At 38.1% G+C, this 72,089-nt stretch overlaps 1 protein-coding gene across 4 annotated transcripts; it reads left to right on the forward strand.

The window, feature by feature from the left end:
- Positions 1–27,292: 27,292 nt before the first annotated feature.
- CD200 (CD200 molecule) lies at positions 27,293–45,477 on the forward strand. 4 transcript variants are annotated; one of them, XM_029215260.1, is made up of 6 exons: positions 27,325–27,430; positions 31,173–31,254; positions 34,433–34,753; positions 37,094–37,366; positions 39,419–39,526; positions 45,363–45,477. In XM_029215260.1, exons 1-6 carry the CDS (start codon positions 27,419–27,421, stop codon positions 45,368–45,370), a joined length of 804 nt encoding a protein of 267 aa, XP_029071093.1. In that variant the 5' UTR covers positions 27,325–27,418; the 3' UTR covers positions 45,371–45,477. The 4 variants fall into 4 exon arrangements, with proteins under 4 accessions (XP_029071094.1, XP_029071093.1, XP_029071092.1 ...); XM_029215259.1 differs by lacking the exon at positions 45,363–45,477 and having other exon boundaries at positions 27,326–27,430; positions 39,419–39,651; XM_029215261.1 differs by lacking the exons at positions 31,173–31,254; positions 45,363–45,477 and having other exon boundaries at positions 27,293–27,430; positions 39,419–39,651.
- The last annotated feature ends 26,612 nt before the right edge of the window (positions 45,478–72,089 follow it).

The following is a 72,089-nucleotide window of genomic DNA, read 5'->3' on the forward strand; positions in this document are numbered from 1 at the left end:
GCATTCATTACTGTTCCATGTATGTTATTTATCATCATCTGTATTGTTCAGAGAAAGAAAAAGTAAGTTGTATTACTACCTGTTTTGATAGAAAAGATGGATTAAACACATATAGTTTCAAATCTGAAAAAAAAAAAAAACAGAAAAATTCCAAGGGCTCTGGAAGAATTCATCATGGAAAGAATCATCATGGAAAACTCCTTTGTATATCCCTGGTAATTTTTGCAGTCAGGGGTTTATTCTTATTAAAATGATATGCTACTTGGGATTGTTATAGAGGTAGGCTATTAGTAATCATTCATGCTTATGACAAATTGAGTTTAAGATTCTTTCTTGAGGACAGATTTTGATAGGAGAGAGCATATGGACTTCAGACAACTGGTGGGAGGCTGACCTCTGGGTGGTAAAAAAGGTTGAGATTGGGGCTTCCCTGGTGGTGCAGTGGTTGAGAGTCCACCTGCCAATGCAGGGGACATGTGTTTGTGCCCTGGTCTGAGAAGATCCCACATGCCATGGAGCGGCTGGGCCCATGAACCATGACCACTGAGCCTGCACGTCTGGAGCCTGTGCTCCACAACAGGAGAGGCCACAACAGTGAGAGGCCCACGTACTGCAAAAAAAAAAAAAAAAAAGGTTGAGATTGGAAACTTGAGATAAATGTACCTGACAAAGCCACAGTAAGATGACAGTGGTCTCACTTTACAAGACTAATATAATAAAATATTGATTCAGTTATTCAACAAATACTTCCTGAATGCGTATACATTGCTATGCATTGTTCTCAGTGTGGGAGACAGAGTCACAACTAAAACCGACAAGTTCTTTGCCTTCAGAAGCTTATGTCCCAGTGGGGAGAGGCAATCAAAGAAAGATACAAGGAAATGAGAAAATACTGGGTAGTGATAAGTACTATTTGGAAAATAAAGTAGAATGATATAATTGAAAGAGACGATGGGGCCAATTTATGTTGAGTGGTCTCTTTGAGGAGGTGACTTTTAAAATGAGAAATGGGTAAACAAAAAGTTGTGAGTAAAGTTCTTGGCAAAGAGTATTCCAGACAAAAAGGAAGAGTTACTATTGGTCCCAAGGTGGGAATGAGCTTGGTGTGTCCAAAGAAAAATGAGAAGGTCAGCATGAGTAGAACAGTAATTTTGAGATTGCAGTGAGGGCCAGAACAGGTAAGGTCCATAGGCCTGGAAAGGCATTTGGGCTTTTAAGTGTCTGCAATATCAATCCATTGAAGTAATTAAAGCAAGGGAGTAGAAGGATCCAGATTTATGAATCTGTAATTTACAGAGCAGATAAGGACCAGAGGTATCAACTTGGGAATATAGAGGGGATTTTCTCCAAGGAGACAAATCATATCAAAATATTATTAAAGGCCATTGATCAAAAATATTATTGAAAAGATATTTTGAGCAGAAGCAAGAAGAACTACAATTCTGCAACCTGTAGAACAAAAACCACATTCACAGAAAGATAGACAAGATGAAAAGGCAGAGGGTTATGTACCAGATGAAGGAACAAGATAAACCCCCAGAAAAATAACTAAATGAAGTGGAGATAGGCAACCTTCCAGAAAAAGAATTCAGAATAATGATACTGAAGATGATGCAGGATCTCGGAAAAAGAATGGAGGCAAAGATGGAGAAGATGCAAGAAATGTTTAACAAAGACCTAGAAGAATTAAAGAACAAACAGAGATGAACAATACAATAAATGAAATGAAAACCACGCTAGACAGAATCAATAGCAGAATAACTGAGTCAGAAAAACGGATAAGTGACGTGGAAAGGAGAATGGTGGAATTCACTGCTGTGGAAGAGAATAAAGAAAAAAGAATGAAAAGAAATGAAGACAGTCTAAGAGACTTCTGGGACAACATTAAATGTAACAGCATTCACATTATAGGGGTCCCAGAAGGAGAAGAGAGAGAGAAATGATCTGAGAAAATATTTGAAGAGATTATAGTTGAAAACTTCCCTAACATGGGAAAGGAAATAGCCACCCAAGTCTAGGAAGCACAGAAAGTCCCATACAGGAAAACACAAGGAGAAACATGCCGAAACACATAGTAATCAAACTGGCAAAAATTAAAGACAAAGAAAAATTATTGAAAGCAACAAGAGTAAAACAACAAATAACATACAAGGGAACACGCATAAGGTTACCAGCTGAATTCTCAGCAGAAACTCCAAGCCAGAAGGGGTGGCATAATATACTTAAAGTGATGAAAGGGAAGAACCTACAACCAAGATTACTGTACCCAGCAAGGATCTCATTCAGATTCTATGGAGAAATCAAAAGCTTTACAGACAAGCAAAAGCTAAGAGAATTCAGCACCACCAAACCAGCTCTACAAAAAATGCTAAAGGAACTTCTCTAAGAGGGAAACACAAGAGAAGAAAAGGACCTGCAAAACCAAACCCCAAACAATTAACAAAATGGTCATAGGAATATGCATATCAATAATTACCTTAAATGTGAATGGATTAAATGCTCCAACCAAAAGACACAGGCTTACTGAATGGATACAAAAACAAGACCCATCTATATGCTGTCTACAAGACACCCACTTCAGACCTAGGGACACATTCAGACTGAAAGTGAGGGGATGGAAAAAGATATTCCATGCAAATGAAAATCAAAAGAAAGCTGGAGTAGCAATACTCATATCAGATAAAATAGACTTTAAAATAAAGAACATTACAAGAGACAAGGAAAGACACTACATAATGATCAAGGGATCAATCCAAGAAGAAGATATAACAATTATAAATATATATGCACCACACATGGGGCACCTCCATCCATAAGGCAACTGCTAACAGCTATAAAAGAGGAAATCGACAATAACACAATAATGGTGGGGGATATTAACACCTCACTTACACCATGGACAGATCATCCAAAATGAAAATTAATGAGGAAACACAAGCTTTAAATGACACAATAGACCACATAGGTTTATTTGGTATTTATAGGACAGTCCACCCAGAAACAGCAGATTACACTTTCTTCTGAAGTGCGCACGGACCATTCTCCAGGATAGATCACATCTTGGGTCACAAATCAAGCCCCAGTAAACTTAAGAAAATTGAAATCATATCAAACATCTTTTCTGACCACAACACTATGATATTAGAAATGAATTACAGGGAAAAAATGTAAAAAACACAAACACATGGAGGCTAAACAATACGTTACTAAATAACCAAGAGATCACTGAAGAAATGAAAGAGGGAATCAAAAAATACCTAGAGACAAAGGACAATGAAAACAGGACAATCCAAAACCTATGGGATGCAACAAAAGCTGTTCTAAGAGGGAAGTTTATAGCTATACAAGCCTACCTGAAGAAACAAGAAAAATCTCAAATAAACAATCTAACCTTACACCTAAAGGAACTAGAGAAAGAAGAACAAACAAAACCCAAAGTTAGCAGAAGGAAAGAAATCATAAAGATCAGAGCAGAAACAAATGAAATAGAAACAAAGAAAACAATAGCAAGGATCAATAAAACTAAAAGCTGGTTCTTTGAGAAGATAAACAAAATAAATAAATCATTAGCCAGATTCATCAAGAAAAAGAGGGAGCCCTTCGCAGGCAGAGACTGCGGGTGGCAGAGGGGGGAAGCTTCGGAGCTACAGAGGAGAGCACAGCAACTGTGGTGCGGAGGGCAAAGCGGAGAGATTCCCGCACCGAGGATCGGTGCCAAAAAGCATTCACCAACCCAAGGGGCTTTTCGGCTCACCCACCGGGGCGGCCGGGGCAGGGAGCTGAGGCTTTGGGCTTCAGTCAGAGCACAGGGAAAGGGCTGGGTTGGCGACGTAAACACAGCCTGCAGGGGGTTAGTGCACCACGGCTAGCCGGGAGGGAGTCCAGAGAAAAGACTGGACCTGCTGAAGAGGCAAAAGAGTTTTTCTTCCCTCTTTGTTTCCTGGTGCACGAGGAGAGGTGATTAAGAGAGCTGCTTAAAGGAGCTCCAGAGGCGGGCGTGAGCCGCAGCTAACAGCGCGGACCCCAGAGACGGGAATGAGACACTAAGGCTGCTGCTGCCGCCACCAAGAAGCCTGTGTGCGAGCACAGGTCACTATCCACACCTCCCTTCCGGGGAGCCTGTGCAACCTGCCACTGCCAGGGTCCCGGGATCCAGGGACAACTTCCCAAGGATAACGTACGGCGCGCCTCAGGCTGGTGCAACGTCCCGCTGGCCTCTGCCGCCGCAGGCTCACACCGCATCCGCATCCCACCCTCTCCCCGGCCTGAGTGAGCCAGAGCCCCCAAATCAGCTGCTACTTTAACCCTGTCCTGTCTGAGCGAAGAACAGATGCCCTCTGGAGACCTACATACAGAGGCGGGGCCAAATCCAAAGCTGAGCCCCGGGAGCTGTGTGAATAAAGAAGAGAAAGGGAAATCTCTCCCAGCAGCCTCAGAAGCAGCGGATTAAAGCTCCACAATAAACTTGATGTACCCTGCATCTGTGGAATACATGAATAGGCAATGAATCATCCCAAATTGAGGAGGTGGACTTTGAGAGCAAGATGTATTATTTTTTCCCCTTTGCCTCTTTTTGTGAATGTGTATGTGTATGCTTCTGTGTGTGATTTTCTCTGTATACCTTTGCTTTCACCATTTGTCCTAGGGTTCTATCCGTCCAATTTTTTTTTCTTTCTTTTAAAAAAATTTTTTTCTTAATAATTATTTTTTATTTTAATAACTTTATTTTATTTTATCTTACTTTGTTTTATTTTATCTTCTTTCTTTCTTTCTTTCCTTCTTTCTTTCTATTTTCTCATCCTTTTATTCAGATCCGTGTGGGTGAAATGCTCTTGGTGCTGCAGCCAGGAGTCAGTGCTGTGCCTCTGAGGTGGGAGAGCCAACGTCAGGACACTGGTCCACAAGAGACCTCCCAGCTCCACATAATATCAAATGGCGAATATCTCCCAGATATCTCCATCTCAACACCAGCACCCAGTTTCACTCAATGTCCAGCAAGCTACAGTGCTGGTCACCATATGCCAAACAACTAGAAAGAGAGGAACACAACCCCATCCATTAGCAGAGAGGCTGCCTAAAATCATAATAAGTCCACAGACACCCCAAAACACACCACCAGACGTGGACCTGCCCACCAGAAAGACAAGATCCAGCCTCATCCACCAGAACAGTCACTAGTCCCCTCCACCAGGAACCCTACACAACCCACTGAACCAACTTTAACCACTGGGGACAGACACCAAAAACAATGGGGACTACGAACCTGCAGCCAGCAAAAAGGAGACCCCAGACACAGTAAGGTAAGCAACATGAGAAGACAGAAAAACACACAGCAGATAAAGGAGCAAGATAAAAACCCACCAGATCTAACAAATGAAGAGGAAATAGGCAGTCTACCTGAAAAATAATTCAGAATAATGATAGTAAAGGTGATCCAAAATCTTGGAAATAGAATAGACAACATGCAAGAAACATTTAACCAGGACTTAGAAGAACTAAAGATGAAGTAGGCAACAATGAACAACACAATAAATGAAATTGAAAATACTCTAGATGGGATCAATAGCAGAATAACTGAGGCAGAAGAACAGATAAGTGACCTGGAAGATAAAATAGTGGAAATAACTACTGTAGAGCAGAATAAAGAAAAAAGAATGAAAAGAACTGAGGACATTCTCAGAGACCTCTGGGACAACGTTAAATGCACCAACATTTGAATAATAGGGGTTCCAGAAGAAGAAGAGAAAAAGAAAGTGACTGAGAAAATATTTGAAGAGATTATAGTTGAAAACTTCCCTAATATGGAAAAGGAAATAGTTAACCAAGTCCAGGAATCACAGAGAGTCCCATACAGGATAAATACAAGAAGAAATACGCCAAGACACATATTAATCAAACTGTCAAAAATTAAATACAAAGAAAACATATTAAAAGCAGCAAGGGAAAAACAACAAATAACACACAAGGGAATCCCCATAAGATTAACAGCTGATCTTTCAGCAGAAACCCTGCAAGCCAGCAGGGACTGGCAGGACATATTTAAAGTGATGAAGGAGAGAAACCTACAACCAAGATTACTTTACCCAGCCAGGATCTCGTTCAGATTTGATGGAGAAATTAAAACCTTTACAGACAAGCAAAAGCTGAGAGAGTTCAGCACCACCAAACCTGCCTTACAACAAATGCTAAAGGAACTTCTCTAGGCAAGAAACACAAGAGGAGGAAAAGACCTACAATAACAAACCCAAAACAATTAAGAAAATGGGAATAGGAGCATACATATCAGTAATTACCTTAAAAGTAAATGGATTAAATGCTCCCACCAAAAGACACAGACTGGCTGAATGGATACAAAAACAAGACCCTTATATATGCTGTCTACAAGAGACCCACTTCAGACCTAGAGACACATACAGACTGAAAGTAAGGGGATGGAAAAAGATATTCCATGCAAATGGAAATCAAAATAAAGCTGGAGTAGCAATTCTCATATCAGACAAAATAGACTTTAAAATAAAGACTATTAGAAGAGACAAAGAAGGACACTACATAATGATCAAGGGATCGATCCAAGAAGAAGATATAACAATTGTAAATATTTATGCACCCAACATAGGAGCACCTCAACACATAAAGCAAATACTAACGGCCATAAAAGGGGAAATCAACAGTAACACATTCATAGTAGGGGACTTTAACACCCCACATTCACCAATGAGCAGATCATCTAAAATGAAAATAAATAAAGCAACACAAGCTTTAAATGATACCTTAAACAAGATGGACTTAATTGATATTTACAGGATATTCCATCCAAAAACAACAGAATACACATTCTTCTCAGGTGCTCCTGGAACATTCTCCAGGATAGATCATATCTTGGGTCACAAATCAAGCCTTGGTAAATTTCAGAAAATTGAAATTGTATCAAGTATCTTTTCTGACCACAATGCTATGAGACTAGATATCAATTACAGGAAAAGATCTGTAAAAAATACAAACACATGGAGGCTAAACAATACACTACTTAATAATGAAGTGATCACTGAAGAAATCAAAGAGGAAATAAAAAAAAAAACCTAGAAACAAATGACAATGGAGACACGACGACCCAAAACCTATGGGATGCAGCAAAAGCAGTTCTAAGAGGGAAGTTTACAGCAATACAATCCTACCTTAAGAAACAGGGAACATCTCGAACAAACAACCTAAACTTACACCTAAAGCAATTAGAGAAAGAACAAAAAAACCCCGAAGTTAGCAGAAGGAAAGAAATCATAAATATCAGATCAGAAATAAATGAAAAAGAAATGAAAGCAAAGATCAATAAATCTAAAAGCTGGTTCTTTGAGAATATAAACAAAATTGATAAACCATTAGCCAGACTCATCAAGAAAAAAAGGGAGAAAAATCAATAGAATTAGAAATGGAAAAGGAGAAGTAACAACTGACACTGCAGAAATACTAAAGATCATGACAGATTACTATAAGCAACGCTATGCCAAAAACATGGGCAACCTGGAAGAAATGGACAAATTCTTAGAAATGCACAACCTACCAAGACTGAATCAGGAAGAAATAGAAAATATGAACAGACCAATCACAAGCACTGAAATCGAAACTGTGAGTAAAAATCTTCCAACAAACAAAAGACCAGGACCAGATGGCTACACAGGCGAATTCTATCAAACATTTAGAGAATAGCTAACACCTATCCGTCTCAAACTCTTCCAAAATATAGCAGAGGGAGGAACACTCCCAAACTCATTCTACGAGTCCACCAACACCCTGATACCAAAACCAGACAAGGATGTCACAAAGAAAGAAAACCATGGGCCAATATCACTGATGAACATAGATGCAAAAATCCTCAACAAAATACTAGCAAACAGAATCCAACAGCACATTAAAAGGATCATACACCATGATGAAGTGGGGTTTATTCCAGGAATGCAAGGATTCTTCAATATACGCAAATCAATCAACGTGATACACCATATTAACAAATTGAAGGAGAAAAACCGTAAGATCATCTCAATAGATGCAGAGAAAGCTTTCGACAAAATTCAACACCCATTTATGATAAAAACCCTGCAGAAAGTAGGCATAGAGGGAACTTTCCTCAACATAATAAAGGCCATATATGACAAACCCACAGCAAACATCATCCTCAATGGTGAAAAACTGAAAGCATTTCCACTAAGATCAGCAACAAGACAAGGTTGCCCACTCTCACCACTCTTATTCAACATAGTTTTGGAAGCTTTAGCCACAGCAATCAGAGAAGAAAAGGAAATAAAAGGAATCCAAATCAGAAAAGAAGAAGTAAAGCTGTCACTGTTTGCAGATGACATGATAGTATACATAGAGAATCCTAAAGATGCTACCAGAAAACTACTAGAGCTAATCAATGAATTTGGTAAAGTAGCAGGATACAAAATTAATGCAGAGAAATCTCTTGCATTCCTATACAATAATGATGAAAAATCTGAAAGTGAAATCAAAAAAACACTCCCATTTACCACTGCAACAAAAAGAATAAAATACCTAGGAATAAACCTACCTAAGGAGACGAAAGACCTGTATGCAGAAAATTATAAGACACTGAATAAAGAAATTAAAGATGACACAAACAGATGGAGAAATCTACCATGTTCTTGGATTGGAAGAATCAACATTGTGAAAATGACTCTACTACCCAAAGCAATCTACAGATTCAATGCAATCACTATCAAACTACCACTGACATTTTTCACAGAAGCAGAACAAAAAATTTCAAAATATGTATGGAAACACAGAAGACTCCGAATAGTCAAAGCAATCTTGAGAAGGAAAAACAGAGCTGGAGGAATCAGGCTCCCTGACTTCAGACTATACTACAAAGCTACAGTAATCAAGAGAGTATGGTACTGGCACAGAAACAGAAATATAGATCAATGGAACAGGATAGAAAGTCCAGAGATAAACCCACACATATATGATCACCTTATCTTTCATAAAGGAGACAGGAATGTACAGTGCAGAAAGGACAGCCTCTTCAATAAGTGGTGCTGGTAAAACTGGACAGGTACATGTAAAAGTATGAGATTAGAACACTCCATAACACAATACACAAAAATAAGCTCAAAATGGATTAAAGACCTAAATGTAAGGCCAGAAACTATCAAACTCTTAGAGGAAAACATAGGCAGAACACTCTATAACATAAATCACAGCAAGATCCTTTTTGACCCACCTCCTAGAGAAATGGAAATAAAAACAAAAATAAACAAATGGGACCTAATGAAACTTCAGACTTTTGCACAGCAAAGGAAACCATAAACAAGACCAAAAGACAACCCTCACAATGGGAGAAAATATTTGCAAATGAGGCAACTGAAAAAAGATTAATCTCCAAAATTTACAAGCAGCTCATGCAGCTCAATAACAAAAAAACAAACAACCCAATGCAAAAGTGGGCAGAAGACCTGAGTAGATATTTCTCCAAAGATGATATACCGATTGTCAACAAACACATGAAATAATGCTCAACATCATTAATCATTAGAGAAATGCAAATCAAAAGTACAATGAGATATCATCTCACACCTGTCAGAATGGCCATCATCAAAAAATCTAGAAACAATAAATGCTGGAGAGGGTGTGGAGAAAAGGGAAAACTCTTGCACTGCTGGTGGGAATGTGAATTGGTACAGCCACTATGGAGAACAGTATGGAGGTTCCTTAAAAAACTACAAATAGAACTACCATAAGACCCAGCAGTCCCACTACTGGGCATATACCCTGAGAAAACCATAATTCAAAAAGAGTCATGTACCAAAATGTTTATTGCAGCTCTATTTACAATAACCAGGAGATGGAAACACCATAAGTGTCCATCATCAGATGAATGGATAAAGAAGATGTGGCACATATATATAATGGAATATTACTCAGCCATAAAAAGAAATGAAATTGAGTAATTTGTAGTGAGGTGGATGGAAATAGAGTCTGTCATGCAGATTGAAGTAAGTCAGAAGGAGAAAGACAAATACCATATGCTAACATATATATATGGAATATAAGAAAAAAAATGTCATGAAGAACCTAGGGGTAAGACAGGAATAAAGACACAGACCTACTAGAGAACAGACTTGAGGATATGGGGAGGGGGAAGGGTAAGCTGGGACAAAGTGAGAGAGTGGCATGGACATATATACACTACCAAATGTAGAATAGATAGCTAGTCGGAAGCAGCCGCATAGCACAGGAAGATCAGCTCGGTGCTTTATGACCACCTGGATGGGTGGAAGAGTGGGAGACGCAAGAGGGAGGAGATATGGGAACATATGTATATGTATAACTGATTCACTTTGTTATAAATCAGAAAGTAACACACCATTGTAAAGCAATTATACTCCAATAAAGATGTAAAAAAAAAGAAAAAAGAAAAAGAGGGAGAGGACTGAAATCAATAAAATTAGAAATGAAAAAGGAGAAGTTACAACAGACACCGTAGAAATACAAAGCATCCTAAGAGGCTACTACAAGCAACTCTATGCCAATAAAATGGACAACCTGGAAGAAATGGAGAAAGTCTTAGAAAGATATAACCTTCCAAGACTGAACCATGAAAAAATAGAAAAGATGAACAGACCAAACACAAGTAATGAAATTGAAACTGTGATTAAAAATCTTCCAACAAACAAAAGTCCAGGACCAGATGCCTTCACAGGTGAATTCTATCAAACATTTAGAGAAGAGCTAACACCCATCCTTCTGAAACTCTTCCAAAAATTTGTGGAGGAAGGAACACTCCCAAACTCATTCTATGAGTCCACCATCACCCTCATACCAAAACCAGACAAAGATAATACAAAAAAAGAAAATTACAGACCAATATCACTGATGAATATAGATGCAACAATCCTCAGCAAAATACTAGCAAACAGAATCCAACAATACATTAAAAGGATCATACACCGTGATCAAGTGGGATTTATCCCACGGATGCAAGGATTCTTCAATATACATAAATCAATCAATGTGATACACCATATTAACAAACTGAAGAATAAAAACCATAGGATCATCTCAATAGATGCAGAGAAAGCTTTTGACAAAATTCAACACCGATTTATGATAAAAACTCCCCAGACAGTGGGCGTAGAGGGAAACAACCTCAACATAATAGAGGCAATATACGACAAACCGACAGCAAACATCATTCTCAATGGTGAAAAACTGAAAGTATTTCTTCTAAGATCAGGAAGAAGACAAGGTTGCCCATTCTCACCACTATTATTCAACATAGTTTTGGAAGTCCTAGCCACGGCAATCAGAGAAGAAAAAGAAATAAAAGGAATACAAATTGGAAAAGAAGAAGGAAAACTAGTTTGGAAGTCCTAGCCATGGCAATCAGAGAAGAAATAGAAATAAAAGGAATACAAATTGGAAAAGAAGAAGGAAAACTGTCACTGTTTGCAGATGACATGATACTATACATAGAGAATCCTAAAGATGCCACCAGAAAACTACTAGAGCTAATCAATGAATTTGGTAAAGTTGCAGGATACAAAATTGATGCACAGAAATCTCTTGCATTCCTATACACCAGTGATGAAAAATCTGAAAGAGAAATTAAGGAAACACTCCCATTTACCATTACAAGGAAAAGGATAAAATACCTAGGAATAAACCTACCTAAGGAGACAAAAGACCTGTATGCAGAAAACTATAAGACACTGATGAAAGAAATTAAAGGTGATACCAACAGATGGAGAGATATACCATGTTCTTGGATTGGAAGAATCAATATTGTGAAAATGTCTATACTACGCAAAGCAATCTACAGATTCAATGCAATCCCTATCAAATTACCAATGGCATTTTTTACAGAACTAGAACAAAAAATCTTAAAATTTGTTTGGAGACACAGAAGACCCCGAATAGCCAAAAGAGTCTTGAGGGAAAAAAACAGAGCTGAAGGGGTCAGTCTCCCTGACTTCAGACTGTACTATAAAGCTACAGTAATCAAGACAATATGGTACTGGCACATAAACAGAAACATGGATCTATGGAACAGGATAGAAAGCCCAGAGATAAACCCATGCACCTATTGTCAACTAATCTATGACAAAGGAGGCAAGGATACGCAATGGAGAAAAGACAGTCTCTTCAATAAGTGTTGCTGGGAAAACTGGACAGCTACATGTAAAAGAATGAAATGAAAACACTCCTTAACACCATACAAAAAAATAAATTCAAAATGGATTCTCTAGTGTAAGACCAGACACGATAAACCTCTTAGAGGAAAACATAGGAAGAACATTCTTTGACATAAATCACAGCAAGATCTTTTATGACACACCTCCTAGAGTAATGGAAATAAAACAAAAAAGAAATAAATGGGACCTAATGAAACTTAAAAGCTTTTTCACAGCAAAGGAAACCATAAACAAGATGAAAAGACAACCCTCAGAATGGGAGAAAATATTTCCAAATGAATCAACGGACAAAGGATTAATCTCCAGAATATATAAACAGCTCATGCAACTCAATATTAAAAAAACAACCAACCCCCAATTGGGCAGAAGACCTAAATAGACATTTCTCTAAAGAAGACCTAGAGATGGCCAAGAAGCACATTAAAAGCTGCTCAACATCACTAATTATTAGAGAAATGCAAATCAAAACTACAATGAGGTATCACCTCACACCAGTCAGAATGGGCATCATCAGAAAATCTACAAACAACAAATGCTGGAGAGGGTGTGGAGAAAAGGGAACCCTCTTGCACTGTTGGTGGGAACATAAATTGATACAGCCACTATGGAGAACAGTATGGAGGTTCCTTAAAAAACTAAAAATTGAATTACCATATGTTCCAGCCATTCCACTACTGGGCATATACCCAGAGAAAACCATAATTCAAAAAGACACATGCACCCCAATGTTCATTGCAGCATTATTTACAATAGCTATGTCATGGAAGCAACCTACAAGCCCATCGACAGACGAATGGTTAAAGAACATGTGGTACATATATACAGTGGAATATTACTCAGCCATAAAAAGGAACAAAATTGGGTCATTTACAGAGACATGGATGGATCTAGAGACTGTCATACAGAGTGAAGTAAGTCAGAAAGAGAAAAACAAATATCGTATGTTAGTGTATATATGTGGAACCTAGAAAAATTGTACAGATGAACTGGTTTGCAGGGCAAAAATTGAGACACAGATGTAGAGAACAAACGTATGGACACCAAGGGGGGAAAGTGGTGGGGAGGTGAGGGTGGTGGTATGATGATTTGGGAGATTGGGATTGACATGTATAGACTGATGTGTATAAAATTGATGACTAATAAGGACCTGCTGTGTAAAAAAAAAATTAAATAAAATTCAAAAAAGAAAAACTATTTTGATCTGTCAAGAGAGTTTTAATCTCCCAATTTTTTATTGATAGCATGCTCTTACAATATACCGCCATTAGGGAGAGTGTTTGAGTTGTATTCATCTTATGTATAATCTCAGTCTTTATATCTCTAGGTCTGAGAATGTGCTTGAAAGCACACCCCAGCTGAGACAGCCTGGCATGGACACCCTAATGAACCACACACCTTAATGAACACAGGTAATTGGCAGATGTGTGATTTTTGCTGTCATTGTGTATACTTCAAACTTAAGACTTACCCTTCCATATTAAATCATCCATTTGGTAGCAGCAATTATCATTTTAAAAATGTGGAAAAAATTTGTTTATATATCCAATTTCATGAATTAGTAATTTCAATTGAGGTTATATTAATATTACTGTCTTGGAATGTTCCTATTCATTCACTGTCTATTCACCCCTCCCACTGTCACCAGTTGAATGGCTACTCTGATTTGGGGTGTGCTTTTTCTGATTATTAATAAGTATGAGCCTGTTTTGTTATGCACTCCCCTTCTGTGAAGTTCTTGTCTACATCTTCATGTGACTTTGGGTAGGTGGACTGTATTTGTAGAAATTGTAGAATATCATAGATTCTGTAAATACTAGATATTGATTACTTCTCCCTGTTTGGCCTCACTCCATTAAATTTCTCAGTTATATCATTAAAAGAACAGGGGTCTTTAATGCTTTAATGTTGTTAACTCCACCACTTTTTTACCTACTTTTGAGTTTGGGGTCTTATTTAAGAAGTCCTCATCCACCTAAATTCACAAAAATATAATCATATTTATTAACTTTATATTTTTATATTTTATATTTAGGTCTCTAAACCTTTATACATAATGTAGACTTGATAATATAGTGTTAATTTTCATCATATAATGATCTAGATTTCCTAACATCAGCTACTATACGATCTATCCTTTCCTTACTGATGAGCTCTGTTTCCAGCTCTCTCAGGTGGAACTTTTGTTCCATAGTTTAATTTCTTTTTCATGGATGCATAGTTTTTATTACTGTGGTCTGTGTTAGGTGTTAAAATGTGGTGGGGAGAGGTTTCCCTTTTTTCTTTTTTAACTTGATATTTCAATTCAGGGATACACAAACATACACATGTATCAAGAAATAAGCTTATTAAGTTCTTAAAAAAATACAGCTGTAATTTTGCTTAGTCCTATGTTGAATTTATAGATTAATTTTGGAAGTTTTGTATCTTTAGTGTAATTTACTCCACCTATAAATATGTTATCTGTTTATTCAAGTCTTTCTGAATGTCTTTTAGGAAAGTTTAAAAATTTTCTCTCTGTAGGTTTTGTGGAACTTTTGCTAAGTTAATTCTTTGGTACTTTTTATTTGTGTGCTATAATTAATGGTATCTTATTTTTTAAATGAAATCTTCTAACTTGTTATTAGTGGTTTAGGAACTGTTATGGATTTTGTGACTTAACCTGTAGCTGGAAATCTTGCTAAACTCTTTATTAACTCAAAGTTTTTCTGTTGATCTAATGATTTTCGACATAGATAACCATCTCCCTTGCACATAATGACATTTTTGCTTTAAAACACTCCTAAATTTAAAAACTATGTCTAAAATTTCTCTAAATATGATATTTGCTGCAGTGTTTGGTCTTTAAGCATATTATCAAGTTTAGGAGATGTTTCATTATTTCCAGTCTCTGTGGTTTTAACATATATAGGTTGTTGAACATAAGAAGAAATGTTTTTGTACCTGTTGAGACAGTGACATGAACTTTCCGAAGTGGTTCACTAACATGATAAATTACATTGACAGATTTGCAAATGCTAAACCATTCTGGGAATTTTTGCTGCTTTATAAGTAGAACAGGACTATACTTTGATTTTTTTTAAATCATCTTTCCTTGCTTTGAAATAAAAGTTTCAAATTAAGGTTTTGAAATTAACACTCAAAGAGCTTAGTCATACAGTATTTCTCTTTTTAGAAACATATATAAGATAGAGATTTCTATTCCTTGATAGCCATCCTGGTCTATGGATTTTTTGGCAGGGGAATTCTTTGATTTCAGTTATTTCCTTTCAAAATTATTGGATTATTCCATTTTAAATTTCTTATAATTTGTATAATATTATTTCTCTTTTTAACATTTTATTTTATTGTGGTAAGAACATTTAATATGACATTATCCTCTTAATAAAAATCTTAAGCCTACAATATAATATTGTTGATTATTGGTACAACGTTGTAGAGCAGATCTCTAGAACTAATTCATGTTGCTTAACTTACACCCACTGACTAGTAACTCTCTACTTCTCTCTCTTCCTAGCCCCTGGCAACCACCATTTCACTCTCTGATTCTATGAATTTGACTATTTTAGATACCTCACATAAGTGGAACTGTGCAGGATCTGTCTTTTGTGACTGGTTTATTTCCCTTAGCATAATGCCCATGAGGTTCATCTATGTTGTCACATATTTCAGAATTTCTTTCTTTTTAAGGCTGAATAGTATTCCACCACATACACCATACTGTCATTATCCATTCATCTGCAGATGAATATTTAAGTTGTTTCTACCACATTTTCATTATCCATTAATCTGCAGGTGAATATTTAGGTTGTTTCTACACCTTGGCTAATGTGCATAGTGCTGCAATGAATACAGGAGTACTAATACCTCTTTGAGATCCTGATTTCCATTCTTTTGGATAAATAGCAGAAGTGAGACTAGATCATATGTGGTTATATTTAAAAATTTTTAAGAAACCTCTGTACTGCTTTCCATAGTAGCTGCACCATTTTGCATTCCCACCAATAACAAGCAAGGGTTGTCACTTCACCACATCCTCATCAACACTTGTTGTCTTTTGTTTTTTAATAATAGCCATCCTGACAGATGTCAGGTGATATCTCACTGTGGATTGATTCATATTTCCTTGATGATTAGTGACATTGACTATTTTTTCATATACCTCTTGGGTGTTTGTATCTTTGGAGAAATATCTGTTCAAATTCTCAGCCTATTTGTTCATTGGATTATTAGGGTTTTTTATTGTTGTTGTTGTGTGTATTTTTTTTTCTATGAGTTATAGGAGCTCTTTATATGTATATGTTTTGGAGATTAACCTCATCTGATATATGGTCTGCAAATTTTTTTCCCAGGGTCATGTTATCTTTTATTACTAGCACTGATTAATTTAAAAACACATCTGGAAACATGCCCTAAATAAAATGAAAACTACTTTTAGAAACTCATTAGGCCAGGTAATGTGACTATAATTGGAAGAAATTAGGTGCAGAGGCTCAGGACAGTTTCTTGTGCAAGCACTTTGGGGCTGAAGAAAGACCTCCAAGATTCACATGGAGGACCAACCCTGACAGTGACCAAATGTCGTTGCCTATCCTGGAGCTACTTGTTTGTGTAACTGAGTAATTGTTTCCTGTTCCATATCTGGAACACACGTGAATAAGTTATGGGTTAAATGTCATTAATGACACTGAGAAACCAATATTTGCATGCTTGTGATGGTTTTATGACTCTTAACGACTCCTGGAAATATTTCTCATATTCTTTAGGTTGCCCTTTCATGCTGTCATTGTTTCCTTTGTTGTGAAGAAGATTTTTAGCTTGATATAATTCCATCTGTATATTTTTGCCTTTGTGGCCTGTGTTTTTGGTGTCACATCCATGAAATCATGCCAAGACGAATGTCACGAAGTTTTTTCTCTATGTTTTCTTCTAGGAGTTTAACAGTTTCAAGTCTTACATTTAAGTCTTTAATTCATTTTGAGTTGATTTTTCTGTATGGTGTAAAATAAGGGTCTAATTTCAGTCTTTTGCATGTGGATATCCAGTTTTCACAACATCATTTGTTCAAGAAATAATCCTTTCCCCATAATGTGTTCTTAGACCCTCCCTTGTCAAGCACCCTTGTCAAAGATCAGTCAACTGTATACATTTGGATTTATTTCTGAGTTCTCTCTTCTATTCCATTGATCCATATGTCTGTCATTACCCCAGTTCCATACTCTTTTGATTAATGTAACTTTGTACTATATTCTGAAATCAGGAAGTGTTATACCTCCAGCTTCATTCTTCTTTCTCAAGATTGATTTAGCTATTGATGGTTTTTTGTGTTTGATATGAATCATAGATTTGTTTTTTTCTATTTATGTAAAAAAATGCTATGGGAATTTTGATAGGCATTGCATAAAAAAACCTAATTCTACTCCTTAGAGATCTAGAAAAAGAAGAAAAAACTGAGTGCAAAGTTAGCAGAAGGAAGGAAGTTACAAAGATTAAATGAAATAGAAAATAAAAAAATAATAGAAAAAAATCGACAAAACTAAAAGTTGGTTTTTGAAAAGATAAGAAAAAGACAAACCATTAGCTAGACTAAGAAGAAAAGAAAGAATACTCAAATAAATAAAATCAGAAATGAGACAAGAGACATTAGGATTGATGCACAGAAATAAAAAGTATCATAAGAGACTACTGTGATATATATCAAAAAACTAGATAACCTAGAAGAAATTGATAAATTCTTAGAAACATACAACTTATCAAAACTAAATTATGAAGAAATAGAAAGTCTGAACAGACTGATAACTAGTATACAGATTGAATCAGTAACCAAAAACCTTCCAATAAAGAAAAGTCCAGGACTAGATGGCTTCATTACTGAATTCTACCAAACATTTAAACAGGATTTAATGCCAATGCTTCACAAACTCTTTCAAGAAATTGAAAGGGAGAGGACAGTTCCAAGTTCATTTTATTAAGCTAGATTTACCTTGATACCAAAGTCAGACAAAGACAACACAAGAACAGAAAAACTACTGGACAATAGCTGTAACAAATATGTATGCAAAAGTCCTCAACAAAATGCCAGGAAACTGAATTCAGTGGCACATTAAAAGGCTCATATAGGCTTGGACTTGGCCAAGATGGTAGAGGAGGAAGACTCTGAGCTCACCTCCTCCCATGAGCACACCAAAATTACAACCATTTTAAGAGCAAATATCAATGAGGACAACCCAAAGACTAGCAGAAAAGATCTTCTACAACTAAAGATATAAAGATGGAACCACAACAAGATGGATGGGAGAATGGAGACTCAGTATAGTCAAGACCCACACTGCCAGGTAGGAGACCTGCAAACAGGAGAATAATCACAATTGCAGAGCTTCAGGAGTGAGGGGTCCAAGTTCCATATTGAACAACCCAGCCTGGAGGTCCTGCACCAGGAAGATGAGCACCTAGAAAATCTGGATTTGAAGGCTAGTGGGGTGTGCTTTCAGGAGAGCCAGAGGGCTCTAGGAAGTAGAGACTTCACGTTAAAGGGTGCACACAAAAATCTCACACAACAGAGACCCAGGGCAGAAGCAGTAATTTAAAAGGGCCTGAGTCAGACCCACTTGCTGATCTTGGAGAGCTTCATGAAGAGGCAGGAGGCAACTTGGTCTCACCCTGGGGATATAGATGCTGGTGGAATCTGGCCCCAGCTGCACCAGGACATGGCCCTGCCCACCAGCAGGCCAGCACCAGTCCTGGGACTTGGCCTCACCCAACAGTGGGCAGGCACCAGCCCTGGGACTCCTAGGCCACCACAGTCAACCATACCAGAACCCAGCCCTACCCACAAGTAGGCAAGGAGCAGCCCATGGGCAGACACCATCCGCAGCACCCCATGGGCTCCAGTCTGGCACACCAGTGGGCTAGCACCAGCCTCAGGACCCCCTGAGCCCAACAGCCAGCTGCAACAAGATTGAGACCCAAAAATCAGTGAGCTGGCACCAGCCCTGGGACTTAGTTCCACCCACCAGTAGCCAGTAACTTCTGTACTAGGCAGGGCCTGACAACCAACCATGCTAAGGACTAGCCATGCTCATCAGAGACCCACAGTAGTCAGTCCCACAACAACAGAAGGGCCTATGCAGTCCACACAGGGGAACCCCTAGAGCATATACCTCTGCTGAACAGAGAGGACTGTGCTTCAGGGCTCCATAGGACATCTTCCTCATAAGGCCACTTCTCCAAAATCTGAAAATGTAACCACCTACCTAACATTAGGTTTACCTAATACATAGAAATAAAAGCAGAGTATCAGGCAAAATGAAATAACTCAAGAATAGTTTCAAAATAAAGGAAGAGGTTACAACCTTAGAAGAAGAGGTGGAAAGTGGAGATAAGCAATCTACCTAATAAAGAGTTCAAGGTAATAGTCATAAAGATGATCAGTGAACTTGGAAGAAGAATGGATGAACACAGTGAGAAGTTTGACAAAGAATTAGAAAATATAAAGAAGAACCAAACAAAGTTGAAGAATGCAATAAATGAAATTTAAAAAATACACTAGAAGGAATCAACAGTAGATTAGATGATACAAAGAATGGGTCAGAGAACTCGAAGACAGAGTGTGGAAATCACTCAAGCTGAACAGAAAAAAAGAATTTTAAAAATGAGGACAGTTTAAAAGACTTCTGGGACAAAATCAAGTGCACTAACGTTGTCATTATAAGGAGCCCTGAAAGAGAAGAGAGAAAAAGAGACAGAGAATGTATATGAAGATATATTAGCTGAAAACTTCCCTAAGTTGAGAAAGGAAACAGACATCCAGGTCCAAGGAGAACAGAGAGTCTCAAATAGGATCAACCCAAAGAGGAACACACCAAGACACATTGTAATTAAAATGGCGAAAATTAAAGATAAAGAGAGAATTTTAAAAGCAGCAAGGGAAAAGTAACAAGTTATGTGCAAGGGAACTCCCATAAGACTGTCAGCTGGCTTTTCAGCAGAATCTCAGCAGGCCAGAAGGGAGTGGCACAATATATTTAAAGTGATGAAAGCAAAAAAACCTACAAACAAGGATACTCTATTCAGCAAGACCTTCATTCAGATTTAATGGAGAGATCAAAAGTTTTATAGACAAGCAAAAGCTAAAAGAGTTCACCACCAAACCAGCTTCATAAGAAATGTAAAAGGAATTTCTCTAAGCAGAAAAGAAAAGAACAAAAACTAGAGGTATGAAAATTATGAAAGGAAAAATCTCATTGGTAAAGGCAAGTATACAATAAAGGTAGTAAGTCAACTAATAAATTTAGTAGAAAGGTTAAAAGCCAAAGGTACTAAAATCAACTATATTCACAATAGGTAGTGAAGGGATACACAAAAGAAAAAGATGAATAATATAATGTCAAAACAGTAAACTTAGAGGGAGGAGTAAAAATGTAAGGCTGTTGAAAAGAGTTTGAACTTAAGAGATCAGCAACTTAAAATAATCATGCACTAGTGGGAAGCAGCCGCATGGCACAGGGATGTTAGCTCGGTGCTTTGTGACAGCCTGGAGGGGTGGGATAGGGAGAGTGGGAGGGAGGGAGACGCAAGAGGGAAGACATATGGGAACATATGTATATGTATAACTGATTCACTTTGTTATAAAGCAGAAACTAACACACCATTGTAAAGCAATTATACCCCAATAAAGATGTTAAAAAAATAAAATAAAATAATCATGCATATATAAATAATCTATATATAGATTGCTATATATAAACCTCATGGTAACCACAAACCAAAAATTATGATATATTCACACACAAAATGGAGAAAAAAATCCAAAAATAAAACTAAAAATAGTCACCATATAACAAAAGAAGAGAGCAAAAGAAGGAACAAAAAAGGACTATAAAACAACCTGAAAACAATTAACAAAATGGCAATAAGTACATACCTATCAATAATTTCGTTAAATGTAAATAGACTAAATGTGCAAATCAAAAGATATAGAGTGACAGAATGAATAAAAAAACAAGACCCATATATATGCTCTTTATAAGAGATTCACTTCAGATCCAAAGATACACTAGCTTGAAAGTAAGGGGATGGAGAAAAGTATTTTTCACAGAACTAGGACAAATAATTCTAAAACTTGTATGGAAACACAAAAGACCCCAAACAGCCAAATCCATCTTGAAAAAGTAGAACAAAGCTGGAGGTATCACACTCCCTTATTTCAAAGAGTACTATGAAGTTACAGTCATGAATGCAATATGGTACTAGCACAGAAACAGGTACATAGATTAATGGAACAGAATCAGAGCCCAGAAATGAGCCCACACTTATATGGTCAGTTAATCTATGATATAGGAGGCAAGAATATACAATAGGGAAAAGACAAACTCTTCAATAATTATGTTGGGGAAAGCTGGACAGCTATGTTCAAAAGAATCAAACTGGACTACTTTCTCACACCATATACAAAAATAAACTCAAAATGGATTAAAGATGTAAATGTAAAACTTGAAACCATAAAACTGCTAGAAGAAAACATTGGCAGTAAGCTCTTTGTCATCAGTCTTAGCAATATTTTTTTGGCTCTGTCGCTTCAAGCAAGAGAAACAAACAAATGAACAAATGGAACTACATCAAACTAAAATTGGATATTGTAAATAATGCTGCAATGAACACAGGGGGAACTAACAAAATGGAAAGGCCATCTACTGTTTGGGAGAAGATATTTTCAAATATGTCTGATAAGGTGTTAATATCCAAAACATACAAAGAAGTCATATAACTCACCATCAAAAAACAAACAAGCCAATTAAAAAATGGGCATAGGACCAGAATAGACATTTTTTTTCCAAAGAAGACATACAGATGGCCAACAGGCACATGACATCAGGATCAACATCAATAATCATCAGGGAAATGCAACTCAAGACCACAATAAAATATCACCTCACACTTGTTAGAATGACTGTTATCAAAAAGACAACAAATAACAAGTGTTGGCAAGGATGTAGAGAAAAGAGAACCCTTGTGGAAATGTAAATTGGTGCAGCCACTATGGAAAATAGTATGTAAGTTCCTCAAAAAAATGGAAAATAGAACTACCATATGATCCATAAATTCTACTCCTGGTTATTTATCCAAAGAAAATGAAAACACTAATTTGAAAAGATATATGCACCCCTGTGTTCATTGCAGCATTATTTACAATAGCCAAGATATGGAAGCAACCTAAGGTCCCACTGATAGATGAATGGATAAAGCAGATTTTGTATATATATACAATGGAATACTACTCAACCATAAAACAGAATGAAATCTTGCCATTTGTGACAACATAGATGAACTTAGATGGTATTATGCTAAATGAAATGTCAGAGAGAGAAATATAAATACCATATGATTTCACTTATATGTGGAATCTAAAAAACAAAACAAAGGAACAAACATAACAAAATAGAAAAAGTGTTAGATACAGAGAACAGATGGTTGCCAGAGGGGATAGAGTGGGTGGATGAGAGAAATAGATGAGGGAAATTAGGAGGTACAAATTTCCAGTTGCATAATAAATGAGTCACAGGTATGAAAGGTATAGTGTAGAGAATATAGCCAATAACTATGTAATATCTTTTTATGGTCTAGGAGGTAACTAGACTCATTGTGGTGACCATTTTGTAATGTATAGAAATATTGAATCACTATGTTGTGCACTGGGAACAAACATAGTGTTGTAGGTCTATTTTACTTCAAAAACAAGCAAACAAACAAAGTTCATAGTAAAAGAGATCAGATTTGTGGTTACCACAGGCAGTGAATGGGGGGAGGGGGAATTGGATGAAGCTGGTCAAGAGGTACAAACTTCCAGTTATAAGATAAATAAGTACTAGGGATGTCATGCACACCATGATAAATATAATTAACACTGCTCTATGTTATATATGGAAGTTGTTAAGAGAGTAAATCCTAAGAGTTCTCATCATGAGGAGAACAATTTTTCCTTTTTATTTTATTGTATCTACATGAGATGATGGATCTTCACTAAATTTATTGTAGTAATTATTTCATGATGTATGTAAGTCAAATCATTATTCTGTACACCGTAAACTTATACATGCTGTATTCTATTATATCTCAAGAAAACAGGAATAAATAAATAAATATATAAATAAACAAAACAAAAATAAATAAGTAAAATGCTCATACATCATCTACTATACAACACAGGGAACCATATTCAGTAACTTGTAATAACCTATAATGAAAAAGAATCTGAAAAGGAATATATATATATATATATGTATGTATAAATGAATCACTTTGCTGTATACCTGAAACTAACACAACATTGTAAATTAACTATACTTCAATATTTTAAAAAAATTTATTGGCGTATAGATGATTTACAATGTTGTGTTAGTTTCTGCTGTACAGCAAAGTGAATCAGTTATACATATACATATATCCACTCTTTTTTAGATTATTTTCCCATATAGATCATTACAGAGTATTGAATAGAGTGCCCTGTGCTATACAGTAGGCCCTAATTAGTTCAATTTTTAAAAAATGTTAAAAAAAGAATTGTAAAGTGAAAACTATAAAATATTAATGAAAGAAATTAGAGAAGACACAACAAATGGAATGACATTCCATGTTCATGAATTGGAATATTTTATGTTGTTAAAATGTCAATTAAAATGGTAAAAATTCTTATGATCAATCTGTCACTTTCAGAATTTTTTAATTGATATGATTGTTTATAATACTGTCTTGTTATTTTTTCTATTTGTTATACCAGTATTATTTCTAACTTTCATTCTATATTGTTTCTTTTTATTTTCTATTTTTCTTAGTAAATTTTGCCATAGGTTTGTTCAATCAATCTCTAGGAAAAAATCCTTTTATATATATTCAATTTTGTTCCTTTTTATTGATTTTTACCTGTAGTTTTATTGTATCTGTCCTTCTTATTTTGTTGAGTTCAGTGTTTGCTTCCTTTGCTCAACATTGGTATCTGATATATATATTTCAGGTGATAAATTAGCTCTGAGTGCTCCTTTAAATCTGTCCAAGAATTTTAAACATCATTTTTTCCTTTCTTGCAAAGTGTTAAATTATATAAGCACATTTCTTACTTTCCAAAGAATTTTTAAACAATGTTTATGCTCCATGATGGCAGGGATTTGTTTTCCCCTCTTTTGTTCACTCTTCTGCATCCCAAGTCTCTATCTTTTGTGTTTTTAACTTATTTGTATATGTCATAAATACTAATATAATAGAACATTTTTTCCATTTTATTTTTGACTTTCACATTTCATACTGGTAACATTTCTCCTATACTGTCTTTCACTAGGTTAAATATTCTTTTGCTAGTTTGAATCATATTTTATGCTATTCTTCTGGTGTTTTGCCTTAACTTGCTAAGAACTTATATTTTTATTTCTTAAAAATACACATCTTGGCATAATTCTCACCTACCTGTCATAATCTTATTATCTAACCTCTTACCCCCTTCCATGCACGTTTGAATTATTGAATTATGAACATACAATTTTGGGGATCTTGCTTTTTCTAGGCAGTTATAAGTTTTGATGAGTTTATTTACCCTTTCTGCATATCTTTCTATGTAGCATACTCCTGGATTAATTTTTCTTTTTTCTAGAATACTTCTTTTGAAAATATTTTCAAGGAGAGTCTTGATGTAATAAATTTTCTGAGATTTATATGCTTAACAAAATCTTTTTTTTTATCCTGTCATTTTATAATATTTTGCTAATAAAATTTAGGACAGAGTCTTTAAGTAGATTTTTTTAAATGTCAAAAATATCATCTGCAAAATATCATCTATATACTTGGGGGGAAACAATAGAGAAAATTTTAAAGTAAAGTGATAGAAAAAGACAAAACTGGCAAAAACAAAAAATAATCTAACAGCATGGTGTACGTGTGTTTAGGAAAAGCCATGTATAAGAATGTTTATAACACCACTATTAAAAATAACCCCAAAACGGAAACAAACAAATGTCTAGTAACAGCAGAATAGATAAATAAATGTGGCATTTAAAGAATGGGATAGTATACAGCAGTGAGAATGAATGAACCACAACTGCATGCAATAACATGGATGAATTTTTCAAGTCTGTTGAGTGAAAGAACCCAGATACAAATGAGGACATACTCTATGATGCCGTTTATACAAAGGTTACGAACAGGCAAGTCTAGTCTATGATGTTGAAAGTAAGAGTGGTGGGAAGGTGGCAGTGACAGAAGGGGTAGGCAAAGAGAGTAGGACAGTTTCTGGTGAGCTGGGAATAGTCAGGTTTTTATCTGCTTCTGGCTATGCAAGTATGTTTACTCTATGACGATTCATACTGGGTAGTTATGATGTATGCACTTTCCTCTATGAATAACACATTTAATCAAAAAATTAAATGTATTTTTTAAATATACCTCTGTAGCAATATTTATAAAAGACAAAGTAGAATTCAAAGTTATTTGTCTTCAATATTTTGAAAGTTAACTCATTGCCTTCTTGCATCCAGCACTGCCTTGTGACATTTAAAGTCACTTTGGGGGGCTTCCCTGCTGGCGCAGTGGTTGAGAGTCTGTCTGCTGATGCAGGGGACACGGGTTCGTGCCCCGGTCCGGGAAGATCTCACATGCCGCGGAGCGGCTGGGCCAGTGAGCCATGGCCGCTGAGCCTGTGCGTCCGGAGCCTGTGCTCCGCAACGGGAGGGGCCACAGCAGTAAGAGGCCCGCGTACCGCAAAAAAAACAAAACAAAAGTCACGTTGGGGACTTCCCTGGTTGCACAGTGGTTGAGAATCCGCCTGCCAATGCAGGGGACACGGGTTCGATCCCTGGTCTGGGAAGATCCCACATGCTGCGGAGAAACTAAGCCCATGCACCACAACTACTGAGCCTGTGTTCTAGAGCCCGCGTGCTGCAACTACTGAGCCCACGCACCACAACTACTGAAGCCCACACGCCTAGAGCCCGTGCTCCGCAAGAGAAGCCACTGCAATGAGAAGCCCGCGCACCACAACGAAGAGTAGACCCTGCTCACGGCAACTAGAGAAAGCCTGCGTGCAGCAATGAAGACACAATGCAACTAAAAATAAAAATAATTAATTAAATAAATAAAACACAGCTGTTTAAAAAAATAAAAAAATAAAGTCACTTTGATTCTCTTTTTTGGTGTCTCTACTTGTCATTTTGAAGCTTTAAGAATTTTCTTTCAATTTCCTTAATTTGATCTTAATTCCACTATGCCTATAAGTTGGCTTTCTTTTGTTTCCTGTTTGCCACTCCATGAATATTTTAGTCCTTTCAATGTGTTTGTGTTTTTCTGAAAATCAGTCATTATTTTAGTTACCGCCCTGGAATTTACAGCCCCATGGATCCTTAGGTAAAAGCTCTGTGGTGTTAGGAAAACAGAAAAGGCTTTAGGAATTGAACACTTCATTGATCTGTTTGTCTTTCTTTGTTTAAGAGCCAAGAACTCTGGAACTTGTAAAAAATTAAAAAATAAAAAAATAAAATGAGAAGAATCCTCATCATCAATACAAATGAAAGAAAACTCCACACATAGAGAAAAAAACCCAGTCACATCATGAGAGGAGAGATCATTACAGCATTGATAGCGTCAATATATAATTTGGTTCTGGATAAAAATAAATATACATTTGTTTTGTAAAGTGTCTACTGTTTAAATTCAGCTTCAAAATATTTGGATTTTCCGAGGTGGTAATTGTGGAAACTGTGTAACGTTTCTCAAAAATCATTTCGCACTCGCCAGCTGCACAGTGTAGATTGCCATTCCTCCAAGCGCCAACGCAGGAAACAATTCATGTCTTCCCACCTCTCCCTGTTTCCTTTCTGTCTGTACAATGAAAATGGAAACGGTGTATATTTTTTCAAACATTTTCTGTTTCCCCAGTTGCCACCTCTGAAAACTGCGAATCGTTTTGAAGATAGGAAAAGAGGAGTACTATTTATTTTATTTTATCCCCTACAAGTAAACTGGAAAAAACTGGCCTTCACGCCTCTGCTTGGGGGGCGGGGCGGGGGGTGGGGAGGAGGGGTATTTGTGTCGGAGGAGGAGTGAGGCAGCTCTCCCCAAACGCTGGCGGGGCGCATCCTTGCTCCACAGAACTGAAGGAGCTCAGTCTGGTCCGGTGTGAGATCCCTCCGGGCTTCCCAGCTGAAGCCAAACACCCCGCGCGGCCAGGAGCGAGGATGGAGTGGCTGGTGAGCCGGGCCAGGCGTGGGAAAGGGGGCGCAGGGTGGGCGACATCGCTCCGGCGGCCCTGGGGCGGTGGCGGGCTGAGAGCGCCGGGCTGCGGCTTTCCCCAGTCTGGTTCGGAGGTGGGATTTCTGCTAGCGCTTTCCCCTCAGCTCTTAACCTTGCTGAGAAGCGGATTTTGCCTTCCAAAGGGTGGTTTACAGGCCATTCCTGGCGTTCCGGTTCTCCGTCCCAGTGCGCTGGATAAAGGATGCTGCCAGGCGCAGGCTCCGGAGACGCTTCTCCGAAGATCCTTGACATCCTCAGACAGGAACTGGGCTGGGAGGCGGGCGCTGGCGGCGGGGATAGAGGGTGCTGTATTGGCTCCGTTTTGGCCCTGAAACCTGGGGTGAGGTTGCAGAATTTCACGCTCAGGCTGTCCAGGAGAGCTGGCGCCCTCTGTGATGCTCCAGCCTCTTTCTGCATCCTCTGGGTCTTTGCCTTGGGAAACCATAAAGGATTGGATAAATCAGGGTTAAAACCCTGGGTATCCGCGAGAGACAGACATTTTGTTTATTCAGGATCTGTGTATATGACAAAATGAAGGAAGGAGAGGATTTTCATTTACATTGGTAATTGATAAAAATAATAAAAATTAAAATCTAAATACAAGTAATGCCTGAAGGTAGTTTTTTTTTTTTTTTGTATATAGTTTATTGGCAGGATCATACAGCCAGTTATTTCACGGTTTTCCTTAATAAAGGAGAATGGTGGCCTTAGAGCTAGTGTTTACTGAGTGCCAGGTGCTCTTAATCTTCACCACTATCCTTCAAAGGAGGAGTTATTACCCAATTTTACAAATAAAGAAACAGGCAGAGAGGTTAAGTTTTCCAAGTCCATGTGACTGTATGTGGCAGGATCAGGATTTGAACCTAGAAATTTTCAGGGAAGAGGTATGTATAGGGGCAAAGTAGATGGGCAGCTGTCAGGTAAGACCCAGGCCTCTGAACCCTGGCCCTCTTGACAAAGGTTATAAATGGACTTCTCTATTTCCATTATTGTGTGATCTGATTAATGAATTTTTTTAAGTTACCTACTATATACTGGCTTTTACCATACCTTAGGCACTGTATTAAGTACTTTAAATGCTTAATTAATTCTCATAGTAACCCAAAGAGATAACAGCAACATTGGTTTAGTGCTTATTTGTATCAGTCACTGTTCTAGGAGCTTTACATATACTATCTCATTTAGTCTTTTTGACAGAGAGAAGGTTGGTGCTATTATTTTTTTCTGCATTTCAGAGAGGTAAAATGATTTGTCCTAGCTTACACATCTAATATGGGTGCTAGCCTGAACTCAAGTCAGCCAGAGGAAATGTGTATATAATTAATAGCAAAGCTTTCTTTCTAATTCCCTTTGCCTCAATCACTGTGCTTCTGTTTCGTAAACATTGCTGGCCCCCAGTTCGTACATCTTGTGTTTTGGTGTGTGTCTGCTTTCTTTCTTATCCTAAAAGACAGATTTTTACTCGGAAAGCCAAACTATTTTCATTCCTCATCACAGCCTTTGCTAGAGCCTGGATTTCCATGTGGCATGATGGTGTGGAATTCGAATGCCAAAGAAAACTTTTTAGTTTCAGAAGCCAAAGTTTTTTTGTTTGTTTTTTTTAACATCTTAATTGGAGTGTAATTGCTTTACAATGTTGTGTTAGTTTCTGCTTTATAACAAAGTGAATCAGCTATACATATACATATATCCCCATATCTCTTCCCTCTTGCGTCTCCCTCCCTCCCACCCTCCCTATCCCACCCCTCTAGGTGGTCACAAAGCACCAAGCTGATCTCCCTGTGCTATGTGGCTGCTTCCCACTAGCTATCTATTTTACGTTTGGTAGTGTATATATGTCCATGCCACTCTCTCACTTTGTCCCAGCTTACCCTTCCCCCTCCCCATATCCTCAAGTCCATTCTCTAGTAGGTCTGTGTCTTTATTCCCATCTTGCCCCTAGGTTCTTCATGACCATTTTTTTTTTTTTTAGATTCCATATATATGTGTTAGCATACGGTATTTGTTTTTCTCTTTCTGACTTACTTCACTCTGTATGACAGACTCTAGGTCCATCCACCTCACTACAAATAACTCAATTTCGTTTCTTTTTATGGCTGAGTAATATTCCATTGTATATACGTGCCACATCTTCTTTATCCATTCATCTGTTGATGGACACTCAGAAGCCAAAGTTTTGAAATAGCAAAAGCCTAAGCATTTGAGTTTTAAAAGCCTAAATGCTGAAAGGCCAAGGACAGGCCTTCATCCCAGAAAAAGTTGATGGGAAGAATACAAGGTGATGGAGGAAGCAGCTTCTTTAACCCTAGGCTGGGAGAGCAAAGAGGGACTGACTAGTGTCGGTTTGTGTCCTGAAAAGGATGCTCTGTGCCTGGCCCCTGGGAGTAGGGAGTCCAGGAGGGTGGTGAATAGAACTTACAGGTAGGTGTTGAAATCAAAGAACAGAAAACACCTGTGTCTTGCTTTCTTGTGGGGAACTGTGGGAAGAGGCAAGCCTGCCCATCATGGCGAGGGAACTGTAAAACAGAGATGGACAGACACATGGGAGTCTAGTCAGAGAGCCTTGCAGAATTCTCCTTTGTTCAGCACAGAAGAATCCAGGAGCACAGAATCTGGAGAATCGGGAAACATGAGAGAACATCCTGTAAGCACAAGATTTAATTGCACAAACCGATGATCAGGATGACTTGAGGGGAACATAGTGCCAGCATGGATAGATGGTTGTAACCAAGGGTTAATGGTCCTGTCCCACGGCTTGGCATTCCCAGGACTGTGGATGCAGTGCCAGAGTTTGGGACAATTGTGAAGTGTTGGTGGGCTAAACTGACAGAGATTATGTGATATTGACTGAAATTAAGTCTCTACCTCTAGTTGGAATGGCAACATGAAATAAAAATAAAGTTCAAGTTAAAGAAAAATACAGAGAAACCTATATTTCTTACATACCTCAATTATAGAAAAATATAGAATATAGGAAAAAATATAGGGAAAATGTACATTCCTTGCTTATACCCCCTTACAGTGAACACACGAATGTAGACCAAAGCCAGCCATGGGGCTGCTGCAGAGTAAAGATATTCTGTCTCCATTCCACTCTCTCATTTTATAGCAAAATTATCCCCAGAATAATAGTCCCTTAAATACCACCATGATTTGTAAAAAGGCCAAGGATTTCTGCCAGACACATGAAAATAAAGCAATGAAGAAAAACTAAAGCCATTACTGGTTTTTACAAGGTAAAATTTACATAAACTGTGCAAAATTTGCAGGAAAATCTACCTCAGCAGTCACATCTTCGGCCAAGTGGTTACAACCTGAGTTACATTTTTAATATAAACAGATGTGGATTATTTGGGGAGTGAATGTTCTTCAGCATTGCAGTCTCTATGTTTTCTGAGTATACTTATGGCAGTTTGTTTTCCCAGCAGTCTTGACAGTGGTGGCTTTGGAAGCAAGGCCTCAAATTGCTTATTGATGGCCATAATGAAGGAACCACACTGCTGCTTTTCCCTTCCCATACCCTGAGCACCCTCTGTTATTTCTTCCATTTATAGTCTCTGGTTCTGCTTCCACAAAACCAAAGGTTTCCGGTGTTAAAACTTTAGCTGCAGCGTTTCCTGAAACAGCGATTAGATTGAAGCTTTCTTAGCTTTGTCCACATCCAAACGCCCACTTCTGTACTTTGCTTTCTGTCTTCAGGTGTTGAGGAGGCTCTTCTGTCATCTGTCTACCTTCCAACTGATTTGGTTCTTGGCTGCCATGATGTTTTGCAGGGCACAAGGTAAAGATATTCAATTCCCCTGCGTGGAATCCAGCAAACACAGTTTTTGGAGTGGAAACATTTGGCCACTCTTGTTTGTGCTGCGTTAGCTCATCTGTCTGCATGAATTATTTAAGTGTGTAATTCGTTTGGAGGACTGGGAGTGGTTCTTTCTGCTTTCCACATTTTTTCCAATGTTTTCAAATAATTTAATATTAAGAAACTTTTCCTAGATAAAACCAGACATGAAAAAATTCTTCCTAAATTAAGATATCATTTTTCACCTATCAAATTGAATGATGTTTAAAATAATAATTCCCTATGTTTGTAAAGATATGGGAATGCCTAAGGGAGTGTGAATGAATATGGCCTTTTGGGAAGGTAGTCTGGTAATAAGCCTTAAATTTGGGTGTGTCCCTCTCACAGAAAAATACTAAAAATAATGAAATATGGAAGTTACGTAGGTTCCCATAGTCTATCATATAAAACATACACCTATGCTCTCCACTCATCTGCTGAATTTCCTACTTGTGCCAGTCCCTTCTCCTCGGTTCCATAGGAGACCACACCTCACTTTGCTGCTGGCCTTTTATCACCTTCTGCGTGATGTTGTACTACATCAGCCTTCACAGGGGTAGGAAAGGGAAGTTTCATACTATGTACAACATAGGATTTACCAACCCTAAATGGAGTTTCATATATGCAGTGAAGAATTATAAGCTTTCCACTAAATTATTAGTCAGAGAGAAAAGTTACCCAAGAAGTTAAAACTCTAGTTTTGATCCCTTTTCTACTCTCTATTCTAAAAGCAGCAATTTCTTCAGATCTCTGCTCTGCAAAATCTCAACAAACTTTTTGGAAGCCCCAGTCCTAACACCCGGTATTCCCCCCAGAACTTTTTACATCTACCAAGAGTACACCTCACTAAAATTGGAATTATGCAACACTTGTGGGTTCCAATTTGTATTTGTTGCTATGCCCGTCTTTTCATGCTTGATGTTGTTGAACGGATATTGTTTGTTTGTTTATGCTGCCTTCTTTTTTTCTAATTACTCTAACAGTTTATCTGTGTTATTAGTCTTAAAAAAAATAACAGATTTGGTGTTTTAAGTCAAAATTTTGTGTATCATTTTATTAATTTGTGCCTTCAACTTTATTAATTCACTCCTTTTATCATTTCTTGGGTGGGGTGGGAATTTTGGATATCTGTGTGTATTCATTTTCTTCTTGTTTCCCAGTAAATTAAGTTAGGATTAAATATTTCCCTCTGAGAACTGCTTTGTAAATTTCTACAGATTTTAATATATGATATTCTTATTGTCATTCATAGTGATTTATAATTCTTGTTATGATTTCTGGTGTAATTAAGGAGTTAAAAGAAGCATGTAAATTTCTCATTTTATTGCATTATGGACAGAGTTCAAGGTCATTTTTTTGTACACTATTTCAAGTTCAATTTGAGGGTATGTTCCATTTGTTGTTTGAAAAGATTGTATGTTTTCTTTTGGGTAAAAGTTTACAAATACATGCTCATATGCACATACTACACATACATATATAATAAGTTATATATAAAAATTTGTTTTTCAAATGTTCTATATCCTTATATTTGATTTTATTGCTTTACTTACTTTTTTTAACATCTTTATTGGAGTATAATTGCTTTACAATGGTGTGTTAGTTTCTGCTTTATAACAAAGTGAATCAGTTATACATATACATATGTTCCCATATCTCTTCCCTCTTGCGTCTCCCTCCCTCCCACCCTCCCTATCCCACCCCTCTAGGTGGTCACAAAGCACCGAGCTGATCTCCCTGTGCTATGTGGCTTACTTATTTTTTTAATATGTGGAAGTGAAAATTCCAAGAGAACAATGAAAAACTCTCTCATTATGATTATGGATTTATGGGTTTTTCTTTGTAGTTCTATTAGGTTTTTATATATTTCAGAGTTATGTTGTTAGGTGCATGAAGATTCATGATTAGTATGTCTTATTTTAGATTCCTCCTTTTATCATTTTGAAAAATATATTTTTGTTCCTTACAGTGTTTTTGTCTTCTATTCTCCCCTTTCTCTCCTTTTAAAATTCTTACTGGACTCATGCTGAAACGTTCTAGTCTTTGAATTTTTTCTTTAATCCTTTCTATATCTTTATCCCTTTGTGCTACATTCTGGAAAAATTCTATGACCTGGTCTTCCTACTTACTAATTTACCCTTCAGTGATATTCATTCTGCTAAGTCTGTTAAGAGTTTACATTTCTCATTTTCTGCATCTATAGTTTCTACTATTTACAGTGCTGGTTCCTTTTCACACTTAAGATATCACATTTTTTCACATCAAAATTTATTTATTTATGATAATAAATAAATAAATTTATGATAATAAATAAATTTATTTATGATATTTTTATTCATTTGGTGAGTTCTTGGGTTTGTAGAGTTTATTATTCCTCTATCATTGTGTTAACTTTCTCAAATGTTTGGCTATTTGTTTTATTGAGATCTCCCATTGAGTCATCTATCATATCAATATGACTAGCCAGCATGGAGGGGGAAGAAATTATTGCCATACCTTATATTCTGCACTGCATACAGTAAAAATAGGGGAATGTGTAGATTGTCATTTGGTGGTCAAATCTCTCTGGTACTATCAGCCTTCTGGAGCACTGTCCTGTATATCTCTCTATCTTGCGTTCCTATACTCACCACTGCTTCCTGAAGGCAGACATCACTACTGCTGCTCCTTCCTTTGCAGGTATGTGTGTGGAATGTACAGAGCTGCTATACCTTCTTCACTTAAACTAATCACTCTGCCCATTGTCCGTTGGCCCTTTCTTATTCCTAGCTGTTACTGCTCCAGGCATAAACTCACTTGGTGATGCTTCTATCCTATTTGGCACTTTCCATCTTCAACCTCACTTCACCTAATTTCCAGCCTACAGGGATTCTTCATGTAATTTCTGGTCACTGGGATTTTGCTTTCTTATTTTTCTACTCTGCTACTCTTAAAGACTGAACAAATATTTGAACTTATATTTCTCTAGCAACATCAGGAAGGTAGTAAATGTTTTCTTTTTTTAGCATTTTTCTGTATCTTTTCTAAATTTGACTTTGAACGTGCATTGTTTTTAATCAAAAAAATGTATATTTGTGTATGTATTAAAATGTAAATGTTTTTTATGATTCCATGATGAAAGTGGAGACCCAAGATGTAAGAGAGTTGCTGAACGCACCTGCTTCTTTAAGATGCTCTCTGCAAAATCCCCAGGAAGTTTTGATTGTGACATGGCAAAAAATCAAGGCTGTAAGCCCAGAAAACATGATCACCTTTAGCCAGAACCATGGGGTTGTAGTCCAGCCTGCCTATAAGGACAAGATAAACATCACCCAGCTGGGACTCATGAACTCAACCATTACCTTCTGGAATACCACCTTGGAAGATGAAGGGTGTTACAAGTGCCTCTTCAATACCTTTGGTTCTGGGAAGATCTCAGGAATAGCCTGCCTCACTCTCTTTGGTGAGAGTCTCTGAGAATACATTGTCTGTGGCTTGAAATGTTATTTTGCAGAATGTTTGGAATGTAGTGGTAGTGCCTAGTTTTTCAGGATCCTAACCCCAGAAAGGCTCATGAGAGGACACTTGGCCTTTCATGTCTACTGTAACTGTGGTTACTATTATTTGGAGAGTTCAAAGGACTATGTTGAATCTCTGCCTGGAGTTATCTTTGCCCTGACAAATACTGTTGTCAACAAGAGTAAATTAAGGACCATAGTGAGGATAAGTTCTCTATAAGCACTAATGTGGTTCAGACCTGGCTTTGCAATTAGCAGTCATGTGACCCTAGAAGAGTCCTGTCCACTCTGTACCAGAGTTTATTTATCTGAACCAGAAGTGTGAAGTAGATCATCTCTAGGGTCTCTAACAGCTTTAGTATTTTTGGATCTAAGGACAAAGCCAGATTGGGCTAAGCTGGAGCCAGTTATAGGGGTCCCTCTCATTTTGTTTCAGTTTAGCTGTATCAGGATTGATAAAGAGACATGCATCAGAGGCTCTTCATTCCTGATGCCTACTAGGGATTTAACTGAATAATAAGCATTCTTTTAAAATCCAAGAGGCTTAGTTTGATAAGATTCCTTTCTTCTTAACTGATGCTTAGCTGAGATCAAGAATTCAGAATTAGGAATAAGGGGTAACTTTGGAGGATGGCACGCTTGGTGGTAGTTTTAGAAGGGAAACGACAAACTTAGACGGGGTTATTAGGAATGTTAAAATGAGAGTTCGTGCACACCAAGAATATTGGACAAGGGATAAGAAGAGGCTCAATAAATAAGAATGCAAGGGAGGTAAGACAACACCAAATACAAGTTTCTTTCACTTATTTTGCCTGTAATGAGTCCTCTCTGCAGGATCTTGCATCAGGCTTTCTCCTTGATTTCTATTTCTTTCATTCCTCTTTCTCCCTCTGTCTCCCTGTCTTTCTCTCTCTCTCCCCTCCTCCAATCCTTCCTTCCTCTTTCCTTTCCTTTTTTCCCCCCTTGCTCTTTTTTCTTCCCTCCCTCCCTCTCCTTTCCTTCCTTCCTTCTTTCCACCATTTTTCTTCCTTTTCCTTCTTGTGTCATATTTTTCTCATTTCTGTCTGTTTCCTTTTCTTTTTCTTTTTTGTTCATCTTTCTTTCTCCTACTCCCCCTTCTTTACTCATAATCTTTGTATTAGTTTTTTGCCCGAAAAGCAGACTCTCCTGCATCTTCTAGTGAGTAATTCTGTAGTTCTTTTCCACACTGATCCTTTCCAGCCACAACCTATAGCTTTCATCTAAGTCATTCTTTGATACACCAGAGAACCCTGCTGCCAATCTGGCCACGTCAACCATACTCGCCTTCCTTTACCTTATGTCTCTTCCTCCAGGGCTTATTGATGTTAGTAATCTGGGCACTCTGGACAGAGCCACCGTCCTATAGGCTCATTTTCTCTAGCCTACTGCCACCCACCCACCTCTTGAACTTCTGAGCACAGACAAGCTTTCATTTAGCATTGCCCTTTAATTATCTTGTGGGCTCCAAAGCCAACCACAGAAAGGCAAGTTTACATTTGCTCAGCAGAGATAAACTGTATATTCCAAAGAAAATGAATTCATTAATCAAGGGACTTTTGAAAGGGAACAGGGTACAGCTGACCTAAAAATAATGTCCTTTTTTCATAAGCTAGTTATTTTCTGTTAACTCCATAAGGTGATCTCCACGGTCCTTACAACTGTCATTCTGTGATTTTCTGACTACTGACTATGAATTTCTAATTGACATTTTGTATAGATATTTCAAGCAGGGACTTGCCAAGTCTGCTCCATGCATCTTGCTCCCTGGCCCAGGTCCAAACAGAAAAAGGCTTTCTCTAAGCAGCAGCCCCCCTACGGGCTCTCTGTTCTGAAACTGCCCTCGTGCTTCTGAGAAGTGTAGACTACTTGTGTGGAGGTGCTGATTGGTGGTCATTGTCAAACTATTTGAGAGGGGTACCCAGAAGAAGGCAGAGATCTTACATTGCCCATGGAAGAGAAAAGAATAATTAGGCTCTGCACTGTTTGGGGGAGAAGGTACCTTCTGTCCATCCAGCTCATTCTCCTAGAGGCAAACTACAGGGAGGATCGTACTTGTCACAGGGTTGTACTAGGCCAGTCTCCATCCTGCAATTCAGAGAATTAGACACAGAAAGAACCCAGAAGGCCGCAGTTTGGATTGGATGTGCTACCTTATCTTTCTAGCCTCCACTGTCTTTCTGTAAAGATCTTTTTCTCATCTCTCTGAGGAGAGTGTAGCACTCACACCATGCTTAACTGATGGCAGATCATTTTTTTTGTCCCAGTACAGCCCACAGTGTTCCTTCACTATAAACTATCTGAAGACCACCTAAATATCACTTGCTCTGCCAATGCTCGCCCAGCCCCTCTGATCTCCTGGAAGGTGTCTGGGTCAGAGACTGAGAACAGTACTGAGATTCTCTCACACCCCAATGGGACAACGTCTGTCATCAGCATCCTCCAGATCAAAGACCCCAAGAGTCAGGTGGGGAAGGAGGTGATCTGCCAGGTACTGCACCTGGGGACTGTGACCGACTACAGGGAAACTGTGAACAAAGGTAAGAGAGAGAGGGCAAGATTTACCGTGGTCACATTTGTGGACACACACCTGCAAGGTGGTGAATGCTCTGCAGAGCCTCTTGGCCTTTAGCAAAGGAGCTGATAAGGGAGAGAATGGGATAAGTAGGGAAAGAAAAACAGAGTTGAGGAAGCCAATAAAGCCGATTTTACCTTGGCAAATGTGGTATGTTGCCCACATACTGAACGCTTTTGCTGAGATCCATCCATTGATTTATTCTTCCGTGCTACTAACTGAGCATTTGTTATGCCAGACACGCAACAGTGAGGACTCAGTCCCTTCACACAGGGAGCTTCTAGTCTAGGAGGGAATGCAAAAGGAGCTGGGCAATTGTAAAACTTCATGATAAATGCTTCAATAAGAAAGCTATAGTAGGAGTTCGGGTTTTTCAGCATGAGCCACCTGTTCTTCTTTGGCCCTGCAATAAACCTTTCTCTACTTAAAAAAATAAAGACAGCTGTGGTACACCATGGGAGGATTGAGAGAGGGGAAAAGGAGCATCAGCTCAGTCTGGAGGGATTAGGATGTTTTCCTGGAAGCAGCCACATCCAGGATGAAACCTTTGCATAATCTACGCTGTGGGAAAGGGGCTTTTAGGAAGGGGGCCAATCTGAGATGTTTTCCTCACCCCATTTTAAAATAAACTGCCTCCTGTTCAGGACCTCTTTTGCTCTCCTGCGTTTCTATCTAAACTGCTTTCTCTGGGCCTCATCAATACAAGAGGTAAAGATTATGGGAGAGAGAATAAAGAAAGTGGTGGTTTTAGAGACAGGACACTTTAGTGATGACAGCCACAGTTTTCTTTCTCTATGCAGTTGTGAAGCACTAACTCTGGATGAGGCACTCAGCAATAAGCCTCCTATAAAAAGATATTGCTGCTTTTTTTCTGGGCGCATTGTAAACAATGAAAGCTGGAAAAGTTTAGACCTCATTGGTATGGTGGCCTCTAGTGAACATATCCTGTAGTCATTTCTGGGGTCCTTGAAAAAGCAGACTAATCAAAAAGTAAACATTTAGGTAAATTTGCTCAAGAGGTTTGCAGTATTAGCTTTGGACATTCATGAAGAGATCCTCAGATTCAGCCACGGTGAAGGGTAAATTTCCCTGAAAAACAAAAATCTGAAAAGGAACATGTCTTTCCAAGAGTGCCAAAATTTACATATCATTTATAATGTTTATGCATCATTTGTATAATGTTTGTTCATTCTGCGAACATTTACTAAAAATCTTTCATGCTTAAAGCATTATGTCGAGCACTAGAACTAGTGAAATTAGACAAATCTGAAGGTGCTCAGTTAAAGTATGATGTGACAAATTCCATTATAAAGGTATGGAGAAGATTCTGGAGACTCGCAAATCAGGGAGTGTTTCTTCTGCCTTTGTATTACACAGTGACACTGAGGGGCTGACATTCAGGCTAAGTTGCATCTATTGACTATTGGAAAGAGATTTAATAACAAAGGCATAGATTAGAAGCAACACAATAAAAACATTGAGATGAGTTATTCCTGGGGGTTAGAATCACGAGATTCATTATTCTTTTCCTTTATATTTCTCTGTATTTTTCAACAATTCCTCAATAAACATATTACTTTAATGGACAGTATGGCAAAGAATATGTGCTTTGAAGGCAAACAGACCTCTGAGCAAGCCTTGTTCTACCACTTACTACACTGATTTTGGGCTTACTTAACTTCTCTGAGCCTCAGTTGTTTGTTTTTTTAATCTGTTAGATAATTATAATAAGACCTAACTCTTGGGCTATTTAGAGGATTAAATGAGATAACACATTCAAAGCTCCTACAACTTAGTAACTACATAAAACATGTTAGTGATTATTATTATTTAAATGTTATTAAAATAATGTGAGGTCATGAATATAGACTTCAGTATATATATATATATTTAAGAATAATTTTCATCGAAAGCTCAGCTCTAGTAAAAACTCATCACAACTGTCTCTTTATCGCTTTTTGCCTCTACAGCTTCCACTTATGACTTGTTTTTCCTTTTCTCCCTTCAATATCCACAGGCTTTTGGTTTTCAGTTCCACTACTGTTAAGTATTGTTTCCTTGGTAATTCTTCTGGTCTTAATTTCAATCCTACTATACTGGAAACATCGTCGGAACCAAGACCGAGGTGAGTCCCCATGAAGTACAAAGAAGGAAAAAAATGATTGTTTAATGACAATTTGGGGGTAAAATGAAGATATAAGTAAAGGGGTGACAACCATGTGTTTGGTTTGGTGTTTCCAGAATACATAAATGTTGATGGTATTTTAAAACATTTCAGTGTCATTTTCTTGCAATTGGACATTAGTTTCTGCATTTCATTTGCCAAGATGGTTTAAAGGCCAATTATTTTATAAATTCAGAGTAAGGATTGATGAGAGGACATGTGGAAAATATTTATTCAATCACTATGGAATCATCTAATGGCAAAAGCAGGGAAGTCTTGGCACCCAGGCTGTGTTCATTCTACCCAGGACAATCTCTTCTCTTTTTACAGCATTCCACAGGTCAGCTACCCCACTTAAGAGACTGTGAACTTGTCTGATATGATCACTAATTGAGTAGTGCTTTCTATGTTATACTCTCACTATGGCTCAGACACTCTAGGCAAACATACAGGTGATCCATACTTATAATAACTGCATCATGTCATTCTGCCCTTATACACTGTTAATTTCTCTCCAGCCCCTACAACAACTATCACAGTGCCTTATGTATACCAGGTGGTCAATAAATGTTCATTAAAAGATGAATGAGTGAATGAATGGAAGGGTAGATTTTCAAAGGGATTTGTTCAATTCCATTTTTTTTTTAATTGCAAATTCAGTACCTCATAGATACTGAGTCTTAAACACTGTGAGACAATATAAAACAAGAGATGGTATCAAACAAGAGGTGTCAGCCAGCTGGGAAGAATTAAATTTCTTTAGTTTCTGAAGACAGTGCATAATTTATGAAAGCTAATGCAAAGCTGCAGTTTATGTTGTATGTAATGGGAATTTCCCAAGATGAAGGGGTGGTATGGGAGTTTTCTCCAGCTCACATGACTGACAGAGAGGAAAGAAAAAAATGTTGGCTTTGAGTGTTATTTTACATTTCTATTAAAAATCTCACTCAGGGCTTCCCTGGTGGCGCAGTGGTTGAGAGTCCACCTGCCGATGCAGGGGACACGGGTTCGTGCCCCAGTCTGGGAAGATCCCACATGCCGTGGAGTGGCTGGGCCCGTGAGCCATGGCCGCTGAGCCTGTGCGTCCGGAGCCTGTGCTCCACAACGGGGGAGGTCATAGCAGTGAGAGGCCCGCGTACCACAAAAAAAAAGAAAAAATCTCACTCAAATGCTACCTTTTTTCCTTTTTATTTTATGTCTCATAGACTAATATCTTTCACCTTCTAAGTTTTTTGAACATTTAATTTTGCATAAGCCTTATATAAACACCTGATTAATTCTTGTGACTTTATAAGAAAAGCAACAAATCACCAGTGTCAATGACCCTTTTGCAAAAGTAGATAAAGGGATCTGTTCTGTATGGGACAGGAGATTGCAAATCAGATAATCTTATTGCACATAAACCTAAACCCATAGAACTCCTTAGCACTCTGCAAAATGTCAAAGGCAGAAGGCCGTTTGATTCCACTTTTTCCAAACATTTCACTTTTCCAGTTAGGAACTGAAGTTGACTCCCTTCCCTAAGGTCACACAGTTAGTTAACAGCAGGGCTAGGATTAGAATCCTGGTCTCCTGACCTCTGCCGGAATGTTCTTTCAGTTATAGTTTCCTGACTTGAAAGGTGCTGTTGTTAGTTGCATTTATTTCTGTCTGTGCTTGCTGATATTACTGTGTTCTTCTGTAAAGTACAAGCAGAAAAGTATGAAGTGTTTAAATTCATTTTAAAAATCCCCTTGGACAAGAATCTTATAATACAACCTATTCAAGCCCAAGGTAAATTTCAGTAGAAAGGGGCATTTGCAAAATAATTGTCCTTTGTTCATTAAGTCTTGTATTTTCTGGGAAATATGTTTGTTCAATGCCTTATTCAGTTGCTGAAGTGAAGTGAGTCAGCTTAAGATTATTTGGTTCCATATACTTAAATAGCTAGTAAAATCAAATGTCAATTATGCTGGAGACAAACCCTCAAGTCTGAGGGAATACTGGTTTGTTAAGACCAAAACTTAAGTAATACAAAAAGCTGGGAGAAAGGGAAGAAAATCATCAAAGATAGAGACATTTTTTATTTCTTCAAGTAACAAATTTTGATTGTCAATTTGTGATGAAAGTGAATAGTGCTACCACATTTGCTTTCCATCTTTCTTTTTTTTTAATTTTTATTTTTTATTGGAGTATAGTTGACTTACAATGTTGTGTTAGTTTCAGGTGTGAAGCAAAGTGATTCAGTTATACATATACATATATCTATTTTTTTTCCAATTCTTTTCCCATTTAGGTTATTACAGAATATCTTTCTTTACCCTTACTTTGTGTTTTTTTGCTTTCTCTCTCTCTTTTACTTTCTATTATCTTCTGAAACATAAAACTTTTGGATGGGTGGGGAAACATGATCAGTCAAAAATGACACCAAGATTCTGGACCTGGTGACCTGAAAAAATGGTGATATGAACAGAAATAGAAGTGGAGAGGGGGAACTGAGTGTGAGTGTGTGTGTGTGTGTGTTCAGAGTTTGTGGGGAGAGAAAGAGTAGAGATGAATTAGTTCTTGAGCTTATTGAATATGAGTAGACAAAGAGTCATCTCCTTGGAACTGCCCAATAGTAAGACAAATCTGGTAAGTAAGAAAAGTCTGTTAAGTAAAGTTCAACTCTTTGTTAGATAAATGACCAAAAAAAGTTTATTTTAGATTAAAATCAATAATTTGTTGCTCACAAAAACATAAGCAGGGCTTCCCTGGTGGCGCAGTGGTTGGGAGTCCGCCTGCCGATGCAGGGGACGCGGGTTCGTGCCCCGGTCCGGGAAGATCCCGCATGCCGCGGAGCGGCTGGGCCCGTGAGCCATGGCCGCTGAGCCTGCGCGTCCGGAGCCTGTGCTTAGCAACGGGAGAGGCCACAGCAGGGAGAGGCCCGCGTACCGCAAAAACAAAAACAAAAACAAAAACAAAAACAAACAAACAAAAAAAAAACATAAGCAAATTTATAGTTTGTGGACAGAGGGGTAATCTCTAATGACAGATGTTATTTTCATATAGAAGTCAGGCTCCCTGCAGTTTTCCTGTGATTCTGTATAATGCCAGAGAGTGTGATGTTGGGTTTTTCAACTGTAAATCTGTACTAGTGATGAGCTAGAGGTGACTTCTCTTTGCACCATTCCTAATGGAATCATCACAATTACTTCCCATGAGACTACAGCAATACAATAATAGGTTAATAGGTTTTCAAAGAACATTCTTTTTTTCTTTTATGAATCAGTACTTCATTACTAAATAGAAAATGGGAAGAAATTGAAATTTCCTAGGGAAATTTTCCATCATTTCATGATAGTTCTTTCTGTTAAAGCCAGTTGTTGCCCCTTCCACACATACTACAGTGAAGTAAAATTTGAGGTTGAGGATAATCTTTTATTTCTCATTAGCCAACCCACCAATGATCACAAGCTTCTTAGAAACAACAACTTCACTTTGGGGCAGATCATCATAGATAATCACCTAATTTTTAGAAATCTTTATTTTGAGTAGCAGTCTTCTTGTGTTTGATTGGGTCAAGGCTGATTTGGAAACCAATAGAAGATTTAGACAATCATATGAAATGCATATTCCAAACCTCACTTTTCTTCAAGTATCTAACTATTTCAGGTAAAAGTGCGTTTTTTTAAGCCCACATTATCTATATAATTGCCTTGATTTTTTTCAGTTCGCTTCACAATAATCTAACCTTATAAATAGGTTCTTTGCAATGCTAATAATGATAATGTTGGTAAACACTATATCTTGGGTGGAATCATGTCACTTTCTCCTATTAATTTTTTTTACCATCTTTATTGGAGTGTAATTGCTTTACAATGGTGTGTTATTTTCCACTGTATAACAAAGTGAATCAGCCATACATATACATATATCCCCATATCTCTTCCCTCTTGCGTCTCCCTCCCACCCTCGCTATCCCACCCCTCTAGGTGGTCACAAAGCACCAAGCTGATCTCCCTGTGCTATGTGGCTGCTTCCCACTAGCTATCTATTTTACATTTGGTAGTGTATATATGTCCATGCCACTCTCTCACTTCATCCCAGCTTACCCTTCCCCCTCCCCGTGTCCTCGAGTCCATTCTCTATGTCTGCGTCTTTATTCCTGTCCTGCCTCTAGGTTCTTCAGAACCTTTTTTTTTTTTAGATTCCATATATATGTGTTAGCATACGGTATTTGTTTTTCTCTTTCTGATTTACTTCACATACAGATTGCCAACAAACACATGAAAGGATGCTCAACATCACTAATCGTTAGAGAAATGCAGATCAAAACTACAATGAGGTATCACCTCACACCAGTCAGAATGGCCATCATCAAAAAAATCTACAAACAATAAATGCTGGAGAGGGTGTGGAGAAAAGGGAACCCTCTTGCACTGTTGGTGGGAATGTAAATTGATACAGCCACTATGGAGAACAGTATGGAGGTTCCTTAAAAAACTAAAAATAGAACTACCATATGACCCAACAATCCCACTACTGGGCATATACCCTGAGAAAACCATAATTCAAAAAGAGTCATGTACCACAATGTTCATTGCAGCTCTATTTACAATAGCCAGGACATGGAAGCAACCTAAGTGTCCATCTAAAGATGAATGGATAAAGATGTGGCACATATATACAATGGAATATTACTCAGCCATAAAAAGAAATGAAATTGAGTTATTTGTAGTGCAGTGGATGGACTTTCTCCTATTTTAAGCTTAGTACTACATCAAATAACAGAGGTGCTCAGTAAATAATTTGTGTTGCGGAAATTGGTGATTAGTTGGAAAGATAATACAAAAGATATATGTTTCCAAAAAAATGAGAATCCTTGCTTTGCTAAATAATTGTACTTACACTTTCCAGATGAAGGCTGGGTGAGTGGTAACCCTCATCTCTATCCCAGTGTCCTCCTAGTTCCAAGCAGAAGAAAGGGTGCTTTATATGAGAAAAGTGTGAAGCAATCTTTATTGAACCGACTAGGTTAGAATTGCTTGGAGGAATCTTGCATTCCAAGGCTACTTGTCTACAAAATTTCACCCTTGAATGGGTGCAAATGCCACCCATCATATCAAAATGTCATAACAAAATCCAATCACAAAGTAGGTGGCTAACAGACCTGTAAGCCTGGGCATTCTTGCCTGAGCTGTTCTGTCTTTCACGGCTGAACAGATCACTGATACTGGAAATGTTGGCACAGTTAAAACATGAAGAACTTTGCAGTTTCTGGTAAAGAATTACTTCAGATTACATGGAGAGTGAGATGTGGAACCAAGATGATATCCGAGGTCTTTTACTTCACTGTTTACATGCCTTGTAGAGAGGTCCACATGCTCCAAGTTTAAGTGCTAGAAAGCTAATAACCTTGAAAGGACCTCTATCTGTCTACTTTGTGACCATTCCCAACCCGATCTCCAGTAAGTGAGGAAACAAAGGAAACAAAGCCCAAGGTCTTATAAATAAAATACATGTAGATCATTTGGAATTCTTGAACGTGTTCTTTTACTTGTAGTCTTAAGTGTATTACTGAACAAGTACAGTCTTACTTAGGAATAGCAAACTATTATTTCCTAGAATCCTAGAATTACTCTTGTCCTTTTAAAGAGAGTCACAGTTGCCTCACATCATGTTGGGTCAGGAATGTCTACTTCCTTATCTTGGCTGATGAAATATACACAGGAGAATTCTGTGTTTATTGATCCTTCTGTTATTTATCTTCTTAAAATCTATTAGAATAGAAATTATAAATGTTCAAAGTTAATATCTTGATCTTTCTTTTACCCAGAGCCATAGAGGAGTCACACAGAACCCTGAAAGTTATTCCCTGGTCTACTTGAATCTGACTCAGGAGGCAAGCAGGAGAAAGAGGGTCATTCTTCAAGGAACCTAAAAGAGCAAAAGAAATTGGAGTCAAAGGCGTAAGAATTTCAAGACTTTCTACTGCCATCTAGGCTACCCAATGCTTCTGTGAGTTCCAAGAGGAAGTCATTTTACCTCTCAGGTCTGTTGTAGGACTTGATTTTGTAAAACAATGCCATGTTGTGCTGTTGAAAGGGTAGTGGACTTAGAATCAGGAGCCACCGCTCAGAGACTGACTTTGACTCCGACTGGTGGCAACTCTATGTTAGTCACTATCTCAATGAGCTTCCACGTTTGCATACAGAAAATTAAGGATTTGGACCAAATAATTTGCCACTCTGCTCCAAAAATGGCTGTAATTCCAGGGGGAAAAAAAGGAATAAACAAAGAGAAAAGAAATGAAAAAGAGAGAGAAGAATACAGGAAGGTAGGGACCGAAGAACTTTTCTGAGACTACCTTTTGCCTTTCTGTGGCTATTCCACCTCTTCTTCCCTTCTTCTTTGGTCCGTTAAGTCTATTTCCTCATCACTTGGTATCTAGTCCACCACCTGCTTACTGTTTTGCTAATAACTGGTCTTTCTAGAACCCTCAGTTTCACTGCTATTCTTCATGTACTTCTGTGATATTTACCACAGTGGAAGCGGAACTGAATTTATTGTGAGGTAATGTTGGCAACCTTAACTTTATTTATCTGTTTTTATAGCAGACTAAATATTATTAGTCTCAGCAGCTCACATTTTTAAAAAGGCATGCATTTCCCATCCATTTGTTTCATAATATGACCCAGCCCTATTTTAGTCATTCTAAATTCAGCCTAGTATAATGAAGACATATTTAGAAAATACGGCATTTAGAAAGTTTCCTGAATAGCAGTCAGCTAATTCAAATGCTTTGTCTCTCCCAGCTTCTTTTCTCATGAGTTAACTTCTCACAATAGCAGAGGAAGCATGTATGGGTGTACAAATCCCTTTGTTGTAAACATATGGTTCTAACTAGTGGAACAATTTTGAACTCTTAAATAATCATACGACCAAGTTGGTGACTTTTTCAGTATCTTTTGCCTTCTTGTCTCTATCCAGTGACCTAGGAACTAAAAACTAAAACTTAAGTTGTTTTCACTGTTGAATTGAATATTTATATATTTAGTAAGGTTTTCGTATGTTATTTAATTCTGTATTATTTCGTATATTTGTATTAATATACTGAATAATTAAAAGTGTCAACTCTAAATATTTGGTTCATGATATTCTCGTAGGGAATGTGGAAAATGTGGGCATTAATGATAATCTGTATATTTTTCCTCTGTGTGTGAAATCCTCCCCTCTATCTCTTACCCCCTAAAAGATGCTGTTGGCATTTATGATTTGTCACAACGTCACAGATCAGATGTTCTTGATCTGACCAGTGGAAGCTGCTTCATGTTGGTGCCTGTGTCCTTTTGATATGACCCGGTCAATTTTGGAGTACTTCCTTATATGTGCTGTTTTGATTTTGCTTTTTTGTTTGTTTGTTTGGGGATTTTTAAAAATTTAATTTAATTTATTTATTTTTATACAGCAAGCTCTTATTAGTTATCTATTTTATACATATTAGTATATAGATGTCAATCTGATTTTGCTTTTAGATACCAACCTTTGCAAATGGATTAGCTCACACAGTTTTGAATTTAGTAGGAATTATCATCCTGCTTCTGGTTTTGCTGTTTTTTCTGGTATCTCAGCTGCCAGATCAGACAGGGTAAATTAAAGCAGCAGTTCTCAAACATTTAAAGGTCTCAGGACCCCTTTACACACGTAAAAACATTATTGAGGACCCCAAAGAGCTTTCTTGTAAAGCGAATTATGTCTGTTGATATTTACCATATTTGAGATTAAAACTGATAAACTTTAAAAACAAAGATCTACAAACATGCATTTCATTAGTCATCAGAGTGATAGCAACATCACACATCAGGTAGCTTCTGGAAGGCTCCGCAGCACACTTGTGAGACAATGAAAATAAGGAATTGATGTGATTATGACAGTAGTTTTGACTTTGTGGAACCCCAGAAATGGTCTCAAGGACAATTTTGAGGACTGCTCACTTAACGTATAGGCAAAGAAGGAGACCATCTTATGAGATTTCATGAGTCTCTCCCAAAGGCTCTCCTTTATGAAACAGCTATCTTCACAGTGCCTAAGCATTCCACCATTCCACCATAATTTTAGTTAGGCCATTATCTTTCTGGGAGTTCCGCTTAAAGTGCAGAAAGACCTAGGTCTACTCCTTCTTCCTCACTAGCAATTCAACTTAAATTGGCTTATTAAATGGCTTATCAGTTACCTTGCAGGGTATTGAGAGACTTGGACTTAGAATAGGTAGGTTTTGATGGGAAAGACTTGGGAGGGTCATAGAGAGCAAAGAGAGGAGGTGGAAGGTGTGACTCAGAGCACATGGCTCTGTCTGACAAGGCAGATCCCTGGGTAGCACCAGTCTTGCCTTGTGACTCCTGCCCTCTCACCCCTGGGAGGGTCTCACCAACTGCCCCTTACTCATCCTGAACCTTTCAATTAGGGGAGTTTCTTCTGAATCTATGAATTGGAAAGAGACAGTTTGGGCTTTGTATGCTTCAGCAAGGTTGGGAAAGTTGTAAATATTTGAGTCACTTTGAATAACTCAATCACAAAGTTTTCTTGGCAGTAAAAATTTAGAAACTTCCCAGCGTGGTGGTAAATGAGCTCAGAGATAAGGGAAACCAAAAGAAGTTTTTTGTGCTTAAATAGAACTAAAACTGAAGGTGAAGATCTGGGGGGAGCGGTTGGAATTTATTAACCACCAACTAGGTAACATTTCATAAATACAAGTTCAAAGAGTACAAAATCCCATAGTATGACTAGGAATTATGAGGCTTTGGTTAAAATAGTTCTCTTGGACCAACTTTCTTCTATGGTTATTTAGCTCGTCAAGAAAGAGATTTAACTTCCTAAAAATAAAGCTTCCTAAAGTAATTCTTCACAACTGTAATGTTTTTGTTTTTTATATTTGCTCTCAAAATGTTCCAGATAGGACTTCAGTCTCCCTACCACAGTCACTTAGGCTAAGAAACATGGACAGGGTCACAGAGACCTGTGATTCAATTGTAAGCAAGCCAACTTTTGCATAGACATCATATTCATTTGAGCCTTGTGAGGTCGGGAAGGTTTTTAAGCCCATCTTTATAGGTGTGAAAAATGAAGCCTTAAGCTTTTCAGTGACTTTCTTTGGGTAACACTGAAAGCATGACATGGGACGAAAACTCCAACTCAGAATCCCAGACTTCCTGCCCAGTGCTCTCTCTGTTCCCTCCACTCTTACTGTCATTCATCCCAAATCCTACTTGTCAGTATATCCTATTTGCTCTATCAATATATTTAGAATCCAACTCTTACCCCCAATCTTACCACCTGGCCCAAACCAGCATTATCTTTCTCCCAGATTGTTGACATAGTTTTCTAATTAATCTCCCTGCTTCTGCTTTCTCCCCTTTTTAGTCTCTTCTCACATCTGTTTTAAAATATAGGTCAAGACAAATCGTGTCATTCTTTTTCACAAAATCTCCAAGTGCTTCCTATCTTATTTAGAGGAGAAGCCAAGGTCTTTACATGGGCTGTATGGCTCTACATGATTGGGCTCCCTGATACTCTCTGAAATCACTTCCTGCTGCTCTTTCTCCTATTCATGCTCTGCCAGCCACACTAGCCTCCTTGCTGTTTCACTAACATTCAGACAGGTTTCCACCACAGGACCTTGGCACTTACTTTTCTCTCTGCCTGGAATGTTCTTCCCAAAGGTGGCCACATAAGCCTTTTCCCCAACAAACCCTTTCTGTCTCCCTCTCCTTCTTCATTTTTCTCCCTTGCATCCATCAAAATCTAGCATGCTACATACTTTACTTGTTTATTTTATTGTCTGTCTCTTTCCAATAGATTGTAAGCTTCATAAGGGCAGAGGTTTTTAAATCTGTTGGCTTGCTTGCTTGCTTTTCCCTAGCATCTAGTATAAGCAGTCAAGCAGTATTTCTTGAACAAATTTTATGCCAATACATTATGGGAAGGAGGAGTAGTTCAAACAGCTTTGTACTGGAGCATCTCTCCTTCCCTGTGGGAGAGTATGATTGAACTAGAGAGTAGAAAAGGACTTTTAGAAATTGTTGGTCATAAGGCATAGAGACAAGCATAATGGATTTAGAACCAAAAGAATGGGGTTTAAGTTCCATCCCTGATATTTAGTAATGTGTTGACCTTGGACCAGTCATTTAATCTCTCTGAATTTACATGTCCTCAATTTTAAATTGCGTGTGCACCAAGTCTGTCTTCTGTAAAGGTTCAAGTATGAAGGGGTATAGCTCCCAACACGCGCAAGTTTATGTGCTGAGGCGTGTCTGCCCTGTGACCTCAAAACCCCCACTGAAACAACACAGGCCTCATGTCCTTCCCAGTTCCTTCTCACAGTCAGCCCCACCCTTGTCCAGAAGTGGATGTGGGGTTGAGGTGGAGATAGGAGTGCTGGCAGTGGGAGCTTCCTTCTGGATGAACAGAGAGAAAACCTACTGGTCTTTGTATTAGGGACCCTAATACATCATCCAGGATGATTTGGCCTTTCCTTGTGCTGAGGATAGGACCAAAGGAATAAAACACACAAAAGTTAGCAAGAAGGTGCTGTCTGCAAAACAGGAAGAGAGACCTTCCAGAACCCGACCATGCCGGCACCCTATAAAAACAAAACCCAAACCAAAAAAATCCCACAAAAGTTAAAGTCCTTTCTATTGAGCATCAGCTTCTGAATACAGTTTTGCCACCTTGCTCCAGAGTATTAACAGCCACCACCTGCCGTAAGAGATGGCAGAGAGCTCTCCAAACACTTAAAGAGGATGCAAAAATTGATACCGCTGAAAGCTCTCCCTAGAATTATGTTGCTTTACCAGATTTGATAATATGTCATGATAGAAGGACCTTACCAGAATTTGAAAGGTTCCAGAGAATTCAACAGATACTTAGGTACTTTTCACCTAAATCATATTAGCGTAGAGAGTGAAGCACTCAACTCAAAGAGTTGGAACTCAAAAGGAGAGTTGTGTTTTTCTGGAAGTAGCTTTCACTTTCTAGTCCAACAGCAAAAGGCACCAGCTGCTCAGATGATGCATGATTCTGGATCTGTCATTGCTGTTTAGCTTTGTATATAATTCCCTTAACTTGTACACACAAGAAGGTTTCCCTTCTTATAAATCGAAGACGATATTGTAAATATCTCATATAAAAATAAGTCAGATGATGTCTTTAATTAAATGCTCTTTTGTAATGTATTGATCAGTAAACCCGGTGGTTCTTAGTTAAGAAACATGAGGAAGCACTAAAATTTCAGCAACAGTGACCAGTTGGATGGAAGCACACTGATACCGTCAGTGGTGGGTAGCCCTGGCCTAGACCAGTGTTTGTGAAATATAGCTCAAAGATAGCTTAGAATTTTATTCCCCTTTTTCAGTTGTCCCAGTGAGTTTCTGGGAGACCAAGCTAGCTCTGCAGCTGCCCATGCCTGGTTGGAACCACTTGGGGAAAGGAGATGCTTTTCTCCACCTTGTCTTAGAGCTAACTTTAATTTACAAATCGCTTGGAAAGAGAGAATGTATTCTTTGAGGGCACTCTAGGCCTACCAAGTTGTATTTGGTTTGACTGGGTCCTACCCTCAAAGTGCCATCAGAAGCCACCATCTTATGTAAATAAAGGTCATCAACAATTCCTGACACTTCAGGAACTGACTGACACTTATGCCCCTGGGTAAGCTGATACTTGCTGTTGCATGCCAAGAGGCAGTGAAAGAGACTGAGTTAGAATCATAGACAGTCAGAATGAAGAGATTTCAGAGACAAGAAAACAGGCTTCAGAATGCCAAGTGACTCACTAAAATCACACAGGACTTTACCAGGACGCAGGAAAAAACCAGGCAGCAGAAACTCCCAATGTAGTTACAGACAAAAGAATCTTACACGGCCTGCCATAATCTGGTTAGCCAAGAAAAACCATTTCCTAAGTTTAAATATATCTGCAGGCCCACAGGGCTTACGGGAACCCCAAACTTTCCCGAACTGCCTCCTTCTGCATGAGGTTCAAAGCTGTTCCCGTCACTGGTTTTTGATGTACCTCCAGCTTCTTTGGCAGTGAACAGGTAAATATCTGGTTTGATAGATAATATGTAGTTTTGACTTGATGCTTAAATTCTGGAAAATTCTTTCCCTTGACTGGAATAGTTTTGATTGTTTTCAGCAAAGGTAATTTTGAGGGTGGGTGGGTGGATCTTGATGCAAGAGAGAGAGAGAGAGAGAAAGAGAGAGAGAGCAAGCACATTCTTGGTTAGGGAGGAGAAAGTTTCCAGATACATCAGATTAAAAACAAATATTTAAAAAGCCCCAAGAATCACTTATAAAGCTAACACTTATAAAGTCAGACTTGAATGAATTTCCAGTCATCAGGTTTCAAAAGCAAAACATATTAAAGGGAACATTACAAAAATCGTGAAAAGATGAAGAGAAAGAAAAAAAGTGATTTCACAGGTTTGGGGTTCGTATTTAACTTGGTTTCTTGAATAAAACGATGGAATAGAGGTGATGATGTCATTAGATGAAGTTTGTGATAATTGGCTTTTATACCAATTAAATATATAATAATTTCTAACCATATAGCTGTTAGAGAGCAACATTGCATTTATCTTTGCTATTTTATCAATATTCTGTTAGCTTTGTTTACGGTGATCAGAACAGTAGCATGTATCTTGCAGTGGATAGCATTTATGAAGCACTGTTTCAACCACCCAACTGTCCTGGGTCCTGAGAGATAGTTGCAGAGGGAGGCATGGAAAAAAATTCTTTTCCTGGAGAAATTTAAAACTTAAGGACAGACAAAATAAACCTACCTGCATGTATTTAAAAACAGCTTGTGAAATTACATGAAGTACTGTCATGAATGGGAAATAAAAGTTACAAATGTATTTATTATAATTCAATTTATACTTTGATTCCACATCATTACATGTGTAACGATATGATATCTTGGATATGGATGATAGAGAATAAGATTGGCCAAATGTTGATCACTGTTGAAACTGAGGTTCTTTATACTCTACTCTCTACTTTTGTATATGTTTGAAAATCTCATAAATCAAATTAAAAAAAAAAGAACTGTGTTCCAACTTTGCTACTAATGGGCTACTCAAGCGAAGACTTTCCTCTGAGCAAGAATACGATTATCAGCTCTATTTTCACAGTCTATTCATCTCTGCCGCATTTTCATCTGGCTTCCAAATAAAATCTTTCCTCAGTCAACAACCTTGAATTCCATTACTCTAGATCTTTATCAATGGAAATATAATCCCAAGTTCTCTGCGCTCAATCTTCCATCAAAGCTCAGGTGTTAAAATGATTTTACAATCACTCTCTTGACAAAGGTCATAATAGGAAAGAGTTGACAGGAAGATCAGGCACTGACAATCTGGGTAATCAGGCAGGATTTACTTTTGGATTCAAAAGAAAATCAGCATGATCAGGATACGTGGCAGAGAGCTTTGCAATAGTTTCTTTGACCAGTCGAGATGACTCTCTTGACCTCCAGTGCTTTATCAAAGGGTGCACTGTTGCAGATGGTACAGTTGGAGTGATATTTACTTCACACCTTCTGGTAGTGTCACTGTCTTCCTCAGTGACTAGAGTGTTCCTACTCTTAAAGTGGCTACAGGCTAAGGGCCACCCATCTAGACCAGGTATTCCATCATTTCTGGAGTTATACTATACACAATATTATTGCAAAACTTTAAACACATATTTATCATCCCCAGATACTCCAAGCTCTTATAGCCAGCTCTGGGCACATTTTCAAACTCAGTGCTGATGAACCAGATCCAGGAGTGATGCCTTTCTACTCACTCTTGGGCTCACTTCACAGTGATCTTTAGGAGTAATTGTCTAAGGACCACATAATCTTAGTCCATTGCAGAATCACATACACCTTCTGCTTTTTCTGATCAACGCTGCAAGAAGCATCTGGGGGCATTGTCAATGTATTTGCTGAGAAATTATGCTGAGTTCAAAGTACATTATACTGATTAGTATTCAAAGTAAAAACAATACTAGAAAACTTATTTTCCTGAAGGAATTGACACACTCGATCCTTTCTGATTTTACTATATAAGTGACTGACTTTTTTTTTTTTGCGGTACGCGGGCCTCTCACTGCTGTGGCCTCCCCCATTGCGGAGCACAGGCTCCGGATGCGCAGGCTCAGCGGCCATGGCTTACGGGCCCAGCCGCTCCGCGGCACGTGAGATCTTCCCAGACCGGGGCACGAACCCGTGTCCCCTGCATCGGCAGGCGGACCTCTCAACCACTGCACCACCAGGGAAGCCCCTAAGTGACTGACTTTTTCCCCTCTTCCCTTGACTATCAAGAAGGCAACGTTCAGTTAAGAAGCTTCTTTCTGATTATGAAAATAATAAATAAATACATGTTCATTATAGAAAAGTTATAAAGTACGGAAGAGTAAAAACAGGGGAAGGAGAGACATAAAAAAATTAACCCATTATCCCACCATCCAGAAGAGCCAGAGCCACTGCTAACATTCTTGTAAGAGACAAATATGACACTCAATTGATGGAATTGAATCTACCATTATGGTTGATATGAATACTTACCTTTCACTTGGTTGATTTTCCAAATTTACTGCTTTTTAAGTATATATTTATATATATACACATATATTTTGAAACTGCTTCAAGTCACTTTGGGGACGAGAAGGGACAAATAAAAATTATCTTCAAACTAATATTGGGGTAATATCTTGCCGAGTCTAGGTCTCCTGACATAATACCTACTCAACTGTGGGATTATAAGTATTAAATTAGATGAATCACTGGTTACACATTAAAAACTTCAAAGTACTATAAAAGAATAATAATAACAACGAACATTTATTGAGCAGTGTGATATTTTGGCAGGCATAGTGCTGATTGCTCTTCATATATTATGTCATTTAATATTCACAACAACCCTATGAAAGGGTATCATTATCCTACTTGATAACAACAACAACAAAAACAACAATTACAGCTACAACAAAAATCCTGGAGGCTTGGGAAGGCTAAGTAATTTTTCCAGTTATAAACTGGCAAAATGACATAATTAGATGAAAAAAATGTGATGTGATATAAATTTTTGAAGTGGTTTTGATCAAAACTTGGAGAATTTCTCCAGGAATTAATACTTAAAATCCAGCCTTTGATTCTACGAAACAGTCCACTTCACTCTTCTGTAAGATAATGAGGTCCACATCTTAGTCCCTAGAACCTAAGAATGTGATATTATTTGAAAATAGGTCTGCGCAGGCATAATTTAAGATAAGGACCTTGAGACGAGATCATCTTGGATTATCTCAGCATGCCCTAAATCTAATGAAAAGTGTCTTAATAAGACACATATAGAGGAGAGGAGAAGGCAGTGTGACCATGGAAGCAGAGATCAGAGTAATGTGGCAATAAACCAAGGAATGCCTGGAGCCACCAAAAGCTAGAATAGGCAAATAACAGACTGCCCACAAAGCCTTTGGAGTAAGTGTAGCCCTGTGGGCAACCTTGATTTTGGACTTCTAACCTCCAGAACTGTGAGAGAATCAATTATGTGGTTTTAAGCTACAAAATTTATGGTAATTTGTTATAACAGCCCCAGGAAAATAATATAAAGATCCAGAGGACAGAAATAGAACCAACTGGGAGAAAGTGAAAGGATGAACTTTCTAATTATTAGAATTGCTCAAGAGTGTGAGGGACAGAATTATAAAATTCCTGGCCTCTGGCAATTGGAGTAATGGTTCAGCAGTTGAAGGGTCAGGAGGGAGAGAGTCCATTGCATGGAATCGGGAGTCAGATTTACATATTTCTGACTATAGTTTTCCAGAATCACTTCTCAGGAATACCCAGGTTTTATTCAAATCATCGTCCATTATCTCTGTTTGGGTTAAGAATAATACAGTTAAGTCCAAACAGGAAGATTTGTTTCCAGGGCAGGAGGAAGCCAATGTTGACCGTGCTTGGAAAATAGATTGGGAATACCTGGCAGAGCGTCATACCTGTGCAACCATTTCCCTGAAGTTGATTTCATCTGATGCTTTCTACACTTGAAGAGGCACAGACTTTCTTACAGGCAAATATGCCTTCTTTATATTATTATGACCTCTTTCTTTGGGTCACTAGCCTACCTGAAGACACAAAACTCACATAATTGCAGTTGGCCTTAAAGTCAACTAAAACATTTCCCCTGTCTTTGAGATAGTAAAGAATTAATACTTTGCATCCAATTAGGTTATCTGATTAGATGGCTTTTAGGAAGACACAGGTAGGAGTTTTTAACCTGGGTTTCAGGGGTATGTGATGGGATACCTCTACCATCCTCTTGAAATTGTTAGCAAAGTTTTGCTTTTTGGAAGGATTCTGGTGACCTCCATATCACTACATTCAAGGAATATTTCTTACCTCTTCTCACAGTATCTCACATTAGACTCTCTTTCTTTAAACTCTCTCTTCCATTATCAGCTGTGATATTAAGTACTCTTGATTTTCCTCTTTATCTTTCCAGCCCATCCTCCTGTACCTAACCTTTTAATTTTGCAGTTCTTGAAAGCTTGGATATAGAACCTGTCATTTTCTCACTCTGTACTCTTTCCCTGTATGACCTCATCCATGTTCATGGCTTCAACTATGATCAATACACTAACAGCTCCAAAATTACTACTTTTAACCCAGACCTCTCCTCTGAGCTTCAGATGAATGTATGCAACTGCTTACCAACATCTCTACCTTACAGGAGACTCAAATAGAACAGGTCCACAACCGAACTCTGGTTTTTCCCAGACCTACCTCATCCTCCTCCAGTTTTCCCTATCACAATAGATAGTATCATCCATCCAGGCATATTAACCAGATTCTGGCAGGCATGCTTGACACTTCTCTCTTCATCTGTCCCCATATCCAATTACTCAAAGTTCTGTTACTGTTACATCCTAAAAATAAAATATACATCTCTGCATCTCCACCACTACTACCTTTATTCTAGACATTATCATCACTTGTCTGAAATATTGCCAATCCATTCCCTACAAATGTACCCAAGGAGTCTTTCTAGATTCTGATTATGACATCCCTCTGATTTACATATTCCAATGGCTTTCTATGGCTCTTCGAATATAACCTAAGATCCTATAACCTAATAACCTATTATAATAAGATCAGCACTTATTGTACCATTTTCCCCGACTCTCTTTGGCCAAAAGGACTGTGCCAGATATCTAATGCCATGATTATGTTGCAAACCACCATCAAATATCAGGGTGTATGACCATTTTGTATTGTTCATGGATTCATCATGGTTGGCTGGACAGCTTTACAATTCTTGGCTAGGCTTGCTCACATGTCTGAGAGTCAGTTGGCAGTCACCCAGGAAACCTTGGTTCTACTCCATATGTCTCTCATCCTCCAGCAGGCTATCTTGGGCATGTTCCTGTAGCAATTAGAGAAGGTACAAGAAAAAGCAAACGGAAGTGCACAGGCCTAGGCTTGGAACTGGCACATGCCATTTCCACCACATTCTATTGATTGAAGCAGATTCAAGGAGTGTGAAAATAGAAGGGTTGGTCACCGGGAAAATTATTTAGTTGACTTTAAGCCTAAGTGCAATTATGTGAGTTTTGTGTCTTCAGGCAGGCTAGCGACCCAAAGAAGGAGGTCATAATAATATAAAGAAGGCATATTTGCCTGTAAGAAAGTCTGTGCCTCTCCAAGTGTATAAAGCATCAGATGAAATCAACATCAGGGAAATGGTTGCACAGATATGACGCTCTGCCAGGTATTCCCAATCTGTTTTTTAGTAAAAGGAACTTCAAACCGATTGAGCAAAGGAGAAGATAAAGGGTGAAGAGAAGACTCAGGATCATCATTACACTCTTTCATCTTTCATTTTTTTCCTTTTGTCTTAGGGCCTCGATACATGCTCTTCAATCTGCTCTTCAATGAGTTTTCCCCACCTTAACATCACCACTCCAACTGACTGGCTAAATTCTACTGAATCTTCAGCTATCAGCTGATAAAATTTCCTTAAAAAAACCTTCCAGAACTGCCCCCTCCAAGCTAGTTCAGATATTCACACCTCTTCACTGTGCCCCATATATCCTCTCCTTGAACGAGTATTTCAACCAAAGTGAATAATTAATTGTATAAGCTGCTATTTAATGTCTGACCACCCTTCTAGAACATAAGCTCTGTGAGTGCAAGAGAGGGTATCTGTATTGTGTAATATTGTGTCTCTAGCCCTGAACATAGTGCTTTTCACAGATTGAGTTTTCTGTAAATACCTTTCAAACATGTGATTGAATGCTGACATCTGAGAAAAAGTTCCAAAGCTTTCATTAGAATCCCAAATGGGTTTGTGATCCTCTAAGAAGTTAAGAGCCCCTACCTGAAGGTGATGTGACACAGACTATGGGCAGATATATTTGGGGCATGGAAGCCTGAGGGCTTGGAGAAGTTAGGGTCTGAGTTGAGTGCTCCACTGATGGCCCAGAGTCCAACATATAGCATAAGAATATCTAGGGTCTTTTTGAGGCTTTGGGGGTGAAGCGTTGGTCACAAAATGCAAACTTCTTCTACTTCATGTTTTTGCTCCCCTCCTGGTCCCTTTTTGAGCCACTTTGACAGAACTATTCTGGTAATTCCTTTGGAGTTGCCATCGCCTTAAAGAGGTTATAGAATCAAATTATAGAAGATAATGCAAAATATAACAGGTATTTTTTGAGGGGGGTGAGTGTTCCATTCTATATTTACTCAAAGGCTTCATGCCATTCTAAAACTACTATTTCTTTCTAAGATACTGAAACTTATTTTTCTGGTACCTAAGCCATGAGAGAGACTTAGAAGCCCAGGATTAATTCCTAGAAAAGTACTCATTCCTTTAGACACAAATCTTTATAAGGTGCTGTGAATTCCCTTCCCTGACCATGCCTCCTACCAATCCCCAACTCCTAAAATCCTTCAACTCTGTTCCCTGGAATATATGACCAGTCATCAGCAAACTCCCCTACATCTTCAACCTTTTTCTAAAGGTTTCCTTTTTATCTCCTGTACTAGCTGAACCTGGTACCCTTTTGAGAACAGTGTTCCCCTGAAGTCCTCCGCCTTGGTTTTGCTTTCCTTGTACCACTGGACTGGGCTATGGTGTGGGGAGGTATCTTTTTTGCTCCTTGTTGCCACTTCTAGGTCATTTTCCTTTCTGATTCCATGAAAAGTCCCTTCGTTAGTACTCAAATCAGCAGATAATTTACTAAGCTCTCCTCCTTCTTACAGTTATTACCTTCCCCAGGTCACTACCCCTCATTCCTTGAAATTTTAATTCCTGTCTGTCACTGGCTCCAAAACTACTTCTGTCATAATTATTGATTATGTCAATATGTACGTAGATGATTCTCTCATTCCCTGGCTCCTTCCCCTACACTAATCTAGCTCTCACCCTTCTTCAGGCATTCACTCCTATGCTCATATCCTAATCTCTGTTATTACAAAACTGCTACCCTTCATGACCTCCTTTTCACATTTCACACTTCCCACTGCCATAAGACAACCTCCTATTTTTCCTGTTTTTATCCTCAAGTACTCCAACTCCAGCTATCCTTTATCTGTGGTTTTCTTTATCCTTTATCTCTAGTTCTCAAATGAGGGCAATTTTGACCTCTAACCTCCAACCCCCAGGAGACATTGGAAATGTCTGGAAACATTTATGGTTGTCACAACTAAGAGGGTGCTTCTGGAATCCACCAGGTAGAGGTCGTCTGCTAAACATCAGACAATGTACATGACAGCCCTCCACAGCAAAGGATTATCCAGTCCAAACTGTCAATAGTGCCAAGATTGAGAAACTCTGCTTCACATGACCAGGATCTACAATCCATTGATTCTACATGGTGTTATAGATTGAATTGTGTCTTCCAAAAAAAAAAGATATATTGAAGTCCTAACCCCTGGTTCTTCAGAATGCGAATTTACACAGAAATAGAGTCATTGAAGATACAACTAGTTAAGTTAAGATGGGGTCATGCTGAAGTAGTGTGGGCCTCTAATTTAATATGATTAATATCCTTATAAAAAGAATACCATGTGAAGAAACAGAGACACAGGGAGAACTCCACATGAAGACAAAGGATTAGAACGATGCATCTGTAAGTCATGGAATGCCAAAGATTACTAGCAAGTCATCAGAAGCTAGGAAGAGAAGGGTCAAAAAAGAATTCTTCCCTACAGGTGTCAGAGAGAGCACGGCCTTGTTGGCACCTTGATTTTGGACTTCTAACCTCCAGAATTGTGAGAGAATAAGCAATTCAGTTTGTGGTACTTTATTACAGTAGTTGTAGGAAGCTAATATGCATAGTTTCGTTGAACTTTACTCCATTTATGTCCTCATTTCTTGCTTTGCCCAACTTAAATAATGGTGGTTGTTAAAGCAATAAAATATACAATATTGCACAACTGTATTTATTCCCATCAGAAAGCAAAGAGATTGAAATCTGGGTATGTGTTACAGTACTCATCTAAATCATGTAATAAAATGTTGTAAGTAAATATGATAAAATTTGGGTAAGGGTGATACCGAAAAGAGGACCAGGACTTACATGATGCACTAAATTGATATACTAGTGGGTTCTCCACTGACATAGCAGAATCCTTGAAGAGACTTACCCTGTAAACCTGAGCTGAATCTTCTTGGGATGTGTTTTGTGCTGGTTTACATCTTCCAAGTTTTAATTCCTTGACCAATGACCAATAACCCCCAATCCATAGCATTGGTATCAAATCTCTGACCGAGGACTCTGAGTAAATAATTTCAGCTGCTATGGTGGTCCTGAAATCATGATTCTGTTCTACTCAGCTAAGTAAATGACTTTGCAGACCTAAGACTGTACAAAAATAAATACATAGATGATGAAAAACTAAATATGATGTTTTCTGCAAAAATTTATTTTAATGCAAATATATCAAGTTTAAAAAAATCATTTTACTGCTTTGTATATGCTTTATATTAAAGATACTTAGGAGAAACTAACATAGTAGACAAATGATTTTTACTGAAACACTTAAGAGATTTTACCCATTTATGTTTGTAGTCAATTTTCAATACTTAAGATAATCTGATTTACTAAATTTATGAGTTTAAGCTTTAAGATGTTGAAATGCTTATGAGAATCATGTAAACGTACAGTTGACTACTGAACAACAAAGGATTAGGGGAGCTGCCCGCTTCCCCTACCTCTCTTTATCCACAGTTCTGCATCCATGGGTTCAACCAGCCATGTAGTACTGTAGCGTGTATTTACTGGAAAAAGAATCCACATGTAAGTGGACTCATGCAGTTCAAACCTGCGTTGTTCAAGGATCATCTGTATAAGTTTTTGCTATTATTAGCTTTATTATAGTTGCTTATGTGCTTAGGAAGGTTTTGTTTATGGGGTTTGCATGTCTGCTTTCTTAGTGGCTTGCAATTCCTGAGGAAATCCATTATATGCAATGTTTTTTGCAATTGTGTTTAACAGTTTAAGAAGAGCAGGGTTTTCAATTTATAACTGTAGAAGATGCAACATCACTGGTAACACGGGCTACTGTAAGTATTGTTTCCTACACACAAAAGCTTCTATGAGATTAAAAAAAATGCCAACTAATGTCACTCTGGGATGGATCCAAAAATCTTTTTGATAAAAGTGACTCTGAGGCTGAAAATAAGGAATCTGAAGGAGAGCCAGAACAGAAAGAGCCTGAGCAGGAGAGAGAAACAACAGTGTTCAGAGGACTATAGAATTTCATTCTCAGTGGAGCAGAGAGAATGTATTAGGGATCCCTAGGAAGGTAGATGCCAAAACCCCTTAACTGGAAAACTGTGCAAGGGGCAGCTAAAAAAACCCTCTCCAAATGGCTCCCACTTCCAAAACACACACACATACTTGATATGGTAAAAATGAATCTGACTGGTTCCTTCCAGAACTCTTTGCCCTGAAGAAGTTTTGGTGGGCAGTGCCTGGTTGGAAAGCAAGGCTGTGATTTGTGCCTTTTCAGCAGAGCCTGGTGCCTGTTCTGTGACTCAGGAAACAGAGCTCAATTGTCCCTCCCTCCCCTTGCCTCAGTTTTCAACATAATAAACTTTCTTGGCAGGCAGTGCTACCAAGCCAGACCTCCTCCGCTTGTAGGTGCAGGATCTCCATCTGCACTGAGGTCAACACGTGGGCGTGAATGGGCAGAAACAGACAGGAAAGCAGATCAGGAGAAACATGTTTGGATGCAATAAAATGTAAACCCGGTAGACGTCTGCCCTGCTGCTGACCCTCCCAGGCTGCCCCAAACTCCTCCTCCTGCCAGCGCCTTCTCCTACAGTGACTTCAAAACAGCTTCACCACGGTTGAACCACGCGGAGCTTGGCTGCTGGCAGGCATCTGCTGGGTTTCAGCTCAGGGGTTTTATCCGTATTTGCTGTTTCCTCTACCTCAAATATGAACCTTCTCTCTCTTGTCCACTCGTATACTTCCAGTGTCCAGAACCGTATCTTCACATAACAGCCACTCGGAGAACATGCGTGGACGCCTGAGCGGAGAACAGGAAATGCGAGAATGCTCTTCCAATGGCTTCTTCAGCATTTTCCGCTTTAGTTCACCCAAGGGGCAGAGAAGACCCTTCAGGTTTTGCTTTCCACCTTCTGCACAAGAAAGAGGCCTTTTACCATTGTCCTTAGGGGCTCAAAAGAGAGGAACAGGCAGCTTTCTGGAAAACTCATAAAGCAAAGCTTTTTAAAGGCACAGATGAGGACTTCCCTGGTGGTCCAGTGGGTAAGACTCCGTGCTCCCAACGCAGGGGGCCTGGGTTCGATTCCTGGTCAGGGAACTAGATCCTGCATGCATGCCACAACTAAGAGTCCACATGTCACAACTAGAAAGTTTGCATGCTGCAACTAAAAAAAAAAAAAAAAGGTACCGCATGCCACAACTAAAGATCCCGCGTGCCGCAACTAAGACCTGGCACAGATGGAACTCTGTACTCAGTCCCTTTTTTTCATACTGGTGTCCTAGGTCCTGCTCGATCCCACAGAAGAGAACGCCAGGTTGGTATGCAAGAGCCTTGGATTGGCTCTGTCTCTTCTGTTTACTAGCTCTGTGACCTCAAGCAGCTCACTGATCTTTATACATCTTTTTCCTTATAAGTAAAAGGAGTTAAAGATAATACTTGGCCCATAAGTTTGCAACGAGGAACAAAGAAGATAATGTTTGCAAAGATTTAGTTAATTTTCTCAAGAGGTGTGTGCTCAATCTATGTTAACTATATTACGGTTATTGATGATATTATTATCTATCAAATCAAGGAAAATCTCACTTGGTGTGTTTCAGATGACTGGAGGTTTCTTAGAGGTGCTTCAGGTTCAGCAAATGTTTAATTCTATTTTTTAATAGACTTTACGTTTTACTGTTTTTTAAAAAATAGACTTTAGTTTTAGGTTCACAGTAAAATTGAGCAGAGTAAAAATGAAGTTTCCCAATACTCCTTGCACACTCCCCAGTTACAGCCTCTCCGAGTATCAACATCCTGCACCAGAGTGGTACATTTGTTACAATCAAAGAACCTACATTATTACCCAAAGTCCATACTACACATTAGGGTTCACTCTTGGTGTTGTACCTTCTATGGGTTTCAACAAATGTACAGTGACGTGTATCCACTATTATAGTATCATATAGAATAGTTTCATGCCCTAAAAATCCTATGTACTCTGCCAGTTCATCCCTTCTTTCCCCCCAACCCCTAGCAATCACTAGTCCTTTATTCTCTTCAAAGATTTGCCTTTCCAGAATGTCATATAGTTTAAATCATACAATGTGTTACCTTTTCATATTGACTTCTTTTACTTGGCAACATACATTTAATTTCATCTATGTCTTTTTGTGGCTTGATAGCTCCTTTCTTTCTAGCATTGCATGATATTCCATTTGGATGGACCACGGTTTGTTTTTTCATTCACCAAGGACATCATGGTTACTTCCAAGTTTTGTCAATTATAAATAAATCTGCTATAAGCATCCCTGTGCAAGGTTTTTGTGCAGACATAAAATTTCAGTTCTTTTGGGTAAATACGAAGGAGTGCAACTGCGGATCATATGATTAACAGAGTGTTCAGTTTTGTAAGGAACTGCAAAACTGTCTTCCAAAGTGGCTGTATCATTTTACATTCGCACCACAAATGAATGAGAGTTCCTGTTGCTCTGTGTCCATGCCAGGACTGGCATTGTTAGTGTTTGGATTCTGGCCATTCTAATAAGTGTACAGTGGTAGCTCATTGTTTACACATGTGCTTATTTGCCACCTGTGTATCTTCTTTGGTGAGTTGTCTGTTCAGGTCTTTGGCCTTTTAAAAAACTGGGTTGTAGCCTGATTGTTGAGTTTTAAGAGTTCATTTTATATTTTGGATAACAGTCCTTTATCAGACACACATTTTGCAAATATTTTCTCCCAGTCTGTGACTTGTCTTCTCATTCTCTTGACTGTGTCCTATGAAGAGCAGAGACTTTTTATTTTAATGAAGACCAGCTTATCAATTCTTTCTTTAGTGTATCATGCCTTTGATGTATCTAAAAAGTCATCACCATGCTCAAGATCACCGAAATTTTTCTCTTATATTATTTTCTTGGGCTTTTCATAGTTTTGCATTTTATATTTAAATTCAATATCCATTTTGAGTTCATTTCTGTGAAGGGTATAAGATCTGTGTCTCTATTCTTTGCCCCATTGTGTTGCCTTTGCTCCTTTGTCAAAGATGAGTTGACTATATTTATGGGGCCTATTTTGGGGATCTCTATTCTGTTGAATAGAGACAATTCAAACAATCTCTATTCCATTGTTCTATTTGTCTATTCTTTCACCAATACCACACTGTATTGATTCCTGTAGCTTTATAGTTAAGTCTTGAAGTTGGGTAATGTTGGTCTTCTGACTTTGTTCTTCTCCTTCAATATTGTCTGGACTATTCTGGGTCTTTTGCCAATAAACTTTAGAAACCATTTGTTGCTGCCCACAAAATAAATTGCTGGGATTTTAATTAAGATTATGTTGAATCTATAGATTAAGTTGAGGAGCACAAACATCTTGACAATAATAAGTCTATCCATGTACATGGAGTATCTCTCCATTTATTTAGTTCTTAGATTTCTTTCATCAGAGTTTTGTGGTTTTCCCCATATAGATCTTGTACATATTTTGTTAGATATATACGTATTTCATTTTGGGAGGTAATAATGGAAATGGCATTGTGTTATTCATTTCAAATTCCAGTTGTTCATTGCTGGTATATAGGAAAGTGATTGACTTTTGTATATTAATCTTTACCTGCAACCTTGTTATAATCACTTCTTAGACCCAGGAATATTTTTGCCAATTCTGTCGAATTGTCCACATATGTCATCTGCTAACAAAAATAGTTTTATTTCTTCTCTCTCTCTCTCTCTCTCTCTCTCTCTCTATATATATATATATATATATATATATAGTCTTTCTGCATTAGCTAGGACTTCCAGTAAAATCTTGAAAAAGAGTGGTGAGAGGGGACATTCTTGCTTTGTTCCTGATCTTAGCAGGAAAACTTCTAGTTTCTCACCATTAAGTATTATGTTAGCTGAATTCTCTTTTTAAGAATATATTTAAGCTATTATAAATTTAAATTAAAAATAACATTCAAGTATGTTTGCATGCCTAATTTTCAATAAGTGTGAACAATTAAGACACTATATTTTTCTTCCAGGGTGACTTCTGGGCAGTCTTGGAATGAAGGCCACTTCTGCATTCCTGAAATTCTTTGAAATTTGTCATTGATTAGGAACATTTTCGGTCTGGAGTAGTTTTTTATTCCTTGGAAGACAATGCTGAGCTTCCTCATCATTCCTTCTAGAGAAAGTGCCAGCAGATTAATGACTGACTCAGTCAAACTCTGATCAAACTATAGGATATTTTGACATGGAATTCAGATCTAGTTCACTAATAGCTGGTTTAAAGGTTGAGAAAAGATCATTTCCTTACTGTAGACTCTGTGCTTCCCAGTACTGAATTCAATGGCAGATATAAGTTGGGTTAAAGTGGCTCCATAATAACTTCCGTAGAGTCATATTACTGTCTTGGGTCCTAAGGGGCATTCAAAAAAAGTATTTTATCATATGTTCAGACTGTTTTACAAAACTTCATTATGGATAGAAAAACAGAGAAGTGAGCTGGTTAGTAAAATCCTCCCAGATGCCAGCAGAATGGACTCCATGACACTCCTAGACCTTCCCCATAGGAGGGTTTTTAGAGGTTTGTCTGCTCACTCCTTGCCAGCTTCAGCTTCAGCTTCAATTCCTCCCTGACACTACAGACCCTACACTTTGGCAGGGGACAAAATAATGAGGTTTGTTTTGTTAGTTCATAAAATTTGTTTTTATTTATTTAAAACTAATTTATTAAGAAAGGCTTTATAAGGAATAAAGAGTAATATAATAAATATGAAATCCACTGACATGAAATTTAAGGAATAGATCATTGTCAACTACCAATGTTGTTTAAACACTTAGGAGGGCAATCTTAGTATTTATTTCTTTTTCTAGATTGTTAGAGTTTTGCAATCTTAGTATTTATTTCTTTTTCTAGATTGTTAGAGTTTTGTTTTTGATTCATACCTTTTGGAAATAATGAAATTTGATGTGGGAACCAGATGTCCATTTTTTGTGCCATCAAATGTTATATTTACTGCCAAAGAAGGACAACTGTTATACGTGTCATAATGACTCTGATTCATTTATTCATCCATTCAATAAATGTTTATTGAGCTTCTATTATATGAGAAGTGCTTGTGTTTTGCTTGGCATCCAGTGACGGTGTTTTTTAATTTTAAGTGAGATGATTCCTATAGCTTATTCCTTGGGCCATATTGTTAGTCTTATGGTTCTTTCAATACCATCTCTGAGGGAAGCTTGATGCAACTCTGTTCTCTGAGGTAAATGGATCCTTCTCATTTTTTTCTAAACCTACATATTATATTTACATTATACTTACAGCTGTCTGCTCTGGATTTTCAAGAGCAGTTCTGTGTCCAAATTTTTGTCTTAATTTTTGTCTCATAAATGTATATGTAAATGGTTCCTTTGCACTTGTCTTTGTTGAGAACATACCCTGTATATTCGTCATATAGGGAAATTTTCTGTAAATATTTGTTGAGTAGATTGATAAATATGTTTTAATTGGAGAAGGAATTTATCAGAAGGAAAAAATTATATATTGCATTTGCTTTTCATCTAGATTGGAGTATTTTTTTTTTTTTTTTTTTGCGGTACACGGGTCTCTCACTGTTGCGGCCTCTGCCATTGCGGAGCACAGGCTCCAGACGCGCAGGCTCAGCGGCCATGGCTCTCTGGCCTAGCCGCTCTGCGGCATGTGGGATCTTCCCAGACCGGGGCACGAACCCGTGTCCCCTGCATCAGCAGGCGGACTCTCAACCACTGCGCCACCAGGAAAGCCCCAAGATTGGAGTATTTTTAAAGGGAAAATAAGATCCTTATCACCTAAAGCTTCTACGTTTGCCCATCTCTGACTCAAAAACCTCTGTTACAACATTTCACATTGCTGTGTTTGTGTTCATATGCACACTTTTCTCTGACAAGGCAAACTGTCCCTCCACTTCTACTCCCCTTTGTAAATTTTCCCCATCCCTCAAAGGCAATTCCCCCAGGAAATTTCCCCAGGACCAGTCTCTATGTTCCTTGACTAGACATGTAAAGTCTTTGGATAAAAAGAGAAAAATTCAAGTTGTTTTCTCTAGGCTTTTGTTCTTTTGCTTCCCAACTTCTTCAAAAGAAAAACAACTGTATGAGGGCAAGGGGACTCCTTTCCTCCAGAGTTTTTCAATAAGACAAGTATATATTTTAAGTATAACAAACTGAATTGTTTAAATAAACAACTCAGGTGTTGCATAATAGACTTTCATGCCTCCAAACAACATGATTTTAGCTTTGCCAGTTATAAAAGGAAAAGAAAAAAGTTCTGTATATTTTCCCTTTTTAAAATGTCAGTCATTTCTAACTTCACTCTCCTAACTTACAGTTTTTGACGCACATTTGGAAATTAATCATGTACTGACTCATGTGATGATATATATCATGTTACTTAATGTCTGTAGAGTTGTTTAATAGTTTATTGGTTTAGAAACATGATAAGCGTTCCAAGAAGATACCCCAGGAATATTGGAAGAAGGAGAAGAATTATTTGGGGGTTAATTGAAGTGTTGGGGCACTGGAATTGAGATTCCTAAGTGAAAAGGAAAGGTGTGGGAGCAAAGTTTGTTTATGCCTCTAGAGTGGGAGCATAACCCCAGATGCCTGCCTACAGGAGTCAGCGGAGATAAATGAAAATAGTTTAAGAAGAACAGGGAGTTGCAGGATATGTGTCAGACTTGAATTCAACTACTAGGTAGTGGGAAATAGAATGGCTAGGAAGGTGGAGAACTGCCCCTGTGGCACTGGGATAATGGTTTGTGGTAGATTGAAAATTAATATTTTTAAGTGTAAGTCCTGGCTGTATTGTTCAAATGTCCCAAAATGTCCTTTGACTGAGCCCAGGGTAATTTTTCCCAAATTTCTCAATGGAGTATCCAACCTGACTTGAAGCTCCATCTTCTCCATATCACTTGGAATTGCTATTCTCAAGTGAAGAGTAAGGGGATTATAATGAATGTTGTGCCCCCTGGAATATTTTTAAAGGTTTTTATCTCTATCTTGGATGCCTCAATAAAATTCCTCAAGCTCTGTCTTTGTAGGCACTTTTATAAAAATTAATTTATTTATTTATTATTTTTGGCTGTGTTGGGTCTTCGTTTCTGTGCGAGGGCTTTCTCCAGTTGCGGCAAGCGGGGGCCACTCTTCATCGCGGTGCGCAGGCCTCTCACTGTCGCGGCCTCTTTTGTTGCGGAGCACAGGCTCCAGACGCGCAGGCTCAGTAGTTGTGGCTCACGGGCCTAGTTGCTCCATGGCACGTGGGATCCTCCCAGACCAGGGCTCGAACCCGTGTCCCCTGAATTGGCAGGCAGATTCTCAACCACTGAGCCACCAGGGAAGCCCTGTAGGCACTTTTAAGCTAGCCCTTGCCTTTCTCCTCACCATTGTCCTGGCCTCTTGGCCTTGCATCTGATTTTCTCCCATGAAACACACTCTCACCCTATTTAAAGAATTCTTTGTTTGGACTAGTCGACTCACAACTTCACTTTCTGCAAGATTCTGTTTTGTTTCCCCTTTGCTTGACAAGCTTTTCCTTTGTGAAGCCGCATGTTCTTATCAGACTCAGTGCCAGCCTTCAGAAACCCAGCCAAGAGCAAAGCCCTCAGGTCCCTACATACTAAGGAAAGGAACTTAGACATGGATAATGTCACAAGGAAACTAAGGGAATTGAGAGGAAAAAGTTACCCAGGAACAGCAAGAGCTCCGATAAAGGTGAATGAGTGGAGAAAGAGCCTTCCCCACTTTGGCAATGATAGCGCCAGTGGGATTGGTTTTTGCAACAGTTAGGCTCAGCTGCTCTCCAGTTAGCAACAAGGTTTCTGCAGCCACACACCTTCGCTGGAAAATAGAAAGGAAATGGGGGAGGGCAACTCTTGAAATCCTTAGTGGAAGGAAACCACTGTCAAAGATCACTGAGATTTTTGTTGTCCTTCCTCTGAAGGTCTGCTCCCCAGGAAGAAAAGCTACAGATGTTTCCTCAACAGAACACTTTGAACATAGTAGGACCGTGCAGCTATTCTAGACTTGGAGCCAGAAAACCAAGGTTCACATTCTGTCACAAACGTCATTGTTCCATCTGCCACAAGTCAGTTACCCCTCTAAACCTTGACTTCCCCATTTAAAACAAAAGATTCATCTTGTACTATTGCACAAGAGGTAATGTGTATAAAAGAACTATCAAATACTAAAGTACCTCATTAATTTGAAGTTGCATTGTGGCTTAATATTTTAGCACTTATGATATTCATACTACGTATTTGTGATTTAAATGATACAGATTTGAAAGGAAATTTGGATTTTCAGTCCAAAACAGTGTGAGTACTAAAAGAGACCCCCAGCAGGATAGAAATAAGTAGTATAATAGTATGATGGGGTTTGGAGTCAAACCTCAGTGCAAATCCAAGGTCTGCTATATACTAACTACATAATAATAAATCTGACAATTTTATGCCCACATGTCCTCATCAGTGACTAATTCTTGGCATTGTTTTCAATGGGATTAAGTGAGAAAGCAGAGCAGAGCATAATGTTAGTTTTCTTTCTTTTTGCATTGACGAGGAGCAATAACAGGGAAGTTCTGACTGGTTGGACATGAAAAAAGAGGAAGCTGAGGACACAGAAATTGTAATGTCATGTATAATAATACTTCTGTGATCAAAAAATAAAATAAAATTGGACAAAGACTGCAAATAAATTCTCAGAAAAATCTCTCCTAAAGGGCCAATCAATCAAATCTTAGCATAAGTTTGAGAGGACACACACAGGGAGAAAAAAAAAAAAAACCAAAAATGTGAGTTTAGTGATAAAAGTGAAAGAATATCTCATCTTATGTGTACTTTTCCCCTTTTATGAGATGATAAAATTATAGCTTATAACTGGTTTTACTTAATTATATAGGCACAGTGAAACAGTTCTAATCAATAATTATCAATTATCAGTTAAAAAAAAAACTTATTTTGCTTACCCAGGAGAGAATATCTGCCTTAAATGTTGCTCCTTTGACTAGTCACTCACATCTACCTGGTATGTTAATAGAAAATTATTGCAAAAGAACGGAGCAGAGACTGAATATAGCTAACCTCTTCTCTTTAGCTATACCTCAACCTGGACTTACAAGTGACAGACCCTTGTTAGAGTCATTTGATCGTAAAGTTAGGTGAATAAGTATATTCAGGAGATTGGTTGTTGGAAATTCTAGATAGGATTAGACAAAAGTAAGTCTGGGTCTTCAGGAGGCTATTGTAAGCAAATTCAGCAAGTGTGTTTTACAGTAACCACTCTTATGTAGAATTCCATCTACTGCAGCTCACTTCCTCATTTCATGATACCAACCCTGAGCGTGCAGTATTTCTGAAATAATGCAAGACCCAAAACATAATAATTCTTTCTTACATGATTAATGATATCCTTATATCAAAGCACTTTCATAAATTTTACTACATTTATTGTCATTTTACATATTAGGAAGCTGAGGTTCAGAAATGTGATGGGATGGACTCAGTCTCATAGCTAGCTCGTAGCAAAGCCAGGACTCAAATCCCCTTCTCCCAACGCCAAGGACAGTGCCCTTTCCAGTGCACCTTGCCTGAAAGAGTATCAGATACATGAAAAAATTAAATTACATTTTCTTTCCCTTTAGTATGGGAGGGGACATCCTGACTCATTGACTGAATTGGTAGAATAGAAAGTGACTAATCCAAGGCAAACAGACTGACCTGGGAGCACAAACAGAGATGTCCTTCATTCCAGACCTCTTTCTACTGCTTTATCCTTGCTCATTTATTTGTCATCCATTCCAAAGATTAAGAAACGGAAAGAAACTATTACAATAGAAAGTTCAAAAGGGAACTATTTGTAAAACATGTGCCAAATATGATCAAATAACATTAGGTTATAAACCTGTCACTTCATCCATTTAAAGTTTTAAACTTGTGTCAAATTCACTTGACACTTGAAAACAAATAATTGAGTCTGTCATTTATCTTATTTGTATATAGTTTATTAGAAATTATGCCCTTTAACATAGTCATGAGCTATGTTTTTCATTCCCCAAACCGCCAATGCTTAAAACAGAGCCTGGCACACACTTGATGCTTAAAAACTATTTGTCTAATGAATGAAAGTACAAATTGTGCAGTGGTAACGGGAGGCTGAGAAGGAATAATGAAAGAAAAGAGGAAAGAACTGTATATTACAGACATGACCCTTCTTCTATCTGCCTGGATGGTGACAATGAAAAATTACACAACTTTGGCAACAGTAGAAAGCTGATTAGGAAATTTTCTAAATAGGATGCTTCATATCCAAGGAAATCAGAGAACAAAATTCACTGAATTTAGTTTCCTTGTGCATTCAAGTGTTATTAGTAATGGAACTCATAAAGACATTTTTATCGTATATCAACAGCAAGGAAATTATCAGCTTCTTAGGCAACATTGTTCTTGGGTTATTCTAGTGCCTCTCAAACTCTTATGTGCACATGAGCCACCTGGAGAACTTAAGAAAATATAGCCCTTGTAGATTTGATTGAATGAGTCTACAGTGAGGCCTGAGATTCTGCATGGCTAACAGCTCCCACATGCTGCCAACACTGCTGATCCATAGATTACACTATAAATAGTGTGTGTTTTGTTTAGTTTTGGGGGGATTCCCATATTTTCCTTCATCTTCACTAAAACCTTACCATTTCACTATAAATATATACTCGATGTCAAATATAAAGGTCTGCGATGTGCCTTAGGTGAAATTTTGAATTGATCCTTCATCCTTGCTGTATCACCAGTATATTTAGG

This window comes from Monodon monoceros, unplaced genomic scaffold (assembly GCF_005190385.1).
Source record: "Monodon monoceros isolate NGI ecotype Baffin Bay Population unplaced genomic scaffold, NGI_Narwhal_1 Super_Scaffold_11, whole genome shotgun sequence".
In the NCBI taxonomy this organism is placed as follows: domain Eukaryota; kingdom Metazoa; phylum Chordata; class Mammalia; order Artiodactyla; family Monodontidae; genus Monodon; species Monodon monoceros.

Coding starts and splice junctions, on each gene's coding strand:
- CD200 (XM_029215259.1), top strand. Junction 31,255..34,432: donor GATGTTTTGCAGGGCACAAG/GTAAAGATATTC, acceptor CCATGATGAAAG/TGGAGACCCAAGATGTAAGA. Junction 34,754..37,093: donor AGCCTGCCTCACTCTCTTTG/GTGAGAGTCTCT, acceptor TTTTTGTCCCAG/TACAGCCCACAGTGTTCCTT.